The sequence below is a fragment of the Miscanthus floridulus genome, chromosome 3 (assembly GCF_019320115.1).
Source record: "Miscanthus floridulus cultivar M001 chromosome 3, ASM1932011v1, whole genome shotgun sequence".
Taxonomy (NCBI): Eukaryota; Viridiplantae; Streptophyta; class Magnoliopsida; order Poales; family Poaceae; genus Miscanthus; species Miscanthus floridulus.
This window is the reverse complement of record NC_089582.1, coordinates 109,499,062-109,555,925: the sequence shown is the minus strand read 5'-3', so window position 1 is coordinate 109,555,925 and position 56,864 is coordinate 109,499,062. Positions and strand designations below refer to the sequence as shown.

The following is a 56,864-nucleotide window of genomic DNA, read 5'->3' as shown; positions in this document are numbered from 1 at the left end:
TGTTAGTTTTGGCTGCTCGACTTGGTTAGGTTGGTCGGGTGGGTCAATTTGATCGGTGAAGCATCGCTACATGCATCGTTGGTAGGTGGCGCCCACGTTCTTCAGATCGAAAGGCATGGTTACGTAACAGTACGAACCATACATGGTGATGAATGAGGTTGCGACCTGGTCAGACTCTTTCATCATGATCTGGTGGTAGCCTGAGTAGGCATCCAGAAAGAAGAGGATTTCGTATCCTGAGGTGGAGTTGACTATCTGATCTATGCATGGCAAAGGAAAATGGTCCTTTAGACATGCCTTGTTGAGGCCAATATAATCAACACACATTTTCTATTTCTCATTCTTCTTTTTCACAAGAATAGGGTTGGCTAGCCAGTCGGAGTGGTATACCTCTTTGATGAATCTGCTGCCAGAAGTTTGGCGATCTCTTCGCTATGGCCTTGCGCCTCGGTCATCAAAGCGACGTAGGCATTGCTTGGTGGGCTTTAATCCTAGGATGATGCATAGTGCGTGCTCGATGACCTCCCTCGGTATGCCCGATATGTTAATAGGCTTCCATGCGAAGACATCTCGATTTGCACGTAAGAAGTCATTGAGCTCGCTTTCCTATTTGGCCAGGAGCTTGGTCCCAATCTGTACCGTCTTGGTTGGGTCAGTGGGGTTGATCTCCACCACCTTGGTTTCCTTAGTTAGATGGAAGGCACTCGAGGAGGTTGGCCCGTTGTAGTCAGGGACTGCTAGAGTCACCAAATTTTCGAGCTCTAGGAGCTCGGTGGAGTTGATGATGGCAGTGGCGAGCTCGTAATGCTCGAGGTCGCACGTTGAGGCATGCAAGAAGGTGCTACCCACGGTGATGACGCCGTTCGGTCCCGACATCTTTAGCTTGAGGTAGGTATAGTTGGGAATTGCCATGAACTTAGCATAGCATGGCCACCCAAAGATGGCATGGTAGGACCTCGGAAAGTCTACCACCTTGAAGGTCAGGGCCTCCGAGTGGAAGTTAGCTCGGTCGCCAAACATGATGGGTAGGTCGATCTACCTGAGTGGGTAAGCTTACGTCCCTAGGATCACACCATGGAAGGGAGAGCTCATGGGATAGAGCTCCGACTGGGGGATGTGCATGGTGTTGAGGGTGCCAATGTACAAAATGTTGAGGACGCTGCCTCCATCTATCAGCACCTTGGTGAGGTGCTTCTTACAGATGATGGGGTCGACTTCAAGCGGGTAGTGACCCGGTCGGGCGACGTGGGAAGGATGGTCTCTCTGATCAAAAGTGATCAGGGAGTCTGACCAACTAAGGAAAGAGGGGATGACCGACTCGGCGGCGCATGCCTCTCGGTAGTGTACCTTGTGCTAGCGCTTGGAGTGGACAGCGTTGGATCCCCCAAAGATCATGAGGCATTCCTTAGGGTCAGGAAAGCTATCTCCATCCTTACCTGCCGCACCTCCCTTCTTGGCCACGTCCTCCTTGCCTTTCCCTTCCTTTGGCTTGTTAGCTTACTGTAGGAAGCGCTTAAGAAGCTCGTAGTCCTTGTAGAGGTGCTTGACAAGGTAGCCGTGGTTGGTGCACGGATTCTCTATGAGCTTGTCGAAGTGGTCAGGCTGGCTGTGCTAGGGCTATTTTCCTGCGCAATCGGCAGCGGCGACCAAAGTTGGGTTGGTCGATCAGTGCCAATCCTTCTTGTTCTTCTTCCCCTATTGTGTGGAGGGGCCCTCGCCTTGGCCCTCATGCTTGGCCTTGCCCTTGTCTCGACCGCTACTGAAGACCGCCTCGACTACCTCCTCGCCAGAGGCATGGTTTGTGGTAATGTCAAGCAGGTCGTAGGTGGTACGGGGCTTCACATAGCTGAGCTTATGGACTAGGGACTGGCAGGTTGTCCTAGAGAGGAACGCACTGACGACATCCATGTCGACGACATTAGGAAGGGACTTGCACTATTTTGAGAACCTGTGGATGTAATCCCACATGGACTCATTGGGCTCCTGTTGGCAACTCTTGAGGTCCTAGGAATTCCCAAGATAGACATACATCCCCTAAAAGTTCTCGATGAAGACCCTCTTGAGGTCTGCCCAGTCGTGGATGCTGTTGTGCGAAGGAATTCGAGTCATGCCCAAACATGCTCTCCCACGCAGATGGAGAGGTACTGGATGATGAAGTAGTCATCATCCACTCCACCGGCTCGGTAGGCGAGCCAGAATTCCTTGAGCCATACAACGGGGTTCGTCTCCCCAGTGTACTTGGTGATGTTGGTGGGCGGTCAGAAATACTATCGGAACAGCGCTTTCTGGATGCAGCAACCAAAGGCCCGTGGCCCCGGGCCATCAGGGCTGGGGCTCCGGTCGTTCGATTAGCCGCCACACCTAGGGTGCATGTCCTCGTACTCCTCGGTAGTCTAGCCGGGGCCCGCGCCGCCCCTCTTGCTGCCATTAGATGGACGTCATCATTGTACTAAGTGTGGCGCTGATTGTTGATGACGCTGCGACCATCATGGTTCGGCTCAAGCCCCTCGCGCATAGGTGGTCAGTGTGGAGTGGGCGTAGGGTTGGGCTGTGGTGCAGCCATGGCTTCCTGCTCCACGCTTGGCAACTACTACGGTGAGTGGACGTAGCCATTCGACTAGTGTGGCCCCAGTGCCCCCGTTGGGCAAGAGGATGCGAGCCAGTGTCGCGACGCAGAGCTCTCCGCCTACTGAATGGTGGCAGTCTCCACCAGTGCCTAAAGGTTTCGGTGGATCGCCTGCTCCTGGGGTCGGTAAGCTTGGGGAGGCCGCGCAGAAGCATCGTTGTAGCAGAGATGTTCTGGCCAACCCGAGCAAACTGAGGGGGTCGTCCCCTCTATCCAGTATATTACGCTGGACCTGACAGGCACGACCCCGAGCGCTGCTCACCAGGTTATGCGCATATGTCGCAGAGTGATGCGCTAGGTGCACCGGCGCAGGCGGCGGCTAGCTCTGTCGCCTTTGTCGTAACTCCTCGTCGTGCTCCTGCGCACGCTCTAGGGCCTGAGCACGAGGGGCCGGAGGGGTGTGAGCCTGTAGAGACTCCGCTACCTCTAGCAGCTATCCCAAGGCATCTGCCATGGCGCACTCCTAGGACAGAGGGTGGCAAGGTGCCATGACGTCGTCGATGCTGGAGCCATCGCTTTTGACTTCGTCATCGATGAGGTCATGGAAGGAGGCGGGGGCATAGCCCGCCATCTCCACGAACTTGGACGTGAGAGAGGGTGACGTCAGCATCCTTCGAAGGCCCCATGTGCATGCATCCATGGTGGACGCGAAGCCGTAGGAGAATCGATCGCATAGTGGTCGCGGTGGGGAGAATGGGTCCCTACAGAGACCTGGCAGAAGGTATTAAATAGTGAGTAAAAACAATATGCACATCACTCACTGTGGGGTTTGAGCCCAGCATGGGCTCAAGGCGAAGCGCGGGTGTCTCGACGTTGAGGTCGTCGAGTGGCCCAGGGCAGTTGGAGGATGCTCCTCCTCCAGTGGGGCCGGGACAAGCGCCTCCTCGCGGAGGCGGTGTACGCCGAGCTGGTCGGCAACGAAGTCTAGACTCCCAAAGAGGAAGGTCGGGAGTGGCACGAAGATGAGAGGAACCCACATCCCAGCAAGTGGGAGCGTGGGAAACTACAGCGAGCCGAAGCGAATCGTATCGCTCGAGCTTGCCATCCGATGACCAAAAGCGTGAACGCACGGCGCCTTCCCACGAACGACGCCAACTGTCGGTGCGAAATGTGGCCGACAAGTAAATATTTGTAGTTTTGCCGTGCGCTGTGATCGGATGTGGCCTAGCACGCAATGACACATGATTTATACTGGTTTAGGCAACATGCCCTACATCTAGTTTTAGTCGGTCTGTGACTTTATTCGTGAGCCTAGGTGCTCGAAGTTTGTTGTGGGGTTACAAACGGAGTAAGGAATAAGAAGGGGGTGTTAGAGGTCCGGTTGGACTCTGATCCGAGTGGAAGAGAGTGATGGATGCTCAAACGTGCGCTAAGTATTGAAGCGTATGCTCTGTGTGTCCAAGCTTATCCACCGTTGAGAGCGTGTAGACTATATCCTTTTAGGAGAGAGCGCATCCCCTTTATAGATAAAGGGGATAGCTTTACAAGTCAAAGATGGAAAGGGAGAGAGTGTGTATGGGTGCTACCTAGTCTTGTCGCCCACGCCATCGGATACGGCATGCCATCGCCCGCCATACTGTTTGGAGAGAATTCCTTATTTGACACTGGGAAAATGGTCGTTCATTTCTTGGCCCTGAAATTTTCTTCGTTCCCTATTTGACACTCACTTCAACTTTCATCCCTAATTTGACACTACCGTCAATCTGTTAGCTAACGGTGTTAACTGGCTGACCCGGCTGTCAGCCGACCCCACTGGTCAGCGACAGCAAAGCAGAGGAGGCGGCTTGCGACGCACGGAAGACGGCGTTAGCTCGCCGACGGCGAGAGCTCCGATGACACCCAGGGTTACCTACATGATCTACGTGATGCGGTGAATCGATTGGTGCGACTAGCTCGAGCTATGACCTAACGGAGGTGGCTCATCGCCGGTGATGGCGGCACTGGCAGAGCTCCGTCGCGAGCTGCCGGCGACGGCAAGCCACGGCTAGCTCAACCGAGCACGGGCGTGATGCTACCAGAAGTCGCCACGGTGCTAACACGGCAAAGAAACAGGGATAGGACGATTCCTAGCTACCCCCCGGCCACGGCCGGCCTCATCTCCGGCGAGGTCACGCCCATGGCGGTGACGGCGGAAGGAAATGGTCACTGTGACCTTACCAAGCACGAATGGCGCAGCTAGGAGTGGGAGAAGGTAGAGGAGGACACGGCGGAGCTATGGTGAAGACGGAGTTCATGTTTTTGCAGTGGTTCGCGAGCTCGGCGACGGCGAAGCTCACTCGGCAGCAATGGCGGGCGCTGAGCTCGGTCGCTGCTTGCGGTGGAGGCGATGCAAATGAAAATTTTGAACTGCGAACTGGTCGGGCAGGTGCGTGTGAGTGTGCCCGTCGTGGCTGGCCTTGCTAGGGCGTCCGCGGCACGTGGCAGCAAGCTCAGGCGACCGGCGACGCGCGGCACACACGCGTCGAGCGTTTTCTGAATCGGTGAACACTGTAGCTCGCCATTCAGTGCTCCATTCACCGACTGACAGCGTTAATTGATTGTGTTTGATTTCTCAATTCGTGGCGAATCAGTGGGAAACAATGTTCATGAAAGTTGTAGAGTTATAGTAGGGCTACAACTTTGGTTTAGCAATCAACAGCCAGTTCTCCATGGATTAAGAGTTATATCAAGCCAAAGTCGGCCCATTCAAACTGAAATGGCAGTTAAGACTTAGCAAAATTTTCAAGTGTTGACTCCACCTTCAAATCTGACTTGTGGGACCTTTTTGAACATGTTGTGCACATTTTCAAGACTTGACTTCTAAACAAAGTTTGTTCCTTATATAATTCTCTACAACTTTGCTTTAGGTTGCCCAGACATGCAAACATCCTAAGCTACACTTTTTAAACAGTCAAACACAGGAGCTCTAGGGGTCCAAATTGGTCAACCATGACTTGGAAACCTAATTAGGCAAATTGATCAACATGAATAATGTCCCAAATGACATTCTAGGTGTAACTACGTTTCTTAAAAGAGTTTTTAGCCACACCATACATTGGTCACACAATAATCAAGCAAGGTATGTACTGAAACAATGAAAAACACAAGAAATGTTGCAAATGTTTCATAGTCATGTTTCACATGTTTCATGATCTTGTTGCATAGTATTAACTAATCTTGTTTCACTAAGTGAGTGGCACATGTTGCACTTAAGTGTTGCACACTTTACATTTCATAAAAGAACAACACACATGAAATATACAACACGTTGCAATGTTTTGAAATTATGTTTCATGTGCTATAAGTTCACGAATGGATGCATGATGCTCATGTTTATGAAATGCAGTGCAAATGTGTAAGCTAAACCACCAGGGGTGTTACAGTGTCACTCGAGCCATCGAGGCAAGCGACGTTAGCTCAGCCCCTTCGGTTATGAAAAAACCATAGATAGGGTAATGCACAGAACCAGACCAACCCCTACCAAGCCCAATAGGGCTTAGGGGCTCAGGTCACCCGACACTGACTCGAGAAATCAACCGATCACGCAGGTCACGGGTGGGACAAACACGGGTGAACACCCCAAAAAACAGTCTGCAGCCTCAGGAAAAGAGTACCAAGATGCTCAGCCTCCAACCGACTCACCAGTCGGATGCAGGCTCGGAGGCTACCCTCGTGGGTGCGCTCGCGTGCACCCGCTGTCAAAACAAAATTCCTCCATTGGCAACACAAAAACCCCCCTAGACGATTCTCCCCGAATCGCCCGGGGCTACACCCATGGGTGCACTCATGCACACCTGCTGTCAAGACAAAAATCCCCTAGACGATTCTACCCGAATCGCCCGGGGGCTCTAGGCTCCTGTTGGGTTCATAAACCCAGGGTCCCTCATGGACCTGCTTCCCAGTAAAAGCTTAGGCTAGCAGACGATGTTGTAAACGATGCGTAACTCCTAGGCTAGCCCAAAAACCTAACGACAGGCCATATCTAGTCTCTGACTAGAAGGCCTGACCAAGGAGAGGAATGGCTCTCGCTTCTGACTTTGGCATGCCTCTCCGATTGGAAGCCCTCGCTCACTTCTGACTTTGGCCCGCGCTCTTCGACCAGAAGGTCTCACTCGCTTCCAACTCCGGCCGCCTCTCCGACCAAAGGGCTCGCTCGCTTCTGACTCCAGCCCGCCTCTCCGACTGGAAGGCCTGGCCAAGGAGGGATGGCACTCGCTTTTGACTTTGACCGTCTTCTCCGACCGGGAATACACCGAACCTCTACTTACAGCTCTTCTCCGACCGAGAGGCCAGAACCGACTAGGGAAAGACCGACCGAGGACACCCACTTAGTGAAGACCTAGGAAACGGACAGAGCAAGTAAGGCAGAGTGCTCTAGTCAACCGTAATACCAAGGACCGTACCCTACACACCTGCAGGATGGTACTGTCAGGTCATGTTAGAAGGGTACTTTATATCCTTCCAGATATGTCAAAACACCAACAGTGTTGTGGGCGCCGACATTTATCCTACATGATGGTAGGCGCCGACATTTGCCATACTAGAAGAAGACAGTGGAACCAAACACATGCATCTAGCCATCAACAGTGTTGTGGGCGTCGACAAACTGCCTTGTACTCGACAGCGTGGGCAACAAGACTAGGTAGCACACACACTTTCTTTCTCACACTCTCTCTCTCTCCCACACACTCTCTCTCTCTCTCTTGTAAAGTTGTCCCCTTCATCTATAAAAGGGGATGTGCTCTCTTCAAAAGGATGATCGATTCATTCATGATTCTAGCGATTCACATAGACAACAGACGATTCTCTTTGCCTGGCTCTAGAACTCTAAAGCCAGACAGAGCGTATGTTGGAGCTCCCGTCACTCTTGGCCCTTCGGTCCAGAGTCCGACCAGACCTCTGATACCCCCCATCTTACTCTCTCTTGTTTGTAACCCCACAGCAAACTTCAAGCACCTAGGCTCAGGAATAAAGTCACCGACTGACTCAGACTGGACGTAGGGCACGTTGCCTTAACCAGTATAAACCCTATGTCATTGATTGCTAGGCCACATCTGATCACAATGTACGGCAAAACGACAAATATTTACTAGTTGGTCACTTTTCACACCGACACTTACATAAATCAAACTTCTCTAATCAAATGTTGCAAACACCATGAAGCAATGGCAGGAAGTTAGTTTGGAACGGGAGCATCGTCCTGTTTGGATCCATGGTATTAACAACTAGTTGGCTAATCTTTAGTCCCTAAAGATCTAAACATGTGGGCCAACGGATTTGCTAATACTTAGCCAAGCCTCCATGCCAAAGAAATTCTCATCGACAATGCATTTTGTATGCAGGGAATTAGATGGGTAGCACATGAGATATATATTTATACTAGTTCGGGTACGAGGTATCCTATGAACAGTGAATAATCGATCTCTTATCACGTATGCTCGGGAATTACAGGGGCACTGATACGTTTGTCTAGCTATGCAAGCCTAACTAGATTCTATGAGATGTTGACTATTAAGTCAGTTACATGGAAATCTATTGGATCCTGGTCGTAGAATTAGTGACTTAGTCTTTGTGTGCCTAGAGATTATAATCAACTAGAATTGTTTGGATAGGTGGCTTGCAACACAAAGTAGCGCTAGAGCAAAATTGCATTTTGCCATTTGTTGTACTAATGAATTCTATCTAGTGATTTTGTTGATTTTTTATAGACTTTTCACCCCCTCTAGCCATTTAGGACCTTACACCTGGCTAGTTTTTGAGTCTAGATTGAGTTTACTTGATCTAAACTAGCCCAATATCATGGGAAACTTGTAGGTTTCGTTTGAGAAAGGTGTCCTACTAGGATAAAACCACCCCTCTATATATTAGAATATTATTGACGATTGAGGTAATCTAACTACACAATCGACAAAATTAATCTACTACCTCTCTTTTACCCTTTTCCCATCTATTACCTCTCCTCATTCTTCATCTCTGCTACATGGTCGGTGGATCAACAATGATGAAGCTCTAGAGCGATCAAGCCAGCTAGGGCACCCCATAGCCACCACACACACACCCCAATAGGGTCCCCCTGGGCAAGTGGGGTTTTGGGTTTCAAGAGACTTCATTGGCGTGTCTTGTGTATCATGCTCCTGACGAGGTTCCTCTGGTGACTTGTCTTGTGTATCACGCTCATTGTTGGAGGCACCAGATAAAGTATTCATCTGTGAGCACACTATAGGCGTCAACCAACTTGAGGGTTGGCTTGTCTAATCTTTGGCCTGCCTATACCAAGCGATCTAGCTCCTTACTAGTGTGGTGACCTAATTCGAGTCAACACACTTTTGGATGACTCCGCTAGGGAACGTTGGTTCGGCTGTACCCCACGGTCTGGCCAATCTTTCTAACCAAGCCAATTGGTTTAGCTCTATCCCATGTCTGCACCTAGACTTGTGGTAAAGGCAAGTAGTGATGGGTATCAACTAACTCCTATCACTATGTAGCTCCCTTTAGTCGCCATCTCGATCCTACAAAGGCAACAGACTCAAAAGTGATGAGTTAATTGTCAATCACTTGTTAGTGCAGTGGTGATGGGCATCAACTATCTCCTGTCACTATGCAGCTTTACCTATGGCATGGTGAGGCTTATAAGTTATAGCCTATCACTAATGACTAAAATGTGATGCTCCTATTTGGGGTTCGAAATGCATTTTTCATGTCTGTATCAATCAAATCTTAGTTGTAGGGAGTTATTTTATGTTAGATTGGATCTAGATTTACCCGATCTACATCAAGATGCTAAAGATCTAGGGTTTGTTTGGTTTGCTATCAAAGGTCACCATGCCACGGCATACCTCCCGCACCACACCTTTCGTCATGCATTTCGTTTAGCGCATCGCGACACAACCTACCATTCGCTAGTTCATTTTTGTTTCCACCAACTTTCTAAGGTGTGGCAGATGAATCGTCTGTCACACCTTTGACATAGACCATACATGCTTCTAGTTAATTTTCTATTTCCCCTATATCTCATTGGTGATGACCATGGCCTACACATATCTATTACGTGGTGTGTAGATTTTCGGACTTGCAGTGATGTTGGAATTAGTAGTGGGTTCACGTCTACACTCAAGGATGCCTATGGATTAGAGATTCGCCAAGCTTTGTTGCTACGAATAGAACATCGATGTTTTTGTTTGATTTTAGCGCCAAGGGCTTGTATCCAAACCATTGTAATAATCTTATTTATGTAGTTTGATGTTGTATGGTAATGTAATCAGTTGAAAATAGATGCCCGTAATATCCTAGGACTATCAAAGAGGGGTAAAAGAGTCAGAATTTTGGTTTTAAAATTCTAGTTTGTTTTAGTTTGAAAGTGAACTATGAATGAAAATCAATTTCTATAAGTGGATTGTTTTGTCTCTTAAAGTAGTCCATTTCCACAAGTCTTGGGTACGGTCACATCGGGTGGCTAGGGGGGTGTTTGATGTGTGAAATGAGGTAGTCCATTATCATTTCACTCTTTTTTTTGTTTGTTTTGAGGAATAAGTTGATTTATATAACCTCGTTCCTAATAAAGATAATAATTAGTACTAGTACGGGAAATAAAGTCATTTCATTAAATTTAAGAGATAGACTCATGATGCATTATTTCATCTAGAATGGATTGATTCACACAACCAAACACTCCAGAAACAACTCTAGAAAGACGTCACCAATAACCCAACGAAATATAGTGTTGAAACCTAAAGAATGCAACCATACTCATGGTCATTACATTGGAAAACAGAAGGTTGCCCAGCTTTAAAGAAAAATAGGATAACGGAGTGCACTGTCTCACATGCATAGGAAACAATCTTTGTGCATAGTACTCTTGTCACTTCACACAGACCGAAAATCCATGTCCACTAAGGGAAAACATGAAGCTTTAATTATAACAACCACATACCATATAATATAAAACCAACATCAATCAAAGTTATACTAAATGAAAAGTACCAACATTGTCTCATAGAAAAGTTTTGCTCCTGTTTATTGAGTTTGCCATTGAGCATATAACCCTTGAAGGAATTACTGCTCCATTACGTACGGTGGGAGCACCCCTTTTAAAAAGGAGTCCAATAATACTAATGCTCTCTCGGGTTGAGAGGACGGAACCATATGACCAGCTCCTCTGACAGAGGCAAATATGAATCCTCCCTTGTATTGTTGAACATATCCTCCAACCTGCAAGCATAATCATCAAAATTCACGAGCCAAGCTTATTATAAACTTGTATATATATATATGTAAGGCTTTATTCTAAAGATGAGATTTCCATAGGAAATAAATCTATATCTTACTAGCCCATCAACCCAAGCTCCCGCATGGGCTAGAACCATAGAAGACATATTTATTAGATGTTTATGTTTAATACCTACAACTAATAAAATTTACTTATATTAATGTTTTTTCTTTCGTCATTTTTGGATGCAATACATATATAGAAACTCAGTGATTTCTATTCATTTGTTTAACTTATTATATATATGGCTTTTCATCCATATATACATACCTTCCCCCTCTGCATGGCAGCTTCATGTACCTTTAATATGCATTTATTTAAAACCCTAGCTTAAGTTATGGTGGATCCTGTTGCAGCCCATGTCTCATGGCACCACCATTAATCTAGATTTTGATTTGAAAATTTTGAATTTATTAGTTGCTATAATATTTTATCCTCAATTTAAGTTGAAACTTTATGTTTACTGTATCTTTTATCAACTCTCGTTTTGTATTTTATTAAAAATAAAAAATTAGATTGTAGATTGCACTATGAAGTACTACGGTGGTATGCCCATTTAAACCTGCATGAAGTGCTCAAGATCGGTTTGAGGTATATTTTGGTTTTTTTTTCAAATGATAGAAATGCGTAATTTAGATACAAACTAAAGGTGTTACTTTATATTATTTTTGTTATGGAAGATGTGGGTGATTTAGATGTAAATTTAGGGGTTACTTTGAATTTTCTTTGTTAATGATAGATGTAGATAATTTAGATACAAAATTAAGGATTTATTTTAAATTATCAGAAGTGGGCCATTTTGATGCAAATTCCGGGGGTTATATGATAGATGTGGGTAATTTAGATATAAAGTCGTTACTTTATGAATTTATCATAATGGTATAAGTGGGTAATTTTTTAGAAAACATAATACATCCAATGTCTTAGTGGTGGTGATAATTAGAACCTACCAAATTAAAAGCCATGTTTTTTTATTTAATAATTTTTAGTATTTATTATTTTTCCTAGCACACCTCGGAAAACTTAACATGGAGACCTTTTTGAGCTTCAAATAGTAACACACTCTGTTCTAAGTTGCAGTTTACTTTCACGTTATTATAAGTCAATCTCCTCTAATTTTAACCAAGTTTTTATAGAAAAAAAATCTACAACGTCAAATTAGTTTCATTAAATTTTCTATGAAATATGCCTTGATAGTTGTTTGAACTTATAAATGGTACTCTCTCCATTTCAAATTATAAATCATTTGTCCTTTCTACATACAGGTGCATAGAAAAATAAAAGGCAAAATGACTTACAATTTGGAAAAAATAAAGTGAGTAACATTTTTTTTTCTAAAAGCTTAGTAAAATTAAGTTAAACTAAATTATAATTATTTGGAACATAAGAAATACAAACTATTTGCAGCAATAGAGGATGGTATAAATATTACTTTGGCATGCATAGAACTTACCTCCTTGTTTACTGTCCACGGACGCCATGGAGTTGTGATGCGAAGGTTAAGATCATGGATAGAATACCTCGTTGCGGGAAGTGGGCATACGGAATCAAAATCGCCACTGAAATTTTTTCATAATGGCATTATTTTCATTTGTACAATACATATTACTACTATATGTGCTTTGGATAGTTTAATTTGTCAACACTAAAAAATCGCCACTAAATTACCTAAAAATCCAGACAGGTAACTTCTTCTCAACTAGCCATGAGATTGTTGGCACCATGGAAATCGGTGCATCTGTCCAGTTCAAGTTTCTGCAAAAACCACACGAAGTTGGAGGTGAATACTTTGTAATTACTCCTAGCTCACTAATATTATAACGGTGGTGATGGGCCCAATTAAAAGATCTTACGTGCATGCGGACCAATTTGTCATTCTAGCGTGGAAGGCCTTCTGCACTGCTGGGTCATTGAGGTAGGAATAGGTGTAATAATCGCTGCATGGATCATATCCAGGTAACTGCGATATGTGGAAAATGTTATATATAGAACCAAATATATGAAGTGAAACATTGTGAATCGTTGCCTTACGTAGCCACTGGGGTAGTATGCTCCGTTGGCCGCGTCAACACAGATTGGAGCATAGATGTTGTAAGGATCAATTTGTCCAGGATCGACCGCATCCACAGCGCCATTGCATAGCACACCATCTGAATTGTCAAAATTGCAGTGCCTGGTTATGTTGTCAAATACCTCGTCTGACATCAACCCATGGCTCCAGTAGTAGTCAACTGCACCCTTGAAGTTCATATTCTGATCCAGAAGTGGATTTCCAACCTTGAAGGAAAAGGATATATATAACCATTATGGACAATTTTGTTATTTTGCAAAGCTAGATATATAACCTGCTGCAAAGAAAAAAAAATCGATTTGGTACCAAGATGCCCCGTAGGTTTATTGCCGTCTTGCTGTTGTAGGAATTCTGGATTAGGATTGTGGCAGCAAGTTCAGGCACGTAATGTCCGGCGTAGCTCTCCCCGGAGATGTAGAATGGACGGCTTTTGTATTCGGGGAAGCGTTCCAGCCAATTAACCAAAAACAAATACGCGTCATTAGCTGTCCTTTGGTCTCCACTGCGGTCGTAGTCCGAGGATGTGTTGGAGTAAGAGTATCCGACACCCGCCGGCGATTCCAAGAAGATCACATTAGCCACTACATATACACCGTTTTTTTAATTATTAATCCCGTTAGATCGAGTTTTCCCATCAAAAAATATACATATTGTCGATGAGTTTCCAGCTTAAGCTAAAGAAAGGCAGTTACAAGTTACCATTGTTCCAAGCTTTCTTGTTTCTACTCAGCGTTTTGTTGTCGCTATTTACACGGAACGGGCCGAGTTCTTGCATTGCTCCGTTGCCAAGAGACGAGCATCCTGGCCCTGCAGTGGACGGTTATTACCAGGTTAATTACCCATGCATACTGATGCATTAACATGCAGAAACACACGCATACTGACATTAATGAACTCCAGAACTAGTATATTGTTAGGTTCAAACTCATTGCGTGCAACTGCTCTACCACAATTCAGATAAGATATATGTACCTCCGTTAAGCCACAGGAGGAGCGGCTTTGTCGAGGCATCCTGCGGCGCCTCCACGAAGTAGTAGAAGAGTGCCCGGCCCTTCTCCTTGTCGACGGTCACATACCCGCTGTACTGGTCGAAGTCGACGTCGTCTGGTTGCCCCGGCAGCGCAGTGATCTTGTCAGCTGCCTTCAGGGCGCTCTGTTCGCTGTCGGAGAACCTTGTGCTGACCCTGTGGCCTATGTTACTCACCTTAAACGTGCCCTTGTCGCTACGACTGTCCCTCCTAGACCTGATGAATTTTCGCAGTTGATCCTCTTGGGACGCATCTGCGTGCAATGCAGCAGCGCAGATGATGAGCAAAGCGTAAAAGAGAGAAGAAGCATTGTTGCTCCTCATCTTCACGGTGGTGAAATGTATGTCTGTGCGAGATTTACAATTCGCTTGCTATGGCCTATTGGTTTATATAAGCCCCAGAAGTAGGACTGAGAAGTGTTTTTTGAAAGAGCAGTTTTGGATTCTTCAATGGCTATTTCTCGAGTGCAAACGAACACCGAAACGCTTCGTGCAGCTAGCTGTACGCCTTGTACATTCTGCCGTTCTATGATCATTGTTTCCTCAGGCATATCTCCGATCCGCCATGGTTTCTTTTGCGGAGATGGCAATGGTTCCCATGAGAAAGGACATGTTGCCGGCTACTTTTTTGCCCCCCCTTTTGATCGGTTGTTGCCGGCTGCTGAGAGCGGGCATGTGGGTCGATTAATAAGATCAAGCGAGGCCGTTAGGAACGATGATTTGGGAGGTAACCGATGGCAATTTGCATATGCTGTGTAACCCTTGTCGCAATATAACCTTGGCTAGATGTAGGACTAATGGTAACAGATCCATTTGAAAATCGTACGAGCATATGTCATACATGCAACGTATATACATGGCCAATATATGAACAGTTTGTTTTCTTTCGAACGTATCTGCATAGAATGTCAGACTGGGAATCAATACTTTTTGTTTCAAAAGGAGTGTACATATTCAGAGACTGTTGACAGAGTAATTTAAAATAGTGAAGCCGGCATAGATGCCTTCAAATTTAGGTTTTCGGTCTATAATATGCGCGACCTCTAACAGAATTTCATCAGGAGCAGCTAAGGGGAACTCCACTGCTGTTTGCAGTTACAAACAGGGTCTCATAGTAGTCTCTTGATGTATCATGAATCCTTGATCAGATTAATGGTCCTGTTGCTTATGAAACCTTCCGAGCAAGATTCTTCACTCCCGCACCAACACATTTTAATGTAACGGTGTTCGAATTGGGATCAGGCTTGATGATGAACTTGACGTCAAGAAAATCTCTGATGTTTTGAAGTGTGTCTATACCATATGGAGTCAACTGTCCCACACGAACCTTTGATACATCAGGTGGGCATAAAGCACACAGGATAAATAGGAGGCTCTGCAAGCATTTAAGAGAAACTCAATAAACAAAAACGTTTGTAACTTATGCATGGAATATTACCAGGATAGACAACAATTAATTTAAGATGGGCAAACATAAATGTACAGCACTGTCAGTCCAAGAGAGGACATCAATTTGTAAGAGAAGTATATTGTTGAAAAAACATTTTCATATCTATTAATCCACAGGCCATGTAAAACTTGCAGCTAGACACAAACTGGCCCAAAAAACAAAATGCTTCACTGCCCTGTCTAAGCTTCGCTGAGCCCATAACAAGATATAGGGCCATCATCAAGCATAACATCAGACACAACTCAGAAAGACAGACCTGATGTGTAGAGTCAACAACACCTCCTTGAGCCACCTCTTCTAGTAGCATTGATGCAGCTTGAACACCAAGATCCTCCGGAGAAGTCAGCTCAGGCTTCTCAGATTCTTCATGTATTTCATCAACACTAGGATAACTCACAGTGACATCTACAGAGAGCAGGCATCCCGTAGTGGTCTCAGCAACTAATGATACACCATAGCCTGGTGACCTGCGACATATCAAAGAAAAGTTGAAAAGATCTGACAAATTTCTGAGTGACAACTCACAAGAGACAACAGGAAAGAATGCAGTTATCAAAATTCAATAGGATTGGAAAAGGAAAACTACCTCCCACCAGCAGAACCAGATCTATGATCCGTGTCTATATGAACATCAGGAATGAAGCGATTGAAGATTCCACGTGCAGCATATATAATGCGGCTTTGTAACTCTGGTGATACTCTAGTGGAGAACGAAACACCGCTTATCCTCTTCACCATACCTTCATCTACCCAGTTTGGTGCCTGTGAAAGTACTTAGCATCAGATGTCAATGCCAGCAGAGTTGACATATAATCAACAGGAAATCAAAATGAAACGCACCGTCAATGTGCTATTTATATTGCAAACCCGGAGAAACACCTCACCACCACCAAGAGGAGGAGATCCACGGCTATCAATATTTAGAGCGAAACCCTCCAGAGGAACACCAAAGTGCTTGAGCATATGCAAGGTTGTTGTCTTGAAAGTATCCACAGAAGGGTCCTTTGTATCATTAGTGATTCCTAAAAGCAGGACACCAGTTTCAGACTTTGAAACAATACATGACACAGCCATCCTTGAGAAGAAGATAATTAGAGATGTGACTTGTGAGGGTTTTTTTTAGTTATTGACTACATTAAGCAGGTCACCTAAAAGTGCCAACAGCTCCACGACCTTCTTCGGGAAAATGCAGGACATACGACCTTGCCTAAAAGTCTCAGAGTTATGGATTACAAACACAAAAATCTGGAATGCTAACTGAATTGAGCAGGTACCCATTTGTATCTTATGCTGGCAGCCATCAACATCAGGGATGTGCACCTCCAAAGAAGCATATACGCAGTTGGCAAGACGCAAGAGAAACTCAATACCCAGCGACAACACAAGGCTGCCAAGGCTGCCAAGCTTACAACAGCCCATCCTAAAACTGTTAAAATGTGAATGGACCTTTTCTTCAGCCACGTTTCAAAACATTTGCACGGAAGCTACAAATAAGCCTTAGCAGCAGGGGAACAAGTAGGCAACTACTCCAAACACATAGACAAGCATTGTACCAGGTGTGGCATAGTAGAAAATGAAGATAATCTATTTTTCACTTGTTCTTTTTCTAGGGTCGTTTGGTTTTCAGCTACACCACCGATCCTAGCCGATGAACCCAATGGAGGACAGGTAATACAAGCACAAATTGTGGCACTACTCAGCAGACGAGGGCAGGACTACGGAGTCTAGGACTCTTCATCCATGATAATGGGATCTCAATCCCAGGAGGCATCTTCATCCAGGCCCAAAAGCAAGAAGTACAGGGACCTCTTCATGCAGAATCACAGGGTGTACACTCGCATCCATAGTGGTGAATGCACTCAACTTCGGCCAGGTGAATCATATTACAGACATCCAACTTCACGAGAAGATAACATTATTGAGCAGCTAGCTGTCTGGAGAGGTCGACCTCTATTAGCGGGTTCTCCAGCAACAACAAAGAAAGACCCTTTGTATAATGGAAATTAGGCTGACCAAGAAACAAAGTAGCTGACAACCTAGACCCTTTGTGTGCAAGAAAATAGGCCAAGAAACAATCAAAGTAGCTCACAACGTAGCCAAGGAGGCATTGGAGGCACACTTCTCATTCAACTTTGCTTTCATGTAACCATGTAGGCCACTCTATGCATTGTCCTAACAACAGGTGTTGCAAAATGTACACTAGGGTGATTTCCACCTCATTTCTCTGACTTGCTTTTAATGAATAAAGGTGGTGCCAAAAGAATTATCGTGAGGGTATCAACCAGCAACCTGACACTTAAAGCACTAGCACAATTCAACTACTTTAACGAAATTCAAACCAAACAATTTCTATTGAAATCAGGTACAGCCGCAAAGAAATTCATCCAGGAAGAAAATTTCCACACACCAAATTCTTTGGAGCAATCCATTTGGCCTGACACTTAAAGCACAACATAAACAGATGAGGACCTTACCTTTGAGCCGAATCGATATAGGAGCCCTCGCAAATAGACCAAGCAGTATGAGCGGCTCAAGGAAGTAGCCAATGCCCCGGCGCACCCCGCAGTCGTGCTCAAGGCACTTTCCCCCTATAATCACCCCCGGCCGGTACTTCAGCTTCGTTCCTGCAAGCACATACAAGCAACACCCCCCATAAGCACCAGCACCCCCAGAACCAAACACAAAGGCAGGACGCACAATACAATCAAGCTCACGGGGGCAAGTCCATGCCTGTATCGTTGAGCTCGATGGTGTGGTGGTCGGAGATCTTGTCGAGGAGGCGGAGGAGGGACACCTCGTGAGGGCGGAGCCCCGGGGCCGTGTCCCCGGAGCGGATGTCCACGATGGTGACGACGGTGGAGGTGAGCATCGCCAGCACCAGCCGCTGCCGGAGAGACGCCGGCTCTTGTCTCGCCCCATCTCTGGGGACGGTCGCGCGGCCGGCGCGGAGGCGGAGGCGGGGAGGGGTTAGGGATTTGGCGCGCGGCGGCGAGGCTGGTCCCGGCGGGTGGCCGCAGCTTGGGGGAATTTGATTGGGAGCAGTGGAGGAGACTGACGTGTGGGGTCGGATATAGAATTAGCAGGCCTACACTGAAGTCTCCTGGGCGTCAAGTAATGGCCCATGTAGTGAGGGAGGTGGTGAAGTGTCGCCACATGATTAATTTATTATCTGCTCAAAAACACATGATTAATTATTAATTTACATTATATTTGGTTTCATATGTTTATTTGAGTGCCTTTTATATCCCTGTCATGACTGTATTAAAATTAGTTTAAAAGATTGCCTAAGAGATTGGAATGTGTCAAGCGGGGAATTTAGTATGTTGTGTACTTTCGTAACTTCAGTTGCCAACTGCAATTGCTACTTCTATCATGTAGGTTTTTTTTTTCAAGATGAACATTAGCTGCATTTGGTACTTACGTAGAAAGTATAACTTTGATTTTTGAACTAAGTGAGTTTAGAATTGCTAAGTCATGTTCGCCGTTTATCTTCAATAGTCTATCAACCTGTGCGATCATATCGCACATGCCAGAATATTAGAAGATATAAGCATTAGTTATTGTTTAATATCTCTAACTAATAAAAATACTTATATGAAATTACACATTTTTCTCCTTGTTTATTTTCTAACACAATATGCATAGTATATAATGTAGTCTTCATCTAATTAAGATAAAGTTACCAATTATTGATCTATATGTTTTTTCATCCACATCCATAGTTTTTCCCTTTGCATGGCGCTTCCGTGTATCTTAAATAAGCATTTAGTTGAACCTCAACTTAAAATATAGTGGATCTTGTGTACCCATGTATTATGACATCATGAATCAAAAGTTTGATTTTCAAATTTTAATCTTATTATCTACTATAAAATTTTTATTATTCTAGAGTTAAGTTGAAACTCTTGTGTTTATTGTACAATTTATTAACCCTCTTTTCTATTTTTTACAAAAAGAAGGTTTTTAGGTCGTAGACCACGTTTATAGAGCAACTCCAATAGTTTTTAAAACCTACTTCCAAATCCTGATTTTAGGCAAGATTGAGAAAACTACTCTCCAAAAACTCTCAATCTATCCGCACTTGGAAAAACCAATCCAGAATTGCGCGCAAATACATGAGCGCATATCGATCAACCAATCCAGGTGGTGGGGATGGTTTGTAGCTCCTGCGCTGGCAAGTGAGCTTGTCGAGCATAGAACTGACATCCTTCACACCTACGAACAACCTCCTCTGCATCTCGGTGTGCAGCAGGCCAGTAGAAACCTTGGTAGAAGGCTTTCCTGACCAATGACCTCGGGGCCGCATGATGTCCGCAGATTCCAACGTAGACTTTGAGGAGGAGTTGTTTCTCCTGTTCGGCCGGGATGCACTTCATGAGTACTCCCGACGGACTTCGTTTGTAAAGTTCATCACCGATGGCGACGAATGTCTTGGCGCATCGAGTGACTTGTCGTACTTCAGTCTTTTCTGGTGGGAGGACTTCTTTGAGGATGTAGGCGAGCAGTGGCGCTCTCTAGTCAATCGGGTCGAGCGTCATCACGGCAGTGTCGTCTGTCGATGTTGCGATAGGAATGTTAGGGCTGAGCCCTCGAGCACTTGGTCGGGGTTGAATCGTGTCAGAGCACTGGAGTCCCCGAGCACTTGGTCGAGGTTGAGTCGCAATGAAGTCGGATCCTCTAGAACGTGGGCAGATGGCTCGTGGAGGTCATTGATGAAGACCCCATCTAGAGATGGATCCTGTCTGGCAACCAATTTCACGAGGAAGTTAGTGGCATCACTGTCCTTTTGGGGGACATAATGCAGCTCGATCCCTTGAAACTTGCCCTCAAGCTTATGCACCTCTTGGCAGTACACCACCATGAGAGGGCTCTTGTAGGAGGATTCCTTCATGACTTGGTCGACGACCAGCTCCGAGTCGTCGCGGACATATAGCCACGTTGCGCCGAGCTCGATGGCGATGCGCAGCCCATTGATGAGGGCCTCATACTCTATGACATTGTTCGAGGCTAAAAAATGAAGAAGGATTGCATAGCAGAGCCTGCTCCCATCCACGGAGATCAGAACCACTCTAGCCCCTGAGTCGGGCGCCATGACTGGCCCGTCGAAGTACATTGTCCAATACTCGTGGGTGATGTCCGGGTTGGGAGCTAGACTTCTGTCCATTCAGCGATGAAGTCGGCAAGAGCCTAAGACTCAATAGCAGTGTAGGGGACATACCTGATGTCATGGCCCATGAGCTCGAGTGCCCATTTGGAGATTTGTCACATGGCGTCGCGGTTGTGGACGGTGTCTCCCAGCGGGTACGAGTGTGACGATGATGACCACTTGATCGGTGAAGTAGTGTAGAAGCTTTCAGGTCACCATCAACACAGCCTATAGAAGCTTCTGGACCTAGGGGTAGTGAACCTTGGCATCAGCAAGTACCACACCGATGAAGTACACTGGTCATTGGACCTTTAGGGGGTATTCGGGCTCCTCCCTCTTGACAACAAGGGCGGCGCTTACCACGTGGTTGCTTGTCGTGATGTAGAGGAGGAGAGGTTCTCCCCGTTCGGGAGCGACGAGGATTGGGGCCAACATCAGCGATGCTTTGAGGCTTTCCAAAGCCTATTGTACCTCCTTTGTCTAGACGAATGCGTCCATCTTCTTGAGAAGTTTGTAGAAATGCATCCCTCATTCACCTAGTCAGGAGATGAACTGGCTCAAGGCGGTCAAGCAGTCGGTGAGCCTCTACGCGCCCTTGATGTTGTGTATAGGCCCATGTTGGAGACAGATGTGATTTTTTCAGGTTTGGCTACGATGCCATGCTCGGACATGATGTATCCGAGCAGCTTCCCCTTTGGAACCCCAAAAACACATTTTTGGGATTCAATTTGACCCTGAACCTTCGGAGGTTTGCGAATGTGGCGGCCAAGTTTGCGATCAGGTCTCCAGCTTGAGCTATTTTCACCACTATGTCATCTACATAGACGGCGATTGTTAGTTTTGGCTGCTCGACTTGGTTAGGTTGGTCGGGTGGGTCAATTTGATCGGTGAAGCATCGCTACATGCATCGTTGGTAGGTGGCGCCCACGTTCTTCAGATCGAAAGGCATGGTTACGTAACAGTACGAACCATACATGGTGATGAATGAGGTTGCGACCTGGTCAGACTCTTTCATCATGATCTGGTGGTAGCCTGAGTAGGCATCCAGAAAGAAGAGGATTTCGTATCCTGAGGTGGAGTTGACTATCTGATCTATGCATGGCAAAGGAAAATGGTCCTTTAGACATGCCTTGTTGAGGCCAATATAATCAACACACATTTTCTATTTCTCATTCTTCTTTTTCACAAGAATAGGGTTGGCTAGCCAGTCGGAGTGGTATACCTCTTTGATGAATCTGCTGCCAGAAGTTTGGCGATCTCTTCGCTATGGCCTTGCGCCTCGGTCATCAAAGCGACGTAGGCATTGCTTGGTGGGCTTTAATCCTAGGATGATGCATAGTGCGTGCTCGATGACCTCCCTCGGTATGCCCGATATGTTAATAGGCTTCCATGCGAAGACATCTCGATTTGCACGTAAGAAGTCATTGAGCTCGCTTTCCTATTTGGCCAGGAGCTTGGTCCCAATCTGTACCGTCTTGGTTGGGTCAGTGGGGTTGATCTCCACCACCTTGGTTTCCTTAGTTAGATGGAAGGCACTCGAGGAGGTTGGCCCGTTGTAGTCAGGGACTGCTAGAGTCACCAAATTTTCGAGCTCTAGGAGCTCGGTGGAGTTGATGATGGCAGTGGCGAGCTCGTAATGCTCGAGGTCGCACGTTGAGGCATGCAAGAAGGTGCTACCCACGGTGATGACGCCGTTCGGTCCCGACATCTTTAGCTTGAGGTAGGTATAGTTGGGAATTGCCATGAACTTAGCATAGCATGGCCACCCAAAGATGGCATGGTAGGACCTCGGAAAGTCTACCACCTTGAAGGTCAGGGCCTCCGAGTGGAAGTTAGCTCGGTCGCCAAACATGATGGGTAGGTCGATCTACCTGAGTGGGTAAGCTTACGTCCCTAGGATCACACCATGGAAGGGAGAGCTCATGGGATAGAGCTCCGACTGGGGGATGTGCATGGTGTTGAGGGTGCCAATGTACAAAATGTTGAGGACGCTGCCTCCATCTATCAGCACCTTGGTGAGGTGCTTCTTACAGATGATGGGGTCGACTTCAAGCGGGTAGTGACCCGGTCGGGCGACGTGGGAAGGATGGTCTCTCTGATCAAAAGTGATCAGGGAGTCTGACCAACTAAGGAAAGAGGGGATGACCGACTCGGCGGCGCATGCCTCTCGGTAGTGTACCTTGTGCTAGCGCTTGGAGTGGACAGCGTTGGATCCCCCAAAGATCATGAGGCATTCCTTAGGGTCAGGAAAGCTATCTCCATCCTTACCTGCCGCACCTCCCTTCTTGGCCACGTCCTCCTTGCCTTTCCCTTCCTTTGGCTTGTTAGCTTACTGTAGGAAGCGCTTAAGAAGCTCGTAGTCCTTGTAGAGGTGCTTGACAAGGTAGCCGTGGTTGGTGCACGGATTCTCTATGAGCTTGTCGAAGTGGTCAGGCTGGCTGTGCTAGGGCTATTTTCCTGCGCAATCGGCAGCGGCGACCAAAGTTGGGTTGGTCGATCAGTGCCAATCCTTCTTGTTCTTCTTCCCCTATTGTGTGGAGGGGCCCTCGCCTTGGCCCTCATGCTTGGCCTTGCCCTTGTCTCGACCGCTACTGAAGACCGCCTCGACTACCTCCTCGCCAGAGGCATGGTTTGTGGTAATGTCAAGCAGGTCGTAGGTGGTACGGGGCTTCACATAGCTGAGCTTATGGACTAGGGACTGGCAGGTTGTCCTAGAGAGGAACGCACTGACGACATCCATGTCGACGACATTAGGAAGGGACTTGCACTATTTTGAGAACCTGTGGATGTAATCCCACATGGACTCATTGGGCTCCTGTTGGCAACTCTTGAGGTCCTAGGAATTCCCAAGATAGACATACATCCCCTAAAAGTTCTCGATGAAGACCCTCTTGAGGTCTGCCCAGTCGTGGATGCTGTTGTGCGAAGGAATTCGAGTCATGCCCAAACATGCTCTCCCACGCAGATGGAGAGGTACTGGATGATGAAGTAGTCATCATCCACTCCACCGGCTCGGTAGGCGAGCCAGAATTCCTTGAGCCATACAACGGGGTTCGTCTCCCCAGTGTACTTGGTGATGTTGGTGGGCGGTCAGAAATACTATCGGAACAGCGCTTTCTGGATGCAGCAACCAAAGGCCCGTGGCCCCGGGCCATCAGGGCTGGGGCTCCGGTCGTTCGATTAGCCGCCACACCTAGGGTGCATGTCCTCGTACTCCTCGGTAGTCTAGCCGGGGCCCGCGCCGCCCCTCTTGCTGCCATTAGATGGACGTCATCATTGTACTAAGTGTGGCGCTGATTGTTGATGACGCTGCGACCATCATGGTTCGGCTCAAGCCCCTCGCGCATAGGTGGTCAGTGTGGAGTGGGCGTAGGGTTGGGCTGTGGTGCAGCCATGGCTTCCTGCTCCACGCTTGGCAACTACTACGGTGAGTGGACGTAGCCATTCGACTAGTGTGGCCCCAGTGCCCCCGTTGGGCAAGAGGATGCGAGCCAGTGTCGCGACGCAGAGCTCTCCGCCTACTGAATGGTGGCAGTCTCCACCAGTGCCTAAAGGTTTCGGTGGATCGCCTGCTCCTGGGGTCGGTAAGCTTGGGGAGGCCGCGCAGAAGCATCGTTGTAGCAGAGATGTTCTGGCCAACCCGAGCAAACTGAGGGGGTCGTCCCCTCTATCCAGTATATTACGCTGGACCTGACAGGCACGACCCCGAGCGCTGCTCACCAGGTTATGCGCATATGTCGCAGAGTGATGCGCTAGGTGCACCGGCGCAGGCGGCGGCTAGCTCTGTCGCCTTTGTCGTAACTCCTCGTCGTGCTCCTGCGCACGCTCTAGGGCCTGAGCACGAGGGGCCGGAGGGGTGTGAGCCTGTAGAGACTCCGCTACCTCTAGCAGCTATCCCAAGGCATCTGCCATGGCGCACTCCTAGGACAGAGGGTGGCAAGGTGCCATGACGTCGTCGATGCTGGAGCCATCGCTTTTGACTTCGTCATCGATGAGGTCATGGAAGGAGGCGGGGGCATAGCCCGCCATCTCCACGAACTTGGACGTGAGAGAGGGTGACGTCAGCATCCTTCGAAGGCCCCATGTGCATGCATCCATGGTGGACGCGAAGCCGTAGGAGAATCGATCGCATAGTGGTCGCGGTGGGGAGAATGGGGTCCCTACAGAGACCTGGCAGAAGGTATTAAATAGTGAGTAAAAACAATATGCACATCACTCACTGTGGGGTTTGAGCCCAGCATGGGCTCAAGGCGAAGCGCGGGTGTCTCGACGTTGAGGTCGTCGAGTGGCCCAGGGCAGTTGGAGGATGCTCCTCCTCCAGTGGGGCCGGGACAAGCGCCTCCTCGCGGAGGCGGTGTACGCCGAGCTGGTCGGCAACGAAGTCTAGACTCCCAAAGAGGAAGGTCGGGAGTGGCACGAAGATGAGAGGAACCCACATCCCAGCAAGTGGGAGCGTGGGAAACTACAGCGAGCCGAAGCGAATCGTATCGCTCGAGCTTGCCATCCGATGACCAAAAGCGTGAACGCACGGCGCCTTCCCACGAACGACGCCAACTGTCGGTGCGAAATGTGGCCGACAAGTAAATATTTGTAGTTTTGCCGTGCGCTGTGATCGGATGTGGCCTAGCACGCAATGACACATGATTTATACTGGTTTAGGCAACATGCCCTACATCTAGTTTTAGTCGGTCTGTGACTTTATTCGTGAGCCTAGGTGCTCGAAGTTTGTTGTGGGGTTACAAACGAGTAAGGAATAAGAAGGGGGTGTTAGAGGTCCGGTTGGACTCTGATCCGAGTGGAAGAGAGTGATGGATGCTCAAACGTGCGCTAAGTATTGAAGCGTATGCTCTGTGTGTCCAAGCTTATCCACCGTTGAGAGCGTGTAGACTATATCCTTTTAGGAGAGAGCGCATCCCCTTTTATAGATAAAGGGGATAGCTTTACAAGTCAAAGATGGAAAGGGAGAGAGTGTGTATGGGTGCTACCTAGTCTTGTCGCCCACGCCATCGGATACGGCATGCCATCGCCCGCCATACTGTTTGGAGAGAATTCCTTATTTGACACTGGGAAAATGAGTCGTTCATTTCTTGGCCCTGAAATTTTCTTCGTTCCCTATTTGACACTCACTTCAACTTTCATCCCTAATTTGACACTACCGTCAAATCTGTTAGCTAACGGTGTTAACTGGCTGTTAAAAAGACATTTTTGCCCCTAGAAAAAAAAAAGCGGCGAAGCAAATTTGAGAGGAGAAAAAAACCTGCACCCGCCTCTGATGCATGCGCCCAGCTACAAAAAAAGGCGCAGGTTTTTTTTCCTCTCAAATTTGCTTCGCCGCTTTTTTCTAGGGGCAAAAACGTCTTTTTAATAGCCAGTTAACACCGTTAGCTAACGGATTTGACGGTAGTGTCAAATTAGGGATGAAAGTTGAAGTGAGTGTCAAATAGGGAACGTAGAAAATTTCAGGGCCAAGAAAGGAACGACTCATTTTTCCAGTGTCAAATAAGTAATTCTCTCTACTGTTTACGCTGCCATCGCCCACCTGATTGTTCATGACCTGCTGTACCTAGCAGGCTGCACAGTGTTCATCTAGGACGGCAAACGACGGCGCCCACAATACTGTTTGTGCTCTGACGCGTCTGACAGGTTGTATAGTTTCTGTCTGACATGGCCAGACGGCACCATCCTGCAGGCGCGCAGGGCATGGCAGGGTACAGTCCTCGGTATTGTGGTTGACTTGAGTGCCTTACCTTATCTTCTCTGCCTGCTTCCCAGGCCCGCACCGAGCAGGCGTCCTGGTCGGTCGTTCCCAGTCGGCCCCGACTGTGTTGATAAGGAAAGAGAGGCGAGCAAAGGTCCGGCATATCCTAGGTCAGAGGAACGGGGTCGGAGTCGGACTGTGGTTCCATCACAGCCAGGCCTTCGGGTCGGGGCTCCGACCAGGTCTCCTGGCCAGAGGTGCCGGTCGGGGACTGGATCGTGGTCTCGGCCTACCATTGTGTATCTGGGCCGGCCCAGACGCATGCTGTCGCTGCGCTGCCTACTGGGCCTAGTATTGCAGGGAAGCAGGTCCATTGGGAACCTCGGGTTTATGAACCTGACATTAATTGAAGAAAGAGAGAGTAGGAGGAAATGGTTTTCTTAATAAAAAATCATGTCTACACGGAAACCAAGACATAAAAGATGTGATAGGTAAATGCGGGAGAAAGAAAATGCGTGATTGGATAAATAATGATTCTGTTGAAATTATTCATTGGCAACATAGTTTCTATGTACAATGTCTACATAAATTAATAGCCATAGAAACTACTTGTAGGTTTATCTAGCACTGCGACTGTCCTGAAACTTTTATCATCCCTACTATACTATGGCTACGTTTAGTTCACGAAATAAAAATTTTTGTATGTCACATCGGATGTTTCGGGGAATGTTGGAAGGGGTTTTCGAATACTAATAAAAAAACTAATTACATAGCTCGCTTGGAAACTGCGAGACAAATTTATTAAGCCTAATTAATCTGGCATTAGCGCATGTTAGTTACTGTAGCACTTATGGCTAATCATGGACTAATTAGTCTTAAAACATTCGTCTCACGATTTTCAACCAAACTGTGCAATTAGTTTTTTTCGTCTATATTTAATACTCCATGCATGTACCGTAAGATTCGATGTGATAGTTTAGGGTGAAAATTTTTGGGAACTAAACCATGCATATGCCATATCAGCTTGAAATTCTCGTAAAACTTTCAGAGACTGGCCTTACTGAAATAACTAAAATGCACCATGGATGGAAGGGAAATAACCTGCATCTATCTCAAGCACGCAGGGTCCACCATTGTCGCTTTTGAATTCTAAACGCCCTAATAATTGCCGACCGCCCCCCGGCTCCCATTAAAAAATATGCACTCGGCCATTGATGCCTGGCGCAGGGCATTTCTGTGGTCTGGCTCTGACCACGCTTCCGGGGCCAAGTGTCTCATTGCCTGGGAGCGCGTCTGCGAGCTGAAAGAAGATGGTGGCCTGGGCGTCAAACGCCTGGAAACCCAGAACGCCGCACTGCTGCTCAAGCTGATCCACCGCCTTCACCATCCAGGGAGCTCCGCGTGGGCGAGCTAGGTCACCACGCAAGTCGACTTGCCGGACCTGAGCGGCGCCCTCGATGGGGCTCACTGGTCGGCCCTGCGCTAGCTGTTACCGGCATACCAGCGTATGACCTCGGTCACGGTGGGGGATGGCCGCAACACCGACTTCTTGAATGACACTTGGCTGCTGGATGCTCCACTGGCGGATCGACTACCGGCCTTGCACAGCCACGCCGACGCCCGCGTGCGCTCGGTGCACGACATCGTGCACAGGGGGATCGAGAACGTGCTCCAGCGACGGCTCTCCACCCAGGCATCCCAGGAGCTAGCTCTGCTGACACAGCTCCTTGGCGATGTTACTTTGACGTCCGCCCCCGACGAGAGGTACTGCAGCTTTGAAACAGAGGACCACAAGCTCCGGTCGGGCTTGATCTACAGGGCATCCATGCGCGGCGAACAGACATGCCCAGCCTTAGACTTCGTCTGGCGCAACTTCGCTCCTCCACGAGTTAAGTTCTTAGGGTGGCTTCTGACAAGCAACCGTATCCAATGCAAGACATCTCTCCGCCGCAAGCACATCCTCCAGAACACATCATGTCTGGCTGCCCCTTCGCCAGATCGTTCTGGAGACACATCGGGTGGCATGCTGATGCTATTGCCCCGGTGGACGAACTATGGAAATCCACTCCGGCACTCCGCCATGTTCCTGGATCGGCGGTGAGCTCTCTCATCCTCCTCTGTTGCTGGGAGCTGTGGAAGCACAGGAATGATGTCGTGTTCCGAGGCTTGGCCCCCAACCTGAACAGGATCATGGCCGCCTGCAAAGAGGAGATTGCGCTGTGGTGCTGCCGGCTGCCTAGGAAGAGCAATGTGTTGCCAGTAGTTGGAGTTCCCTGCTTAACATGTAATCCACCACTCACCCCGTCTTCTGTATGATCTACATGTAATTGGATAGGCGCCGTGCCCTTCCACCCCCGGTTATTCCGGCATCAGTGGAATGAAAATTCAGGTGGGGAGGCCACTCTCCCCCCGATGTTGACTTAAAAAAATACACTCTCGTTGAATTCTAACCTGCATCTATCTGGAATGGTTTTGAGCAGGCTCGGCGACAAGCTCCCTTGCGTGGACATCTTCGTCTGCACCGTGGACCCGCGGTCGGAGCCGCCAAGCCTGGTAGTCTCCGCGGTGCTCTCGGTCATGGCGTACAGCTACCCGGCTGACAATCTGAGCGTCTACCTCTCCGACGACGGCTGCTCGACCCTCACGTTCTACGCTCTGTGGGAGGCGTCCCGGTTTGCCAAGCTCTGGCTGCCATTCTGTAGGAGACACAGCATCGAGCCGAGGTCACCGGCCGCATACTTCTCGAAGACCGATGTTAAGCTTCGTGCTGCAGGTGCGTTGTTGTGCAGCGACGAAGAATGGTCACTAGTCAAGGTAAATAAATAGGAGTATAAATACGCATGCTTTCATTTAATTTCATCTGGAGATCGGTTGTTGTTGTTCCTTCCCAGCAGGGCAGGCAGAGGCCGGCCGGCCAGGCGGCCGGTTTGCAGTAGTAGTGAATGCTGGCTGTACGTGCAGTAGTACAGCGTTTGCTGCAGTACGTAGTAGTAATTGATAGCTAATCATTCGTGGCCTCGTGGGGGGCTCGCGCGCGAGAAATAATTATCGAGCTGCATGCATGCTGCATCGACACTGTACTGATCATCCATGTGTTCTTGGTCGATGAGCAGGAGTCGTACAAAGAAATGACCGACCGCATGCATCGATTCTGCGTCCTTGCTGGGCAAGGTTCCTGAAGAAATCAAAGCAATGCATAAGGGATTTTACGAGTGGGATTCTTCAGAAGTTACCTCGCAAAATCACCAGCCGATTGTTCAGGTGGTTTATTTGTCAAGCCTGGTATAGTTCTAGGTTGTGTTCTTTCTGTTCCAGAAAACTCATTACGAAAAATAAAGACGCTTAACTTTTGAGTCATCTACATCTACAATATACATTTTTTTTGTGTCTTGACTGATGAGATAATGAACACCACCGAGCCTAACATTTGTATCCCCTGCTAGCTAGGTTTTGATTGATGAGAAGGATCGGAGCGTAGTTGACAACGGAGGAAGCATGCTACCTACATTGGTGTACATGGCACGCGAGAAGAGGGCTCACTATCACCACAACTTAGGCTGGGGCGATGAACGCTCTGGTGCACTCACGTCATCAGTCTTTTACTCCGGAATGCATGCGCTTCACATTTTTATCATCAACATCCGATCAGTATATGTTTAGTATCGTCTATAGTACCAAGATATATAGCTAGCAATAATACTATCCTAGTCCTTCAAAATAAGCACAACTTCCATCTTAATAATATTAAGGCTAACACAGAGCAATATATACACCAATCCTGCAGGCATAACGTGACGAAGTATGTACGTATTATCAAAACAAAAAAGTGACCAAGAGTCGTACCACCGAACATTTCTTTATGGCATTGTATGTTGTATCTACTGAAATTCAGATAAGGGTGACGTCGGTGATAAACAACAGCCCTATCATCCTGAACAAGGACTGCGACGTTTACTCCAACAACAGCGATTCGATCACAGATGCACTGTGTTTCTTCATGGATGAAGAAATGGGCCACAAGGTTGGGTTTGTGCAGTACCCCCAGAACTACGCCAACTTGACCAAGAATGACATATATGGTAACTCCCTCAATGTCATCAACGAGGTCAGTGCAACCAAACAAGAAGTTACATGCTATCTTAAAGCTATCTACTACGATCTGACTTCATTCCTTCTGAACCTTGACATAAATACAAGATGAAGTACATTATTTCATACATCTATCTGTCAAAAATCTGAAGGTAGAGCTATGCGGCATGGACGGTGTGGGCGGCCCCGCGTATATCGGTACCGGATGCTTCCACAGAAGGGAAGTCCTCTGTGCAAGAAGCTTCACTGAAGACTACAAGCAAGATTGGGACAACACAGGGATCACAGCAGCAAAACCTCAACAACAAATCGACGAGATTGAAGAGCAAGCCAAGTCTGTAGCGACCTGCGCCTACGAGGCAAGCAACACGCAGGGGCGTGAGATGGGCGTAAAATACGGTTGCCCGGTGGTGGACGTCATCAGTCATCACCGGGTTGGCGATCCAGTGCAGAAGGTGGGCATCGGTCTACTTCAACCCGCAGAGGAAGGCGTTCCTGGGCCTCGCTCCGACGACGCTTGCTCAGACGCTGCTGCAGCACAGGAGGTTCGGCGAGGGCAACTTCTCCATTCTGCTCTCGCGGTACTGCTCGGTGTTGTTTGGGCATGGAAAGATCGAGCTGCCGCTGCAGCTGGGCTACTGCATCTACGGTCTATGGGCTCCAAGCTCGTTACCTACGCTGTACTACGTTATCGTCTGGTCACTTGCCTCCTCAAGGGCATCCCTTTGTTCCCGGAGGTGGTGATTCTCAGTGCCGGTCCTAGATTCAAAGGGCCTCTGACGATCTCATTGCAACGGTCCTTTTTGACCATGCATAAAATCTTATAATATATATACACTAATTTTACTTAGAAAACGAAAACAAATTCAATAACATATTTTTAATTTAACATGTCTGATAATTATCGAGGAATAATGTAGATTAAGCAATATATTTGTAGATGTATGATAATTATTGAGGAACAATGTAGATAAAAAAAACAATATATTTGTTTTCTTTTCTCACCCATGACAATTGTTTCTTAGGTAACATTCTAAAATTCTAACACCTCAATTAGAAGAAAAATATGACTATATGGGTATAAAGTTCTAAAAGTCTGGAATGCTATACAAATAATTAATTTGAATTAAAAATAAAAAGGAAAAAATACCTTGGGTCTAAACAACTGATCGGTGATCGCAATTCATAAGAAGCCAAGAATCAAGATGCCATCGTCGAGGAGCCCTGTCTGGTCGCCGTCCTCGTGCGCCATGTCCGTGTCTTCGGTAGTCTAGCCCTTCGCGGAGGCGCGGCTCATCACTGTGGGTAGCACCTTTTCGCACGCCTTCACGTGCGACCGTGAGCATTTTGAGCTCGCCACTGTCGTCATCAATTCATCCGAGCTCTCTCAGCTTAGGGAATTGTCGACCCTAGTAGTCCCAGACTGCAACAAGCCAACCTCCTCGACTGCCTTTCGCCCACTTGGGGAAACTAAGGCGGTGGGGATCGACCCCACTGACCCAACCAAGATGGTGTAAGATCAAGACCCAGCTCCCGGCCAAATAGGAATGTGAGCTCGCCGACTTTATATGCACCAATCGCGATGTCTTCGCATGGAAACCTTCCGACATACCGGGCATACCGCGGGAGGTCGCCGAGCACGCACTACGCCTCGTCCCGGGCTCAAAGCCCGCCAAGCAATGCCTGCATCACTTTGACGACAAGAGGTGCAGGGCCATAGGTGAGGAGGTTGCCAAACTTCGGGCAACCGGATTCATCAGAGAGGTATATCACTCTGACTGGCTCGCCAATCCTGTTCTTGTTAAAAAGAAGACCAGAAAATGGAGAATGTGTGTTGATTATACTAGTCTCAACAAGGCATGTCTGAAGGATCACTTTCCTTTGCCGTGCATAGACTAGATAGTCGACTCCACCTTAGGATGCGAGATCCTCTCCTTTCCGGATGCCTACTCAGGCTACCACCAGATCGCGATGAAAGAATCCGATCAGCTCGCAACCTCGTTTATCACCCTATATGGTTCGTACCGCTATGTAACCATGCCTTTCGGCCTGAAGAACGCTGACGCCACCTATCAACGGTGCATGAAGCAATGCTTCGCCGATCAAATCGACCCGCTCGACCAACCTAATCAAGTCGATCCGCCAAAACCAACAATAGCCATCTATGTTGATGATATTGTGGTCAAAACGGCTCAAGCTTGCGACCTGATCGCAAACTTGGCTGCAATGTTCACGAACCTCTGAAGGTTCAACATCAAGTTGAATCCCGAGAAATGTGTTTTCAGGGTTCCTAAGGGGAAGCTCCTTGGATACATCGTGTCCAAACATGGCATCGAGGCCAACCCCCAAAAAATCATGGCCATCTCCAACATGGGCCCTATACGCAACATCAAGGGCGTACAAAGGCTCACCGACTGTTTGGCTGCCCTGAGTCGATTCATCTCCCGGCTCGGTGAACGAGGGACGCCTCTCTACAAACTTCTCAAAAAGACAGATGCTTTCGTCTGGAGTGAGGAGGCACAGCAGGCTTTGGAAAGCCTCAAAGCATCACTGACATCGGCCCCAATCCTCATCGCTCCTAAACGGGGAGAACCCCTCCTCCTCTACATCGTGGCAAGCAACCACGTGGTGAGCACCGCCCTAGTCATCGAAAGGGAGGAGCCAAGACACCACCTTAAGATCCAATGACCTGTGTACTTCATCGAGGAGGTACTCACCGACCCCAAGGTCCGGTACCCCTAGGTGTAGAAACTTCTATACGCTGTGCTGATGGCGACCCAGAAGCTCCTACACTAATTCACCGAAGAAGATAAAGGCTGCTCGCCCTCCGACGGGGCGACGCTCAGCTCGGTCGAAGGTGGGGCGATGTTCGCTTCCGACCTAGGCTCCACTCCATCCATAGGCTGGGTGATGTCCTCCTAGCACATGCCTTCAGCTGTGCTCGCACGGCGAGCCTCCATCACCCATTGCGCAGAGATTTGCTCTGCCACCAACTATGCATGTGGCAACAAGCTTTCCCCGAGCGCATGGATGGTGTCAGAGCTCCAGCCGTCGGCATACCCACTGCAGATGGCGGTGAAGTCTAGGTCTAGGTGGTGCGTCGCCACCGAAGTTAGCACGCCTGATGTCCTGTAGAACATCCCATCGGAGATGAGGGCCTGAACCTCATCTGGGACCTCTGCTAGTTGGATGGCGGGCGTGCTGGTGCTTGGTGCTGACTCGAACACCTCCGTGATGATGACCTAGGCGACATTCTGGATCTGGTCGAGCTCCTTCTCAAGAGCATGTCACTCTTCAAGGGACTTGGCCAGTGCCTCCGCATTCCAGCCAATCATCGCCATGGTCATCTCCAGGTCCTGCTCCAGTGACCCAACCTTTCCGCCCAGCTCTGGAAGAAGGATGACAAGCTCAAAAGCAAGCTAAGGAAAAAAACCAAGACATCGAAAGCAGAATAGATACATACCAAGGTGGGTGTTCTCAAGGATGGAAAGTCCTTCCTCCTGCCGAGACACCTGCTCACATAGCCCAGTGTTCGCCTCCTCCGTCCCCAGCACCTGGCACAAGCACTTCCTGGTCTACCTCCGATCGGGCCTTCCGCTCTAACTCTAGAGCCTCTAGGGAACTCTAGAGCACCACCTCGGTCTCTGCTAGGGACTTCTAGAGTGCTGCCTCGGTCTTCGCCTGGTGAACCTTCACCGCATCAAGGCCCCACTCGGCTACAGTCGCCCTCTCCAATGCAAGTTGTTCCACCGCCCATGCCTCCATTGCCTCAGCCGCCCAGTCTTGAGACTCACGGCGGGTGGACTCTAGCTGGCGCTTGAGCTCGGCACCGCAACACCGTTGCCTCCTGCTCCATCTAAGTGTGCTCCTCCCAGAGGAAACAAAACTTGCAGCTCGACATCTCCTCTAAACCCTACAAAGCAAGAAGCAAACATGCTAAGGCAACCAATGAAAGACCGAGGAGTCAAGGACGAGCACGGAAAACCTACCTTGGTGATGCGAGGCAGGTCGACCATAAAAGCCTATTGGATGACCTTAACCCACTCCAAGGCCTCCTCAAGCCTTTCCCTAGTCTGGGAGAGATCAGACTCCATCGCGAGTCCTCAACCCCAACCATGTCCCAGAGCTGTAACTTCTCCTCATCCCAAAGGATGAACTGCACCTTCCTTGGGTTGCTAGGGTAGGGCCACACTAGGTCGGTGGTTGCCCCTAACCCATTGGAAGGCCCAGTCGATGACCGAACCACTGCAAGCTCCTGTGATGGTGGGATGGCCGGTGGCTCCACCCTGGTGCCTACCTCACAGGGGCAGGGGATCTCCACCTCCTTGACCTCGCGGCCCTCCGATGGTTGTTCTACCACTGGTCTGGCCGTGTCTCCTCCTGACCCTGACAACTTCGACTAGGAGGGCGAGCCATGTGTCCCTCCACCGGGTGAGGCAGGGAGCCTGGTCTCCCTCCCCTCTTCCATCGTAGCCGATACAGGAGGGATCACGAGGGTCACCTCTGACCTGGCCTCCACCGTCACCACTAGGATCACTGCCAACACCGTCGCCACCACTGCCACCAAACTTGTGACCGACTGGGAGGGCGTAGCCCTCAGAGGGGAAGGTCGCACCGCTACCACCCTGCTCTCCCCACCGCTCGTCGCAATGCGCTGCAAGGTGGGCCTCCACTCCTCCCGCACAGGAGGCGGGCCGATGCTCAATCCTATCAATATCTAGCCGCTATCAAACAAGTATAGGTCAGCCACACTAAAAAATCTCAAAACTATGAGATCAAACAATGCATACCGAGATGTAAGTGGTAGGGCTCTAAAGCCCCAACCCACTGGCAATAGGCCCACCAGGCGAGGACCACTCACGGGCTACGACACATGCCCCCCCACTTCGACCGGGGGGAGTCGACCCGATCGGTTCCTGACTGGCCCATGAATCGCCGCGACCACTGGCTCGAGGCGCGCCCACCAGAGCAGCTGGCGGGGTGTCCCCCCATTGAGGGTCACATGTCGGTGCTAGCCCCAAAGAAGCACGGGTGCAAGCCTGCTCCTTCGACCACTTGGCCCACCCTGCCATGCCCGAAGTAGGTGGGGACAAGGCTGGCAATGTCTCCGAAGGCCACGGCGACCACGTCCACTTCGCCTCCCACTCGCCGACGGTGTCTAAGCTGGCAGCGTGCTTCCTTGGTGTGGGAACATCACTGCGCCTCCCCATATCCCGCCCGCCACTGGCAGACATGGCCACAGGCTCATGGCGCTCCACCGAGGTCATAATGACCTACCGGCCTCCCTCATCCTCGGAGATCATGTCAGCACTCATCTCCGTGGGGTCCTCTGACTCAAGCTCTGCCTCGATGCCACTCCTATTTTCCATGGCCCACACATGTCGGGTGATGTCCTGCTCCTTCTAGTGCTTCTTTTGAGCCTTCTCAGCTCTCTTCTTCTTCCTGTTGTCCACCTCCTCCTTTAGAGCGGCTTACCGAGCCACGCCCTCCGACCCCTTTGGAAGGTGCGGCAGGGATTTATAACTGATAAGTCCCTACAAAATGGATGAGTTGAAGTTAAATTATAGGAGAGCGAGATCGGTGTGGAAAGGTCTAGGCTTTCCCTTGAGGGTCTCCCAGGTCTTTAGTTGCAGCACTCGGTCGAGTCGGCTCTAGACTTCGTCCTTCGCCAACTCCACTGACGATGCGTGGTCGGGGTCCATCGGGCAGGACTATAGCCACATTGGCCGGGTCCTTTCTGCCAGCGGGGTGACCTAATGGTGGAAAAAGGTGTGGAACACCCTTGTCCCATCGAGGCCGTGCTGCACCGGATTTAGGAGCTCATCCCCGATGATATCCAGCTTGTTTTGCTAGCTGGAAGGGCCCCACGACCAGCTCTCCCACCTCTCCGACCTTCTACCGGTGAATGGCGAGAATGGTGCCTCCACCGGGTTCCTGATATAGAACCACTGCCTATGCCACCCCCGATTGGAGTCGCAGGGGGTGTACACGGGGTAGGCGCCCGATGCACTTAGCTTCTTCTATAGGGCGAAGCCCTCAATCGGTGCTGTCCTAGGTAGCATCCCCTCCAACAAAGCTCGCCTAGAGAAGATCCTCCGAAAGAAATCCACATGTGGCTCCATCCCGAGGAAGGCCTCATAGACGGTGACGAAGCCGACGACGTGCAGCACCCCAGTCGGATTGAGGTGTTGTAGCTCCAGGCCCCACTCATTAAGGATACTATGTAGGAACCAGTGCGCGGGGTACCCTAGCCTATGCTCATGGAAGGCAAGGAAGGAGATGACCTCACCGGCCCAAGGTCGCATAAAAGCCTCCCCCACAGGAGCCACATAGTGTGCCACCTCCTTCGGCGGCAGCAGCCCCTTCTTGGCGAAGGTGACCAGCACCGACTCACTTACACTAGATGACCTCCAGCTCAACATTGCGCTCTGGGTTCATGAAATGGACCTATGAGTTCTCCTTTCCCTTGCTCTACCCTTTTTTCCTAGGAACCGCCGCGGCACACGAACGCTCTTGGCGAGAAGGAAGAAGGAGGAGAGGCGACAGTTGGGGAATAGGCGAAGGAATGGGATGAAAAACCTCTCCCTTCCCCTATTTAAGGAGGAGGCATAGCAGTTGGGGAAAGGTGAAGGATTAGGGCGAAAAACCCTCTCCCTTCCCCCATTCAATGCGGATGGGATGTAGTGGGACGTGTCCTGACCGATGGGATGCGCCCTGCCTGATGAGACGACACCTGGTTAGACTAGATGTGGCTTGGGCATGGCCCACCACTACCATATGCTGAGCATGAGAAACAAGGCGCAACCATGCGCAAGCAGCCCTCTGCCTTCCTAGGCAAGACTTGGAAGGGCCCAACAATAGGATCTCCACCAACAGAGAGACCAACGGACTTCCTGAGTCAATCAGATGGCTCAGGCAAATGCTGAGAGATAGGTAAGGAGCAGAGGGACACCGTATGTGGGCCATGCCGACTCCGTCATGAATGACTAATGTGGATCCCATTCGGACATATCCGATAAAGACTACTCAAGCCTGTCACTTGAGTCATCGAGGTAACTCTATCAATCCCTCTTACTTTATTTTCTGAATGCATAAAACATTCATTCATCCATTCTCATACACGCATTCACACATCCATCCATGCACGCATTCATTCATCCCATACATCCAAAGCATCGCATATGCAGTTGATGCATCAAAACGCTCCATGTTGTGTCATGAAGCGGTAGTTGCCTCATTCAACATGAGCAACGACCAATCGGGGTTCAAAGGCTGGCCCATGAAGGGCTCGAGGCCACCCCGCATCAAATAGAGCCAGGGAGAAAATGCAGATGACCCTCAGCGGCCCTCGCCCAATCTTCTCCGAGGTAGATAGGGTCATCTCAACCTTCTCATTTGATCCTAACCTCGAGCCATGCCCACAGAATCTCCATCGAGGGGAGGCCAGTGGGCCACCTAAGTCGATCTCTAGAACAACCCAGGCATCTACCGGGACATAGGTTAAGGAGCAGTGGAATGCCACATGAGGGCTATGCCGACCCTATCATGAACGACGGACCCAAATTCCACTCGAACGTGCCTGTTAGCGAGCTCACTGAGCGCGTCACTCGAGCCATCGAGGCAAGCAATGTTAGCTCAGCCCCTTCGGTTATGAAAAAACCATAGACATGGTCATGCACGGAACCAGACCAACCCCTACCAAGCCCAATGGGGCTTAGGGGCTTAGGTCACCCGACATAGACTCAAGAAATCAACCGATCATGCAGGTCGCAGGCGGGACAAACACAGGTGAACACCTCAAAAAATAGTCTGCGGCCCTAGGAAAAGAGTACCAAGATGCTCAGCCTCCAACCGACTCACCAGTCGGATACAGGCTCAGAGGCTACCCCCACGGGTGCGTGTCAAAACAAAAATTCCTCCGCTGGCAACACAAAAACCCCCTAGATGATTCTCCCTGAATTGCCCAGGGCTACACCCACGGGTGCGCTCGCGCACACCCGCCGTCAAGACAAAAATCCCCCAGACGATTCTACCCGAATCGCCCGGGGGCTCTGGGCTCTTGTTGGGTTCATAGACCCAGGGTCCCTCATGGACCTACTTCCTAGTAAAAGCTCAGCCTAGCAGACGACATTGTGAACGACGCGTAACTCCTGGGCTAGCCCAAAAAACCTAACGACAGGCCATATCCAGTCTCTGACTGGAAGGCCTGGCCAAGGAGGAACGACGCTCGTTTCCAACTCTGGCCCGCCTCTCCGACCGAAAGGCCTGACCAAGGAGAGGAACGACTCTCGCTTCTAACTCTAGCCTACCTCTCCGATTAGAAGGCCTCGCTCGCTTCTGACTTTGGCCCGTGCTCTTCGACCGAAAGGGCTCACTCGCTTCCGACTCTGGCCACCTCTCCGACCAAAAGGGCTCGCTCGCTTCTGACTCTGGCCCACCTCTCCGACTGGAAGGCCTGGCCAAGGAGAGATGGCACTCGCTTCTGACTTCGACCGTCTTCTCCGACCAGGAATACACCGAACCTCTACTTATAGCTCTTCTCTGACCGGGAGGCCAGAACCGACTAGGGAAAGACCGACCGAGGATGCCCGCTTGGTGAAGGCCTAGGAAACGGATAGAGCAAGTAAGGCAGAGCGCTCTAGTCAACCGCAATACCAAGGACCGTACCCTACACACCTGCAGGACGGTACTGTCAGGTCATGTTAGAAGGGTACTTTATATCCTTCTAGATATGTCAGAACACCAACAGTGTTATGTGCACTGACATTTATCCTACAAAATGGTAAGCGCCAACATTTGCCATACCAGAAGAAGACGGTGGAACCAAACACATGCATCCAGAAATCAACAGTGTTGTGGGCGTCGACAAACCGCCTTGTACTCAACAGCGTGGGCAACAAGACTAGGTAGTACACACACTGTCTTTCTCACACACTCTCTCTCCCCCACACACACTCTCTCTCTCTCTTGTAAAGTTGTCCCCTTCATCTATAAAAGGGGATGTGCTCTCTTCAAAAGGACGATCGATTCATTCCTGATTCTAGCGATTCACATAGACAACAGACGATTCTCTCTGCGTGGCTCTAGAACTCTAAAGCCAGATAGAGCGCACGTTGGAGCTCCCATCACTCTTGGCCCTTCGGTCTAGAGTCCGACCGGACCTTTGATACCCTCCATCTTACTCGCTCTCGTTTGTAATCCCACAGCAAACTTTGAGCACCTAGGCTCAGGAATAAAGTCACCAACTGACTCAGACTGGATGTCGGGTACGTTGCTTGAACCAGTATAAACCCTATGTCATTGATTGCTAGGCCACATCTGATCATAATGTATGGCAAAACGATAAATATTTACTAGTTGGTCACTTTCCGCACCAACACTTACATAAATCAAACTTCTCTAATCAAATGTTGCAAACACCATGAAGCAATGGCAGGAAGTTAGTTTGGAATGGGAGCATCGTCTTGTTTGGATCCATGGTATTAACAACTAGTTGGCTAACCTTTAGTCCCTAAAGATCTAAACACGTGGGCCAACGGATTTGCTAATACTTAGCCAAGTCTCCATGCCAAAGAAATTCTCATCGACAATGCATTTTGTATGCAGGGAATCAGATGGGTAGCACATGAGACATATATTTATACTAGTTCGGGTACGAGGTATCCTATGAACAGTGAATAATCGATCTCTTATCACGTATGCTCGGGAATTACAGGGGCACTGATACATTTGTCTAGCTATGCAAGCCTAGCTAGATTCTATGAGATGTTGACTATTAAGTCAGTTACAAGGAAATCTATCGGATCCTGGTCGTAGAATTAGTGACTTAGTCTTTGTGTGCCTAGAGATTATAATCAACTAGAATTGTTTGGATAGGTGGCTTGCAACACAAAGTAGAGCTAGAGCAAAATTGCATTTTGCCATTTGTTGTACTAATGAATTTGATCTAGTGATTTTGTTGATTTTTTTAGACTCTTCACCCCTCTAGCCATTTAGGACCTTACACCTGGCCAGTTTTTTGAGTCTAGATTCAGTTTTACTTGATCTAAACTAGCCCAATATCATGGGAAACTTGTAGGTTTTGTTTGAGAAAGGTGTCCTACTAGGATAAAACCACTCCTCTATATATTAGAATATTATTGCCGATTGAGGTAATCTAACTACACAATCGACAAAATTAATCTACTACCTCTCTTTTACCCTTTTCCCATCTATTACCTCTCCTCGTTCTTCATCTCTGCTACATGGTCGGTGGATCGACGACGATGAAGCTCAAGAGAGATCAAGCCGGCTAGGGCACCCCATAGCCACCACACACACACCAATAGGGTCCCCCCTGGGCAAGTGGGGTTTTGGGTTTCAAGAGACTTCATTGGCGTGTCTTGTGTATCATGCTCCTGATGAGGTTCCTCTGGTGACTTGTCTTGTGTATCGTGCTCATTGTTGGAGGCACCAGATAAAGTATTCATCTATGAGCACACTATAGGCGTCAGCCGACTTGAGGGTTGGCTTGTCTAATCTTTGGCCCACCTATACCAAGCGATCTAGCTCCTTACTAGTGTGGTGACCTAATTCGCATCAACACACTTTTGGATGACTCCGCTAGGGAACGTTGGTTCGGCTGTACCCCATGGTCTGGCCAATCTTTCTAACCAAGCCAATTGGTTTAGCTATATCCCATGTCTGCACCTAGACTTGTGGTAAAGGCAAGTAGTGATGGGTATCAACTAACTCCTGTCACTATGCAGCTCCCTTTAGTTGCCATCTCGATCCTACAAAGGCAACAGACTCAAAAGTGATGAGTTCATTGTCAATCACTTGTTAGTGCGGTAGTGATGGGCATCAACTATCTCCTATCACTATGCAGCTTTACCTATGGCATGGTGAGGCTTATAAGTTATAGCCTATCACTAATGACTAAAATGTGATGCTCCTATTTGGGGTTAGAAATGCATTTTTCATGTATGTATCAATCAAATCTTAGTTGTAGGGAGTTATTTTATGTTAGATTGGATCTAGATTTGCCCGATCTACATCAAGATGCTAAAGATCTAGGGTTTGTTTGGTTTGCTATCAAAGGTCACCATGCCGCAACATAGCTCCCGCACCACACCTTTCGTCATGCATTTCGTTTAGCGCATTGCGACACAACCTACCATTCGCTAGTTCATTTTTGTTTCCACCAACTTTCTAAGGTGTGGCAGATGAATCGTCTGTCACACCTTTGACGTAGACCATACATGCTTCTAGTTAATTTTCTATTTCCCCTATATCTCATTGGTGATGACCATGGCCTACACATATCTATTACGTGGTGTGTAGATTTTTGGACTTGCAGTGATGTTGGAATTAGTAGTGGGTTCACGTCTACACTCAAGGATGCCTGTGGATTAGAGATTCACCAAGCTTCGCTGCTACGAATAGAACATCGATGTTTTTGTTTGATTTTAGCGCCAAGGGCTTGTATCCAAACCATTGTAATAATCTTATTTATGTAGTTTGATGTTGTATGGTAATGTAATCAGTTGAAAATAGATGCCCATAATATCCTAGGACTATCAAAGAGGGGTAAAAGAGTCAGAATTTTGGTTTTGAAATTCTAGTTTGTTTTAGTTTGAAAGTGAACTATGAATGAAAATCAATTTCTATAAGTGGATTGTTTTGTCTCTTAAAGTAGTCCATTTCCACAAGTCTTGGGTACGGTCACATCAGGTGGCTAGGGGGGTGTTTGATGTGTGAAATGAGGTAGTCCATTATCATTTCACTCTTTTTTTGTTTGTTTTGAGGAATAAGTTGATCTATATAACCTCGTTCCTAATCAAGATAATAATTAATACTAGTATGAGAAATAAAGTCATTTCATTAAATTTAAGAGAGAGACTCATGATGCATTATTTCATCTAGAACGGATTGATTCACACAACCAAACACTCTAGAAACAACTCTAGAAAGACGTCACCAATAATCCAAAGAAATATAGTGTTGAAACCTAAAGAATGCAACCATACTCATGGTCATTACATTGGAAAACAGAAGGTTGCCCAGCTTTAAAGAAAAATAGGATAACGGAGTGCACTGTCTCACATGCATAGGAAACAATCTTTGTGCATAGTACTCTTGTCACTTCACACAGACCGAAAATCCATGTCCACTAACGGAAAACATGAAGCTTTAATTATAACAACCACATGCCATATAATATAAAACCACATCAATCAAAGTTATACTAAATGAAAAGTCCCAACATTGTCTCACAGAAAAGTTTTGCTCCTGTTTATTGAGTTTGCCATTGAGCATATAACCCTTGAAGGAATTACTGCTCCATTACGTATGGTGGGAGCACCCCTTTGAAAAAGGAGTCCAATAATACTAATGCTCTCTCGGGCTGAGAGGACGGAACCATATGACCAGCTCCTCTGACAGAGGCAAATGTGAATCCTCCCTTGTATTGTTGAACATATCCTCCAACCTATAAGCATAATCATCAAAATTCACGAGCCAAGCTTATTATAAACTTGTATATATATATATATATATATATATATATATATATATATATATATATATATATATATATATATATATATATATATATATATATATATATATGTGTGTGTGTGTGTGTGTGTGTGTGTGTGTGTGTGTGTGTGTGTGTGTGTGTGTGTGTGTGTGTGTAAGGCTTTATTCTAAAGATGAGATTTCCATAGGAAATAAATCTATATCTTACTAGCCCATCAACCCAAGCTCCCGCATGGGCTAGAACCATAGAAGACATATTTATTAGATGTTTATGTTTAATACCTACAACTAATAAAATTTACTTATATTAATGTTTTTTCTTTTGTCATTTTTGGATGCAATACATATATAGAAACTCAGTGATTTCTATTCATTTGCTTAACTTATTATCTATATGGCTTTTCATCCATATATACATACCTTCCCCCTCTGCATAGCACCTTCATGTACCTTTAATATGCATTTATTGAAAACCCTAGCTTAAGTAATGGTGGATCTTGTTGCAGCCCATGTCTCATGGCACCACCATTAATCTAGATTTTGATTTGAAAATTTTAAATTTATTAGTTGCTATAATATTTTATCCTCAATTTAAGTTGAAACTTTATGTTTACTGTATCTTTTATCCACTCTCGTTTTGTATTTTATTAAAAATAAAAAAAAATAGATTGTAGATTGCACTCTGAAGTACTACGGTGGTATGTCCATTTAAACCTGCATGAAGTGCTCAAGATCGGTTTGAGGTATATTTTGGTTTTTTTTTTCAAATGATAGAAGTGTGTAATTTAGATACAAACTAAAGGTGTTACTTTATATTATTTTTGTTATGGAAGATGTGGGTGATTTAGATGTAAATTTAGGGGTTACTTTGAATTTTCTTTATTAATGATAGATGTAGATAATTTAGATACAAAATTAAGGATTTATTTTAAATTATCAGAAGTGGGCCATTTTGATGCAAATTCAGGGGGTTATATGATAGATGTGGGTAATTTAGATATAAAGTCGTTACTTTATGAATTTATCATAATGGTATAAGTGGGTAATTTTTTAGAAAACATAATACATCCAATGTCTTAGTGGTGGTGATAATTAGAACCTACCAAATTAAAAGCCATGTTTTTTTTATTTTTTATTTTATAATTTTTAGGATTTATTATTTTTCCTAGCACACCTTGTAAAACTTAACATGGAGACCTTTTTGAGCTTCAAATAGTAACACACTCTGTTCTAAGTTGCAGTTTACTTTCACGTTATTATAAGTCAATCTCCTCTAATTTTAACCAAGTTTTTATAGAAAAAAATCTACAACGTCAAATTAGTTTCATTAAATTTTCTATGAAATATGCCTTGATAGTTGTTTGAACTTATAAATGGTACTCTCTCCATTTCAAATTATAAATCATTTGTCCTTTCTAGATACGGGTGCATAGAAAAATAAAAGGCAAAATGACTTACAATTTGGAAAAAAATAAAGAGAGTAACATTTTTTTTCTAAAAGCTTAGTAAAATTAAGTTAAACTAAATTATAATTATTTGGAACATAAGAAATACAAACTATTTGCAGCAATAGAGGATGGTATAAATATTACTTTGGCATGCATAGAACTTACCTCCTTGTTTACTGTCCACGGACGCCATGGAGTTGTGATGCGAAGGTTAAGATCATGGATAGAATACCTCGTTGCGGGAAGTGGGCATACGGAATCAAAATCGCCACTGAAATTTTTTCATAATGGCATTATTTTCATTTGTACAATACATATTACTACTATATGTGCTTTGGATAGTTTAATTTGTCAACACTAAAAAAACGCCACTAAATTACCTAAAAATCCAGACAGGTAACTTCTTCTCAACTAGCCATGAGATTGTTGGCACCATGGAAATCGGTGCATCTGTCCAGTTCAAGTTTCTGCAAAAACCACACGAAGTTGGAGGTGAATACTTTGTAATTACTCCTAGCTCACTAATATTATAACGGTGGTGATGGGCCCAATTAAAAGATCTTACGTGCATTCGGACCAATTTGTCATTCTAGCGTGGAAGGCCTTCTGCACTGCTGGGTCATTGAGGTAGGAATAGGTGTAATAATCGTTGCATGGATCATATCCAGGTAACTGCAATATGTGGAAAATGTTATATATAGAACCAAATATATGAAGTGAAACATTGTGAATCGTTGCCTTACGTAGCCACTGGGGTAGTATGCTCCGTTGGCCGCGTCAACACAGATTGGAGCATAGATGTTGTAAGGATCAATTTGTCCAGGATCGAAAGCATCCACAGCGCCATTGCATAGCACACCATCTGAATTGTCAAAATTGCAGTGCCTGGTTATGTTGTCAAATACCTCGTCTGACATCAACCCATGGCTCCAGTAGTAGTCAACTGTACCCTTGAAGTTCATATTCTGATCCAGAAGTGGATTTCCAACCTTGAAGGAAAAGGATATATATAACCATTATGGACAATTTTGTTATTTTACAAAGCTAACTATATATAACCTGCTGCAAAGAAAAAATCGATTTGGTACCAAGATGCCCCGTAGGTTTATTGCCGTCTTGCTGTTGTAGGAATTCTGGATTAGGATTGTGGCAGCAAGTTCAGGCACGTAATGTCCGGCGTAGCTCTCCCCGGAGATGTAGAATGGACGGCTTTTGTATTCGGGGAAGCGTTCCAGCCAATTAACCAAAAACAAATACGCGTCATTAGCTGTCCTTTGGTCTCCACTGCGGTCGTAGTCCGAGGATGTGTTGGAGTAAGAGTATCCGACACCCGCCGGCGATTCCAAGAAGATCACATTAGCCACTACATATACACCGTTTTTTTAATTATTAATCCCGTTAGATCGAGTTTTCCCATCAAAAAATATACATATTGTCGATGAGTTTCCAGCTTAAGCTAAAGAAAGGCAGTTACAAGTTACCATTGTTCCAAGCTTTCTTGTTTCTACTCAGCGTTTTGTTGTCGCTATTTACACGGAACGGGCCGAGTTCTTGCATTGCTCCGTTGCCAAGAGACGAGCATCCTGGCCCTGCAGTGGACGGTTATTACCAGGTTAATTACCCATGCATACTGATGCATTAACATGCAGAAACACACGCATACTGACATTAATGAACTCCAGAACTAGTATATTGTTAGGTTCAAACTCATTGCGTGCAACTGCTCTACCACAATTCAGATAAGATATATGTACCTCCGTTAAGCCACAGGAGGAGCGGCTTTGTCGAGGCATCCTGCGGCGCCTCCACGAAGTAGTAGAAGAGTGCCCGGCCCTTCTCCTTGTCGACGGTCACATACCCGCTGTACTGGTCGAAGTCGACGTCGTCTGGTTGCCCCGGCAGCGCAGTGATCTTGTCAGCTGCCTTCAGGGCGCTCTGTTCGCTGTCGGAGAACCTTGTGCTGACCCTGTGGCCTATGTTACTCACCTTAAACGTGCCCTTGTCGCTACGACTGTCCCTCCTAGACCTGATGAATTTTCGCAGTTGATCCTCTTGGGACGCATCTGCGTGCAATGCAGCAGCGCAGATGATGAGCAAAGCGTAAAAGAGAGAAGAAGCATTGTTGCTCCTCATCTTCACGGTGGTGAAATGTATGTCTGTGCGAGATTTACAATTCGCTTGCTATGGCCTATGGGTTTATATAAGCCCCAGAAGTAGGACTGAGAAGTGTTTTTTGAAAGAGCAGTTTTGGATTCTTCAATGGCTATTTCTCGAGTGCAAACGAACACCGAAACGCTTCGTGCAGCTAGCTGTACGCCTTGTACATTCTGCCGTTCTATGATCATTGTTTCCTCAGGCATATCTCCGATCCGCCATGGTTTCTTTTGCGGAGATGGCAATGGTTCCCATGAGAAAGGACATGTTGCCGGCTACTTTTTTGCCCCCCCTTTTGATCGGTTGTTGCCGGCTGCTGAGAGCGGGCATGTGGGTCGATTAATAAGATCAAGCGAGGCCGTTAGGAACGATGATTTGGGAGGTAACCGATGGCAATTTGCATATGCTGTGTAACCCTTGTCGCAATATAACCTTGGCTAGATGTAGGACTAATGGTAACAGATCCATTTGAAAATCGTACGAGCATATGTCATACATGCAACGTATATACATGGCCAATATTTGCACAGTTTGTTTTCTTTCGAACGTATCTGCATAGAATGTCAGACTGGGAATCAATACTTTTTGTTTCAAAAGGAGTGTACATATTCAGAGACTGTTGACAGAGTAATTTAAAATAGTGAAGCCGGCATAGATGCCTTCAAATTTAGGTTTTCGGTCTATAATATGCGCGACCTCTAACAGAATTTCATCAGGAGCAGCTAAGGGGAACTCCACTGCTGTTTGCAGTTACAAACAGGGTCTCATAGTAGTCTCTTGATGTATCATGAATCCTTGATCAGATTAATGGTCCTGTTTCTTATGAAACCTTCCGAGCAAGATTCTTCGCTCTCGCGCCAACACATTTTAATGTAACGGTGTTCGAATTGGGATCAGGCTTGATGATGAACTTGACGTCAAGAAAATCTCTGATGTTTCGAAGTGTGTCTATACCATATGGAGTCAACTGTCCCACACGAACCTTTGATACATCAGGTGGGCATAAAGCACACAGGATAAATAGGAGGCTCTGCAAGCATTTAAGAGAAACTCAATAAACAAAAACGTTTGTAACTTATGCATGGAATATTACCAGGATAGACAACAATTAATTTAAGATGGGCAAACATAAATGTACAGCACTGTCAGTCCAAGAGAGGACATCAATTTGTAAGAGAAGTATATTGTTGAAAAAAACATTTTCATATCTATTAATCCACAGGCCATGTAAAACTTGCAGCTAGACACAAACTGGCCCAAAAAACAAAATGCTTCACTGCCCTGTCTAAGCTTCGCTGAGCCCATAACAAGATATAGGGCCATCATCAAGCATAACATCAGGCACAACTCAGAAAGACAGACCTGATGTGTAGAGTCAACAACACCTCCTTGAGCCACCTCTTCTAGTAGCATTGATGCAGCTTGAACACCAAGATCCTCCGGAGAAGTCAGCTCAGGCTTCTCAGATTCTTCATGTATTTCATCAACACTAGGATAACTCACAGTGACATCTACAGAGAGCAGGCATCCCGTAGTGGTCTCAGCAACTAATGATACACCATAGCCTGGTGACCTGCGACATACCAAAGAAAAGTTGAAAAGATCTGACAAATTTCTGAGTGACAACTCACAAGAGACAACAGGAAAGAATGCAGTTATCAAAATTCAATAGGATTGGAAAAGGAAAACTACCTCCCACCAGCAGAACCAGATCTATGATCCGTGTCTATATGAACATCAGGAATGAAGCAATTGAAGATTCCACGTGCAGCATATATAATGCGGCTTTGTAACTGTGGTGATACTCTAGTGGAGAACGAAACACCCCTTATCCTCTTCACCATACCTTCATCTACCCAGTTTGCTGCCTGTGAAAGTACTTAGCATCAGATGTCAATGCCAGCAGAGTTGACATATAATCAACAGGAAATCAAAATGAAACGCACCGTCAACGTGCTATTTATATTGCAAACCCGGAGAAACACCTCACCACCACCAAGAGGAGGAGATCCACGGCTATCAATATTTAGAGCGAAACCCTCCAGAGGAACACCAAAGTGCTTGAGCATATGCAAGGTTGTTGTCTTGAAAGTATCCACAGAAGGGTCCTTTGTATCATTAGTGATTCCTAAAAGCAGGACACCAGTTTCAGACTTTGAAACAATACATGACACAGCCATCCTTGAGAAGAAGATAATTAGAGATGTGACTTGTGAGGGTTTTTTTTAGTTATTGACTACATTAAGCAGGTCACCTAAAAGTGCCAACAGCTCCACGACCTTCTTCGGGAAAATGCAGGACATACGACCTTGCCTAAAAGTCTCAGAGTTATGGATTACAAACACAAAAATCTGGAATGCTAACTGAATTGAGCAGGTACCCATTTGTATCTTATGCTGGCAGCCATCAACATCAGGGATGTGCACCTCCAAAGAAGCATATACGCAGTTGGCAAGACGCAAGAGAAACTCAATACCCAGCGACAACACAAGGCTGCCAAGGCTGCCAAGCTTACAACAGCCCATCCTAAAACTGTTAAAATGTGAATGGACCTTTTCTTCAGCCACGTTTCAAAACATTTGCACGGAAGCTACAAATAAGCCTTAGCAGCAGGGGAACAAGTAGGCAACTACTCCAAACACATAGACAAGCATTGTACCAGGTGTGGCATAGTAGAAAATGAAGATAATCTATTTTTCACTTGTTCTTTTTCTAGGGTCGTTTGGTTTTCAGCTACACCACCGATCCTAGCCGATGAACCCAATGGAGGACAGGTAATACAAGCACAAATTGTGGCACTACTCAGCAGACGAGGGCAGGACTACGGAGTCTAGGACTCTTCATCCATGATAATGGGATCTCAATCCCAGGAGGCATCTTCATCCAGGCCCAAAAGCAAGAAGTACAGGGACCTCTTCATGCAGAATCACAGGGTGTACACTCGCATCCATAGTGGTGAATGCACTCAACTTCGGCCAGGTGAATCATATTACAGACATCCAACTTCACGAGAAGATAACATTATTGAGCAGCTAGCAAGTCTGGAGAGGTCGACCTCTATCAGCGGGTTCTCCAGCAACAACAAAGAAAGACCCTTTGTATAATGGAAATTAGGCTGACCAAGAAACAAAGTAGCTGACAACCTAGACCCTTTGTGTGCAAGAAAATAGGCCAACAAACAATCAAAGTAGCTCACAACGTAGCCAAGGAGGCATTGGAGGCACACTTCTCATTCAACTTTGCTTTCATGTAACCATGTAGGCCACTCTATGCATTGTCCCAACAACAGGTGTTGCAAAATGTACACTAGGGTGATTTCCACCTCATTTCTCTGACTTGCTTTTAATGAATAAAGGTGGTGCCAAAAGAATTATCGTGAGGGTATCAACCAGCAACCTGACACTTAAAGCACTAGCACAATTCAACTACTTTAACGAAATTCAAACCAAACAATTTCTATTGAAATCAGGTACAACCGCAAAGAAATTCATCCAGGAAGAAAATTTCCACACACCAAATTCTTTGGAGCAATCCATTTGGCCTGACACTTAAAGCACAACATAAAAATTCTTTGGAGCAATCCATTTGGCCTGACACTTAAAGCATAACATAAACAGATGAGGACCTTACCTTTGAGCCGAATCGATATAGGAGCCCTCGCAAATAGACCAAGCAGTATGAGCGGCTCAAGGAAGTAGCCAATGCCCCGGTGCACCCCGCAGTCGTGCTCAAGGCCCTTTCCCCCTATAATCACCCCCGGCCGGTACTTCAGCTTCGTTCCTGCAAGCACATACAAGCAACACCCCCCATAAGCACCAGCACCCCCAGAACCAAACACAAAGGCAGGACGCACAATACAATCAAGCTCACGGGGGCAAGTCCATGCCTGTATCGTTGAGCTCGATGGTGTGGTGGTCGGAGATCTTGTCAAGGAGGCGGAGGAGGGAGACCTCGTGAGGGCGGAGCCCCGGGGCCGCGTCCCCGGAGCGGATGTCCACGATGGTGACGACGGTGGAGGTGAGCATCGCCAGCACCAGCCGCTGCCGGAGAGACGCCGGCTCTTGTCTCGCCCCATCTCTGGGGACGGTCGCGCGGCCGGCGCGGAGGCGGAGGCGGAGAGGGGTTAGGGATTTGGCGCGCGGCGGCGAGGCTGGTTCCGGCGGGTGGCCGCAGCTTGGGGGAATTTGATTGGGAGCAGTGGAGGAGACTGACGTGTGGGGTCGGATATAGAATTAGCAGGCCTACACTGAAGTCTCCTGGGCCTCAAGTAATGGCCCATGTAGTGAGGGAGGTGGTGAAGTGTCGCCACATGATTAATTTATTATCTGCTCAAAAACACATGATTAATTATTAATTTACAGTATATTTGGTTTCATATGTTTATTTGAGTGCCTTTTATATCCCTGTCATGACTGTATTAAAATTAGTTTAAAAGATTGCCTAAGAGCCGGTGAGCCTATGCACGCCCTTGATGTTGCGTATAGGCCCATGTTGGAGGCAGATGTGATTTTTTCGGGTTTGGCTATGATGCCATGCTCGGACACGATGTATCTGAGCAGCTTCCCCGTAGGAACCCAAAAACACATTTTGGGATTCAATTTGACCCTGAACCTTCGAAGGTTTGCGAATGTGGAAGCCAAGTTTGCGACCCTTGCGCAACGACGAGAAAACGTTGCAGTAGGCCCAATTTTGTTGCAAAAGGTAGATGTTACAACTAAATCGCGTTCGTTGTCAATGGTTGCAAAAAGTCACGTTGCAATAAGGTATTGCAACCGTTGCAAGTTTGGCGTTGCAACAGTTGTGGTTTCTTGCAACCATAGCTATATGTTGCCAAGCATGGCAATAGGATGTTATCGCAACGTTCACGATCGTGGCAATATAAGCACTTGCCACATCCGTTTTCGTAGCAAGAAGTGGTACATGCAACGACCGATAGTGTAGCAATAGAGACATTTGCCACGAACAACGTCGTTGCAATAGTCTATATTGCCACGATAGAATTTTGTTGCATAAGGTGTTATCGCCACGACCTCTAGGCCGTGGCAATTACATCATTTGCCACACAATTTTATTCGTTGCGAGAGATCATAAGTTATTACCACGACCATCGTGCCGTGGCGATAATATCATTTGCCACATAATTTTATTCGTTGTGAGATATATTATTGCCATGGTAGTCATGCCGTGGCAATAATATCATTTTCCACACAATTTTATTCATTACCACAAATTATATTGCCACGCACGAGAGTTCGTTGTCATAGACCATACTGCCACGCATAGCAGCTCGTTGGCATAGTTTGTATTGCAACTCTAATAGCATTTGATTTGTGGTTTAATATATCATCATTGCAAAAACAATAGACCATAATAAAAGCGATTGCACTCATATATTAATTATAATCAATCATTCACCAAGTTGACAAACCATTGAAATAGTATCTAAAATCATAAACAAGTGTACAATTCACTTATTATTTCACAACTTTTTAAAAACTTGTAGCTGTACAAGACTTCCTATCATCTATGCAGCATGTCATCGCCTCAGTTGTGTCCTTGCTTGATTATGAGCCTACCACTCAAACCTTGTCCACCTAGTGACCAAAAGAATAAGACTGGGACATTAGAAAAATATTAGAAAAACATACAAGAAAAAACTTGTCTTATTTAAATTAGATCTAACACCAACCAATTTGCAGTGGTCATGCCACATGAATTAACTTAGTATAAGCATGACCATGAATAAATGGCAAACAAAATGATGAGTATGGAATGATCTTATAGTTTATTAATTACTAACAAGCTCATCTCACATAGTGTCCTTGTGTCTTTATATACATGTTATACATAGTACGGAACGACCAGCAGTGAGGCTACAGTGCCTGCCATGTTATACATGTTAGTAGGAACTATTAAACATTAAAACTTATGGAAATAAGGATATCATTATTTGGCACCTGTAGAGCAACATTGTTGGTACATAATTTCTAAAAGTAGAGATTTCAGTTCAATGAGCTTATTCTTCATTGCTTTCGCAAGTTCTTGAGAAATGGAAGCAATTTTTTCTGCATCATTCTTAAAACTATCCAGTTTGTCAACTTATTCTGTAGTAAAAAGGGGTAATAACCACTCAATAAAATGAACGGGGAAATTGCATTGTTGCTGTTACTTCCAAATTAAAAAAAAAAGTTCTGAGAAAAAAACAGGATCTATACAATGATTTCACCTCTAACTTGCCTCTACATCAGTCCACCTTTCATATGAGCAGCAGTTGCTTTCTAATGCTAACAATGGACATATTAGTTAGCTTGCCCGCGCAGGAAAACCATGGTGAATGCAATATTGATCAGGTACCTTTCAAAATTGTAGTATTTTGTGAAAAAATTCTGCGGAGTTCTCCTTGGTTTATTCACATCAATGGACCCTCTAAATAGCTTCACTCTCATTTCTTCTACTGCAAAAGCAAACATACACATACAGGATAAACATGTAAATATCTTGATAAACACAAACAAATATATATCCAATCTGTTGGTTTCTTGTTTCCATGGAATGTAAATGCTTGTTCTGGGGCTGGGGCTAGTTTGTCGTTGTCAATCTGTGCTATCTCCATTAAACTATTATTATCAGATTACTAGGCAGCAATTACTGAGTAGGCTGGCTCCACAAAAATTACTTAAACAAGCTAGAAAGTGGAGTAGACGAATACCAAAGTCTGCCTTAATAAAGAGAGAATAATTTAGTGAGGTAATAATACGTTCATGCGATTTACAGAGGTAGACAGCTATGTCTCATGAATTCATTAAGCCGAAATATTTAGAAATTTTTTGACATTATGCCACAAGCTTCCTATCAAGGTTGTATCGAATTAAACATATTTTTGATAGATTTTTTCCTATATTGTAAGGTTATGATATATTTACTCATAAATATATCATAACTTTAATTTTCATAATACCCACGTATTGATGTCGTTATATAATGAGTTCCTTGACTTTCTCTGAGAATCTTAACCATATATAATTTTAATATATGATTATAGTCGGTGAGGACTTAGTTGGTATCTGTCAAACATCCGCCGCCGCACTGCCCCCTTCTCCCACCGCGTGCCCGTCCCCCGCGCACGCAGCGCCCTTTCCCCTGCCACGCTGCACCCCATCGCCAGCCGCGCCGCGCCGCGCCACCATCCCGTGCCTCGCCCCTATCCACTGGCGCGCCCCTATCCACCTTGCTCGTTGCGGCCATGGCGGACACCACGCTACCACCACCCCGGCGTCACCAGGAGGAGGTCACCGTTGGTCTGGACTTCATCTCTCGTGGCAGGAAGGGGAGGCTTGCGCACGTTGGGATGTTTGTCCTCGACGTTCTCTCTAGACCTAAGCTTGCTAGTTACCGCAGTCCCCAACCAAGTAGGCCATGGCTGCCGGCGCCGCTGTGTTTGAAGTGTTTCAGGCGTTTCCAACTTACATTTTAAGTGTTTAATCCGAATGTTACAAAAGTCGATCTAGGATGTTGCATATGTTGCAATGATAATATACACATGTTGCAAACGTATGTTTTAAGTGTTTCAGGTGTTTTAAACGTTTGTTTCAAATGTTTCATCTAGATGTTTCAAAAGTTGATCTGGTGTTGCACATGTTGCAATGGCTATACTCGCATTGTTTTAAGTGTTTCATCTGGGCACGGTTATGCGGGATGGACCTGGGGGCACGGTTCTACCGTGCTGGGCACGGGCCGCGGTTCCGGACTCTGGCGCTGGTTGGGAACGGGACGGAATGCGCGGGATGCAATGCGGGCACGGGACACGGGAGCTGTGTCCGAACGCGAGTCTAGGACCGGACGTCCCGGCGCTAGCCCTACCCATAAATTAATTTTATTCCTAATCAAATTTACATCAACAATTTAGTAATGTGAGTATTTATTTATATGAAAGAATCTAGAGTTCAAAGAGCAATAATATTATATTTATTGTTTTATTTTATTTATACAAAAAATTTAGAGTTCAAAGAGATATAATATTACATTTATTATTTATTTTTATGTTTATATATACAAAAGAGGAGAAAGAAAAAGAACAAGAAAAGAAAAGTGTTTTCGTGGCTGGTGTTTCCATGGTTGGCTGAGCGTACGATTAATGGACACTGAAACCCACTTGGATGGGTGGTTAGCGGAATTTTATATGGCAAAAATACGTAAAAAGAGTCGATGTCTTTGGCTCTTTTAGAACCTTTGCTTTAGTTGCTTTTTGAGAGTTTTTTCTGACTAGTTTCATACTTTATAATAATGAATGGTTGTGTGCAAAACTCTTACATATGCTGGAATAAAAATTCATTTTTTAAAAGAGTTAATATTGTAAATTCTTAGATAAAGTATGTAAAAATTAGATTAATTTTTCAGAAAAATGCTGTGTAGATTTGTGATGCGCGAGGTGGGGTGTCGCGAGCGCGGCGCCATTTGGCGGCAAAAATCTATGTGTGGGAAAAAAAAACGTGCGTGCAGGCCGAGAGTACGAGCGCGAAATAGAGCCAAATCACAGCAAGTATATAATGACTGGGCGCCTAGGTCACAGAAAAGAATTCGATCGCGCCATCGTTCCTCCTCACGTCGCCGGCTCGTTGCCATCAGTTTCTCGTCGCGCCGCCGCGGGCAGCAAGTCGCGAGGAGAATCAGCCCTGCTCTCATCACCCGTGCCATCTCTACCTCCTCATCTCCTTGTCTCCATGCACGCGCCCATCCTCCCAGCCTTCTGGTGCTTCTTAGGTGAGTTATCCTTTTCCCCTTCTCTTCTCTGTGACTTACCAATTGCTAAATCTTTTTTAGGAGCCAATTGCTAAATCTTAATACGCCATGTTTATATTCTATAAAAAAAACCCTAGTCGAGGTGATGGTTCGCCTGCCGCCGCACGCGGACTCCAGGAGACGGCGAGCCGCGATGCCTTGATCTGCAGCCGCAACCCACAGGTCCGCAGAGGCCCAGGCGTCTAAGCGATGCGTAATAAGCGGAGAAAAAGCAGGAGCTGGGCGTCACTAGCATGTCGGCGGGCGGGCTCACGCGCGGGAAAACAGCGCGGCGCGGCCACGGGCAAGAAATCGTGAAAGCAGAGCGCAGGTGGCCACGGGCGGGAACCGCGAAAACAGAGCACGGGCGCCCACGGACGGGAACGCCAAAACAGAGTAGATAAGGTCAATCTCGTCCGTGCCCACGCTCTTTCAGCAACCCCATCCAATCCCGATCATTCTGCTGCTGATTGCCGCCCTCATAAACTTGGAGCTCGGATCTTCTGCCAGCGATCTAAATATATCTGATCGAAGCCGCCGCCACCATGCATCAGAGCTGCCGCCGACTGCGATTCCTTTGTTTCTCGCGGCTTTTCGCGGATCTGTCCGTGGGCGCGCGCCTCCATCCGGATGATCCCCAACTCTCGTGTTTGCTGTGACGCCTTTCAGGTTTCAGCCTTTGCTATCTTCTCCTTTCTTGCTTGATCTGCTACTGCTGGTTGCTCTCGGTGGAGTTGGGGTCGTCTCTGTTCCAGAACATAGGCGCTACCAAATTTACGGCAGTTTACGTCTAACTACTGGAGACCGGACTAACAGAGCATAGGCCCCTAGCGTTGTTGCCGGCACAGCCGTGTCCCACCAGGTGCTTATATCTGGTAATTTATCCTTCACTATATTCTCTGCAAGGCAGCAAGTTGATTGATGAATTATTGTCACAGATAATGACAAGAATGTGTTCTTTCACTTGTATAAATACTACAATTTGTTTGTCTATAAATGTCACTGGATATACACTGCATCATTTGTGTGCTGGTACCTCTCCCAACAACAACAACAAAAAAAAGAAATAAAAAAGAAATAAAAAAAATGTTTAATCGCGTTTAATCTACGTGTAGTCAACCTAGGCGCTAGATAGTGGCCGAGCGCCTGCCAGGCGCCTAGGGTTTTTTGAACCTTGCTGCTTGGTAAGAGTCAAAATTGGTTGTGCTTCTTCCTGAGTTCTCGTTTACAGCTTAACGCAGGACAACGCGAGAGTTTCGAGTCAGCCAATCAGGCTATGATGGCATGACAGATGACCCCATGTTTTTTAGATCGTCCTGCAGTCCTTGCATACTTAAAGATCGATTAACTGTATTTAAACTAAATTTCAACTTTTTTATATCGCAACTCGTGGAAAGTCAGCCAAGTGCTAGCATGGTAAGTCTTTGCTATATATTTGACACTATTTATATCGTAATTACTGGAAATTTTCAACTTAATATTTGAATTATGATTTATCATATTATTTTTTGCATACCCTTTAATAAAATTATAGGCCAGCCACTTTCGAGTGGCTGAGTACGTTGAGAATGACCTGCCGCAGCTAGACTCCAACATATACCAGAAGAGAACGA

The 56,864-nt window shown here is 46.7% G+C and overlaps 3 protein-coding genes and 2 pseudogenes across 3 annotated transcripts; 1 reads left to right on the top strand and 4 right to left on the bottom strand.

Annotated features, from left to right (window-relative positions):
- Positions 1-10,495: 10,495 nt before the first annotated feature.
- LOC136542061 (serine carboxypeptidase 1-like) lies at positions 10,496-14,293 on the bottom strand. The gene is made up of 8 exons (XM_066534336.1): positions 13,915-14,293; positions 13,642-13,749; positions 13,249-13,523; positions 12,903-13,148; positions 12,725-12,831; positions 12,540-12,626; positions 12,325-12,430; positions 10,496-10,813 (listed from the first exon to the last, which is right to left on the bottom strand). The coding sequence occupies exons 1-8, from the start codon at positions 14,291-14,293 to the stop codon at positions 10,658-10,660; spliced, it is 1,464 nt and encodes a 487-aa protein (XP_066390433.1). The 3' UTR covers positions 10,496-10,657.
- Positions 14,294-14,880: 587 nt separating this feature from the next.
- LOC136542065 (probable RNA 3'-terminal phosphate cyclase-like protein) lies at positions 14,881-18,506 on the bottom strand. Its single transcript, XM_066534339.1, is given in 7 exon segments — positions 14,881-15,344; positions 15,676-15,886; positions 16,006-16,181; positions 16,260-16,441; positions 17,894-18,043; positions 18,150-18,311; positions 18,314-18,506. Coding segments are annotated over 7 exon segments (1,116 nt in total). The 5' UTR covers positions 18,339-18,506; the 3' UTR covers positions 14,881-15,134.
- Positions 18,507-28,708: 10,202 nt separating this feature from the next.
- Positions 28,709-33,040, top strand: LOC136544207 (cellulose synthase-like protein E6; annotated as a pseudogene).
- Positions 33,041-42,605: 9,565 nt separating this feature from the next.
- On the bottom strand, positions 42,606-46,452 carry LOC136542063 (serine carboxypeptidase 1-like). The gene is made up of 8 exons (XM_066534338.1): positions 46,074-46,452; positions 45,801-45,908; positions 45,408-45,682; positions 45,063-45,308; positions 44,885-44,991; positions 44,700-44,786; positions 44,485-44,590; positions 42,606-42,821 (listed from the first exon to the last, which is right to left on the bottom strand). Exons 1-8 carry the CDS (start codon positions 46,450-46,452, stop codon positions 42,666-42,668), a joined length of 1,464 nt encoding a protein of 487 aa, XP_066390435.1. The 3' UTR covers positions 42,606-42,665.
- A 555-nt stretch (positions 46,453-47,007) lies between these two features.
- Positions 47,008-50,563, bottom strand: LOC136542064 (probable RNA 3'-terminal phosphate cyclase-like protein; annotated as a pseudogene).
- Positions 50,564-56,864: the final 6,301 nt, after the last annotated feature.

Bases quoted from the DNA above. Each gene is read 5' to 3' on its own strand.
- LOC136542061 (XM_066534336.1), bottom strand. From the start codon at position 14,293: ATGAGGAGCAACAATGCTTCTTCTCTCTTTTACGCTTTGCTCATCATC. The intron at 13,750-13,914 runs GTACATATATCT...CGTCCACTGCAG, and splicing joins CCTCCTGTGGCTTAACGGAG to GGCCAGGATGCTCGTCTCTT. The intron at 12,832-12,902 runs GTAAGGCAACGA...CACATATCGCAG, and splicing joins CATACTACCCCAGTGGCTAC to TTACCTGGATATGATCCATG.
- LOC136542063 (XM_066534338.1), bottom strand. From the start codon at position 46,452: ATGAGGAGCAACAATGCTTCTTCTCTCTTTTACGCTTTGCTCATCATC. The intron at 44,992-45,062 runs GTAAGGCAACGA...CACATATTGCAG, and splicing joins CATACTACCCCAGTGGCTAC to TTACCTGGATATGATCCATG. The intron at 44,787-44,884 runs GTAAGATCTTTT...TGGTTTTTGCAG, and splicing joins ACAAATTGGTCCGAATGCAC to AAACTTGAACTGGACAGATG.